The sequence below is a fragment of the Gavia stellata genome, chromosome 28 (genome assembly GCF_030936135.1).
Source record: "Gavia stellata isolate bGavSte3 chromosome 28, bGavSte3.hap2, whole genome shotgun sequence".
NCBI lineage: Eukaryota > Metazoa > Chordata > Aves > Gaviiformes > Gaviidae > Gavia > Gavia stellata.
In genome coordinates, this window is record NC_082621.1 from 2,729,310 (window position 1) to 2,797,861 (window position 68,552).

The 68,552-nt window shown below is 51.0% G+C and overlaps 5 protein-coding genes across 6 annotated transcripts; all 5 read right to left on the bottom strand.

Moving 5' to 3' along the window:
- Positions 1-4,942: 4,942 nt before the first annotated feature.
- On the bottom strand, positions 4,943-6,660 carry HOXB5 (homeobox B5). The gene is made up of 2 exons (XM_059830305.1): positions 6,111-6,660; positions 4,943-5,190 (listed from the first exon to the last, which is right to left on the bottom strand). The coding sequence occupies exons 1-2, from the start codon at positions 6,658-6,660 to the stop codon at positions 4,943-4,945; spliced, it is 798 nt and encodes a 265-aa protein (XP_059686288.1).
- A 3,065-nt stretch (positions 6,661-9,725) lies between these two features.
- On the bottom strand, positions 9,726-11,740 carry HOXB6 (homeobox B6). The gene is made up of 2 exons (XM_059830263.1): positions 11,332-11,740; positions 9,726-9,985 (listed from the first exon to the last, which is right to left on the bottom strand). The coding sequence occupies exons 1-2, from the start codon at positions 11,738-11,740 to the stop codon at positions 9,726-9,728; spliced, it is 669 nt and encodes a 222-aa protein (XP_059686246.1).
- Positions 11,741-21,940: 10,200 nt separating this feature from the next.
- Positions 21,941-25,476, bottom strand: HOXB7 (homeobox B7). Its single transcript, XM_059830257.1, has 2 exons — positions 25,077-25,476; positions 21,941-22,202 (listed from the first exon to the last, which is right to left on the bottom strand). Exons 1-2 carry the CDS (start codon positions 25,474-25,476, stop codon positions 21,949-21,951), a joined length of 654 nt encoding a protein of 217 aa, XP_059686240.1. The 3' UTR covers positions 21,941-21,948.
- A 2,465-nt stretch (positions 25,477-27,941) lies between these two features.
- On the bottom strand, positions 27,942-29,491 carry HOXB8 (homeobox B8). 2 transcript variants are annotated; one of them, XM_059830372.1, is made up of 2 exons: positions 29,071-29,491; positions 27,942-28,246 (listed from the first exon to the last, which is right to left on the bottom strand). In XM_059830372.1, the coding sequence occupies exons 1-2, from the start codon at positions 29,489-29,491 to the stop codon at positions 27,942-27,944; spliced, it is 726 nt and encodes a 241-aa protein (XP_059686355.1). The 2 variants fall into 2 exon arrangements, with proteins under 2 accessions (XP_059686355.1, XP_059686354.1); XM_059830371.1 differs by having other exon boundaries at positions 27,942-28,249.
- An 8,742-nt stretch (positions 29,492-38,233) lies between these two features.
- HOXB9 (homeobox B9) lies at positions 38,234-42,396 on the bottom strand. The gene is made up of 2 exons (XM_059830385.1): positions 41,889-42,396; positions 38,234-38,469 (listed from the first exon to the last, which is right to left on the bottom strand). The coding sequence occupies exons 1-2, from the start codon at positions 42,394-42,396 to the stop codon at positions 38,234-38,236; spliced, it is 744 nt and encodes a 247-aa protein (XP_059686368.1).
- Between the last annotated feature and the right edge of the window lie 26,156 nt (positions 42,397-68,552).

The window sequence follows — 68,552 nt, forward strand, 5'->3', positions numbered from 1 at the left end:
GGAAAATAACCCTCTAAAAGCCCCAAAACCCAGCGTGTGAAGGAAAAAAAAAAAAAAAAACAAAAATAAAAATAAGTAACAACCCCCCCCAAAGCATGCTACGTGCTGCAGGTAAAGCAGATCTCGTGGACAGAGAGGAGAGGCTTTCCTGTGAGCGATGGGAAGGAGAAGAGGGAGGATATCATTCTGCCAGGAATAAGATCCAGTCCCCCCTGCTTTGCTGTGACACAGGCCCGGTGCCATCCCGGTGCTGAGGGTGCTAAACCCAAGGGGGGTGGCAGAGGGTTGTCACCTGTTGTCACCTACGCAGGCATCTCCTCCTCGCTGCCACGTCCTGTGCCTCCGCTGCATTGCAAATTCCCCTCGGTCTGGCTATCTTGGTCTGCTTTTTTTCCCCCCCCCCCTTATTTCAATTTTTTTCCCACCCTTATTTCAAAATAAGATGTTGCGTACACTGAGCGATTAGAAATGGTGGCGCTTAAGGAAAAAAAAACAACCAAGACCCTTGTGCCTCCCGTGGTGGGAGTGAATTTGGAAGGAAAGTTTGCCTGGGACTGTATAAAACATGAATATCTTTGAGTGGGGATCGGGCAGTGATGCAGATGATGGATGGGGAAGAGGTGGATGGTTACATGGATATATGGATGGATGAATATATGTTGGAAACACGGTGTTTATAGGTACATGCGTGCATTGAACGTATGGTTACATTTCCAAACATACATTAGGGCGAAGGGATGTCACTTTTCTTGCCCAAACCCCTCGTTATCATTTGAATCAGTAGAAATCATTCCTAGCCGCCAGTAGAGATGAGAAGGGTGAAGGATTAGCAGGCCGTCGCCTGGTCTAACCCCTCAGGACCGCACACCTCTGCCCACACCCCCTCTGCTCCACACGTCCCTAACCCGGGTGGAGAAACCGTCTGCAGCCGGTCGTGCCCGTGCGGCTGAATTCACCTTTAAAGCCCATGCCATCCCTTTAGGATCCCGTAAAATATCTTTATTATCAACTGAAAAGCAGGCGTCCAGCTTGCTGAGAGACCAGGGAGAGGCTGTTCCGCATAAAAGCGGTCTGCCGAATAGGAAAGGCTCCCCGCACCCTGCTTCCCTTCCCTCAATTTCCAGCTTTTGCATTTGTGTTTACAGGTTTTCAGAGCAGAGGTTTTTCAGGATTGCACTGGCCACCCTCTGACTGCTCAGGGAGAAGCCAGAAGTTCAAATGATGATAGCAAAGATATTAGGAGACACATGGAGCAGGACAGGAAAAACAGCCCAAGGAAGGAAAAGCAATCTCCAAAGTGTGCTAAAGGGGGACATTCTGCTTTGTGTAAAAGAGACGGACATGTGTCCACCAAATGTTGTCTTACCGTAAAAAAAAAAAAGGGGGGGGGAGAAGCTTGTGACTGCTCCAAATTCTAGAAAACTCTCATCCCCCCCAGCACCTCCGCTTTGAACTTTTTTTATTATTATTATTTTTTAAGGAGCGGGGGTGGTGGGGGGGGTAGATGTGAGTTGCTTCAGGTGTGGCCGAAGTGTCCTCCCCCACCACCTCTGCTGCAGATGCGGGCCGCTCGGCTTTCAAAAAAAAGCCCCCTCTCCGGGGGCTGGGGGGGTTTCGTGGCTCCCTTTGGCTCTGCCTGCCCCGTTTTGCTCTCTGTTGCCCCGTTTTGCTCCCTTCTGCTCCGTCTGCGCGGCCGCGGAGCCGGGAGCCTCCGGCCGGGACCACCTGCCCGCCCCAGCGCGGAGCAGGGCGCGGAGCGGGGCGCGCAGCCCCCCCGCCGCAGCCCCTCGCCCCGAGCCACGGCGGCTCTGCTCGCCTGCCCTTCCCCGCTAACTTGTTTATTTTCCCAAAGCAAAAGGCTGCTGGGCGCCTTTTCCAGAACGCTGTCACCCGTTAGAGGGGGAGAAGGCAATCTGTGAGATATTGAACCTGGGTTCAATCAGGTTTGGAGGGTCCGTATGCGGCTGATTATTTTTCTGTAGCACTTCAAGACAGGCTGGGGGAGGGACATAACAGCGGTCATTCAGTGTCTCCAATATGGTAGAAAACGAACTACGGAAATATGAGGACACTCGTTCGTATTATTGGAAAAAACGCGAAACCCAAGGGGGAAAAAAAAAGAAAAGAAAGAAAAAAAAAACTGGGGGGAAAAAAAAACCAACAAACCCTCTACACAGGCCGAAAGAGGGAAAAAAAAAAGGTGTACACGTTTCTTTGGCAAGCAGGTGAAAATAATTAAAATCCAAAGGTGTTAAGAACCTGAAGAGCCCAGAGAAACCCCGTGATTGAAAAGCAGAGGCACGGGCCGGAATTCCGCGGCTGTCTGCGAGCAGCAGGCACCGCACCGCACCGCACCGCACCGCACCGCAGCACCTCCAGCACCGAGCGAGAGCCTTTGCAGGCGGCCAAGGGCAAACCCCAACTTTGCCCGAAGTACCACGTGTCCCCCCGGCCCGGGCAGGATGGAGTTTGCCTTGCGACGACCATGAATCTTTACAGATTTTCCATTCCTCCCGCTTCCACAAAGTTTACTGGCGGGCCTGGAAGCTGTGGTGGGAATGAAACGCAATTCAGCTCTCGGGAGGCTGAGAGTTAGGACCTTCTGAAAGTGCGAAATAAAGCTCTGAAAGAGAGACAGACCCTCTTTCCTCCCCGCTCAGCCTGCAGCCGCAGCAACCTTTAAAATAGTTTAAGCAGATAATATTTCAGAAGAACTTACTTTCAGGACTCCAGTCCATTGGCTCTCTGGACTGAAAACTGGACCCGCAAAACATGTTCCCTGCAATTGCAACGTTTATCTCATCTGGAAAGTGCTCACCCATTGCTGCCCCTTACAAGCCAAACCAAGCAGTTAAAGTGTCACTTAACATTCTAGAGAATGTGAAATATATGTACATTGTCAACTCCCCAAAACCATAAAACTAACTTTATGGACCTTCACGTGACTTTTGAGAGCCAGTGAGGGGTATCTGTCTGAGGTCTGGGCGATTTTTACGATCTAACTTCTAGATAAAACCCTATCCATTTGACATCTAAATGTCATACCACTTTTGGTATAGTTTGCTATTGGTAAAAAAAAAAAAAAAAAAAAAAAGGAAAAAATACCAAGGGAAGGCGAGCAAATGGTTTGGGATTTGACAGTCCACTTCACATCCCTCTCAAAATCACTTAAGAAGTACCTAAACAGTGGGAGATTAAGTTTGGTAAGTTTTAAGCTCCGACTTTACTTGCTACGAACAAAAAGCCTGAGCCGCGTTGTCGCGATACCAGCGGCGTTTTGCCAAGTCGAGCGACTTGAACCCGGCGTTTCTCGCGCCTCGGTCGAGCCCCCGGGCAGGAAACGGCACCGTTTGCTGGCGTTAAATTATCCGCGGCCGGAAAACCGACTCGTCGTAGTAGGAGTCGGTGGTGACGGGGCTGCGAGCGGTTATTTTCCAGGGTCGAGGCAGAGAGCAGGCGGCAAGAGCAGGGACACAATAAAGCGAGGACGAGAGGTGGCGGGGAGAGCAGAGCGCAGCAGAGAGAGGCGATAGGTGTTTGGAAGAACTAGCCTGTCCACGCGCACGCGGCCGTAACGCTGCAGAGCGGAGTTTCCGCGGACGCGGCTAGAAATGCCTCCGGCTTTTGCAGCGCGCCTGTGCCCGGGGGGTGTGCGGGGGCTCCTCCGCACGGGGCTCCGCGGGGGGGAGCGGTTGCGCCGCGGCGTTGCAGCTCGAAGTACTGGAAAACCAGTTTGTCTGAGGCGGTGGGGGTGGGTGCGGGGGGGCTCTGGCGGGGTTTGGGGGAGACGGCGTTGGCGGGGCAGGCTGGAGGCTTGCGGGTTGTGCCAGGAGGGGGGCGGTGGGAATGCTCGGGGTTTGCCACTGCCGAGGGGCCGCCCGGGAGGGGCCGCAGCTCCGCCGAGAGCCCCCAGCGCAGGCTCAGCCCCATGCCAGGCACCCCCCGCTCTCAGCCGCCTGCTGCAGCTCTCGGGGCGGTGGAAAAAGTGCAGCCGGGAGCCTTTGTGAATAGGAGAAACGTTTATTTGACTTCAAGTAAAGCTACAAACAAATACAAAAAGCTTATTGGCGAAGTACTACAGGCAGCTAGACATGACAGATGCCATTTTTACAACATAACATTGCATTCACTCTGCCCACTACAAACCGTCTATTAGTCACAGCAGAAATATTTCTAGTATTTACAAACATCAGAGCACTCTATTGTTGGTCCGATTTTATAATGTTTTTTTTAATAGTGAAGTTTACCCACGTCTAAGAGTACGTCTCGGAATTAGCCTGGGACTAGAAAGCCTGGCCTGAAGTTTGAACTAAACACAGACTGGACAATTTTAAGACAGAAAGATACAAGAGCTTTTTCTTTTTTTTTTTTTTTTCCCTTTTTTGTTGTTTTTCTTTTTTTTTTTTACATTTTTGTTCGGTTTTTTAGATTTTTTTTTTTTCTGCGACTGTAGTGCAGGAACCCCCGATTTTAGCTTAGGCAGAGAAGACCTCACCCAAAAGCAGTTAACTCAGGAAAGGGGAAAAAAAAAAAAACACCCCAACAAATAAACAAACAATCGTATTTGTTCTCAATTTATAAATAAGTTATAACATTTAAAGGGCTCACATAAAACATGCTAGCTTTCCAGAAAGCATCAAGAGAGCACGGACACGTACATTTATAAGAACAACAAGAGCAGGAGGAGCGTCTGGAAATAAAATTTAATTTAAAAAAAAAATTTAAAAAACCCCAAAACCCAACCAAAAGCAGAACACGACATGAACTCAGTCCTGGGATAACGGTACCATACGCGTTGGTTTAGAATATCAACGACATGCCGAAAAGAAGGTGCCTCACTGTACAGTACTCCGAAACTACGATCTGCGGCGCGTTATTTATTTATTTACGTATTTCTTCCTCGTCTCCTCTTCTTCCCTCGATATTCCTCCTCCTCTAGAATTTATGGCTGAAAGGCGCTGCCCGCCGAGGCTAAGCTCATGCTTTTCAGTTTATTATCCTTCTTCCATTTCATCCTCCTGTTCTGGAACCAGATTTTGATCTGGCGCTCGGAGAGGCAGAGAGCGTGAGCGATCTCTATTCTCCTCCTGCGGGTGAGATATCTATTGAAGTGGAATTCCTTTTCCAACTCCAGGGTCTGGTAGCGAGTGTACGCTGTCCTCGCCCTCTTACCGTCTGGTCCAGTCATGTCTGAATAACACGGACAACAGCGGGGTTTGCGTTTGGGCTTTCTGCTAGGATTTTTGTTATCCTTAAGGCTGGGGGGGGGGGGGTAATACCGAGGTAAAATAGTCGCCTTCTTCGGGCAGCTAGGAAAGCTGCTTATTCCCCAAATAACAGCCCCCCCCCCCCTTTTCTCGCACACCCCCAGACACGTGTAAAACCCCCCACCCTTGGCCCCCTCCAGAACCGACATTCACAACTCAATATTCATAATTTCACTGGGGGAAGCGAGCTCCTGAACCCCCCCTTTTTCGCCTCCGCCTGGGTGTTCCTGGCTCTGTGGGCAGGGGCGTCTGCTTTAACGCTGCTTTCTTTTCTCCAGGAGAAAACCGGGGCGCGCGGGGGGGGGGGGGGGGGGGTCGCTATTCCCCGTGTATCTCCTCGCAATTTTGGTTTTGTCAAGAGCAGATTGTCAAGAATACACCCAGCAAAATAAGAGTAGGAAAGGGCTGAGAGACCCATCTGTGCATATAATGCCATTTTAATGGTCAATCCTTTCCTTTCCTCTCCCCCCCCCCCCCCCCCAAGGAACACCCCCTTCCCTCAATTTTTAAATTACCTTCTCCCACCATCCACACAGAGCTAAGAGCTTGAAATAAGCGCACATTTCGCGGCCAGAATAGCGAAACTAAAATAAAATCGCCCCCCCCAGGCGCCAGAGGCAGCTTTAAAGCAGCGATCAGAGCAAGAAATACAAAAGCAATAAATAGCTGCGTTTCTGATCAAAGCGCCTGCACCGAATAAAAGGAAGGAGAGGAAAAAAAGGGAGTGGGGGGGGTGGGAGGGAAAAGGGGGGGGGGAGAAAGGGAAAACACAGGAGAAAAAGAGAGGGGGTGTGCGAAAATAAACAACAACAAGGAGAAGGACGGAAAAAGAAGTAGCTGTACCATGGCTAATGTGAAGTTTCCTCATCCAAGGGAATATCTGAGGTGCCTGCCCTTCTGCTGCCGCGGTGGAGGTTGCGATGGGCTCTGCCTGCGCTCGGGGGATGCTGCTGCTTATTGGAGTGCCCTCGTCGGCTCCCGAGGACGCGCTGGTCTCGTCTAGTTCTGTGAAATTTGTGGTGGTGGTGCTGGCAGAAGTAGCTTGGTCGGAGGGGGACGGGGCGGGTTTGCCTCCATGGCTCTCGCTGTTGGAGCAGGGCAGGGAGTCGGGAGAAGATAAGGAGCAGCTAGACGCCTGCCTAAACCTGCTCTCCTGAGCTGGAGAAGGGAAACCGCGGGAGCTCTCCCCCACAGCCCCAAAGTGACTAGAGGAGGCTGAGCGGTTGATGCTAAGGTCCATCCCATTGTAGTTGTAGCCATAAGAGCTGGAATGCATGGTGCTTGAATCTCTGTAAGAACCGTTCATGGAACTGCCGGTCCCATAATTTAGTAACTGATAGTCGGGGCCATTTGGGTAGCGCCCTGAGAACGAGTTTACAAAGTAAGAGCTCATTTGGGTTATTTTGGAGGGCTTGATTTGTGGCTCGTGGTCGTTATAACCCTGTGCTTGACGATTTATGATGTATTAATGAATTATAGCAATGCACTGTACTTCGTTTTTGCTATGTATGCGGCCAAATATGGGGGGAGGGTGGGGGTGCGTTTGGGAATCACGTGCTTTTGTTGACCAGTCGTAAATTCTCACTGATGACCTCAAGAGGTAATTCATGCTCTATGGTTACAAATAATGACGATCGCGGAGTCGTTTAGGCCCAAGTCGGTGCGCGGCGCCCCAAATCCCCGCGCGCGCCGGCGCCGCGCTCGCCCCCCACCTTGGCGGAGCGCGCCACCTGCCGGCCGCGCGGGGCCCCGCACCGCGCCCGCGGGGGGGCCCGCACCCCAAAACCGCCCCCGCCGGCCTCTGCTCCGCGCACCCCCCCGCCCTTTAGCTTCCTTTTCCTTCCTAAAAATCGGCGCAGAGATGAAAAGCGCGCGGGGGGGGTGGGGTGGATCCTGCCGCGGCTCGCGTGTGGGCGCTCCCCGCGTGGGTCTGCTCGCCCAGCTCCTTTTCTTTATTAAACTTAATTTCTTCCTTTATAACAGCGCCGGGGAAGTTTGCGAGGCAGCGAGGGATGAGGTGTCGGGTCGCTGAGAGGCCGGGCAGTCTTCTCTTTTGATATCTGAAGGCGGGGGGGGGACACACTCACGAGGCGAGGCTGCTGCGGGGAGGGGGGGAGCGTGGCTGCTCGGGTTTATTTCGCGTGGTTATTGTCAGAAAAGTCGAGGTTTGTTGCGCGCTGAGCGTGGAGCCAGCGATGCGGTCGCACCTTAATTCTGGAGGGGAAAAAAAGGGGGGGGGGTGTGTAATGGGAAATGGGGGGGGGTAAAGGCAGAGGAGGGCAAGTCCGGCCGGTGGAACTGGGTGACAACGCTGCTTTTAGGATCTTCTTCTTCCTGAGCGTTTCGCGTCCTCTTTGAACACAGCGTCGTGCTACGTGGTTTTTCCTTCCCATTTGCTAACCTGCGAGGAATATTGGGGAGCAAAAGCACTCTGAAATTGGTAAAAACGTTGTGAAAGAGCCGTGCTTTGTTAGGCGTTATTTTCTTTCTTTTTTTTTTTTCTTCTTCTTTTCTCTCTCTCTCTCTCTCTTTTTTTTTTTTTTTCCAAGGCAGTTTAGGAATTTCAGATGCTTGTCTGCAACTCATTGGAAATTATGCGCCATATTGAAAGTGACATATAATTATAATAATTACGGGCAATGAAAAGCGTGGCAATAATAGTAAATGTCCTACAGCTGTGAAGCTTCTGCATGAATTGATTTTAAAAGTGACTGCCATTAAACCAGCTTGTGGCATGGGGGGATGCATTCATACATAGGTATTTCTTGTGGGTAGGGGGGGAAAGGGGCAGGAGATTCTGTTACATCGCGTTTTCCCCCCGCGAAGCTGCAGAAAACGGTATCCGAAATCGGCTGGGCTGGTCGCTTGCTTCCAGTCCTGAAGCCCCAGCAGAAAAAGCATTTCCTTTCGTTTAATTCCCAAAGCCAGGAAAAGTTTGCCATTGGCGTCCGCGAGATTCCCCCCGGGCGGGGGGCCGGAGCGTCCCCCCTCCAGCCCCGGCGAGGGCAGCCTCCCAACCGGAGCCGTGGAAAGCGCTTCCACGTGAAAATCAAAATCTGCTCTCTCAAAAGAGCTCCTCAGGCTTAGGTTAGCTTTTTTCCCACCTTTCCCCCCCCTTAAATGGAGGCTGTATTCCTGGAGCTGGGAAGCGACTCGTTTCGCAGGGCAAATTCCCTTGAAATCTGGACTTTTTTGCAATACACTTCACTTTGATTTGGGGATATGAAGTAAGGGACCAGATGTTCGAAAGATGCTAGGCAAATGTTAGGTATCTTTGGTAGATAAATGAGAGCATATTTTTGCCTGTTTCCTTGATTTATTATGTATATGGAGAGCGTTTCGTCATAACTCTTTGTACTGTAACAATAAAAAAGAGCGATACTAAAGCAGAATGTCAGCGAGGAAATACTATTGGTGAAAGGTCCTCCATTTAAGATTAGACAAAAAGAGGGAAAACCAGATTTATCTCTCCACTGTAACTTCCGTGTGCTCGGAGTTGCTTGTCCTCGCAGATTAGGAGACAGTGTCACACAGAGAGAAGCTTTCTTGCCCACTCTCTGCTCCTCAAGAATGGCAAGTTCCCCTGGAAAAGGGAAAGATCACCGTAATAATAATGACAGGGTGGTGTGCGTGAGATCGAAGACTTTGTTTTTATTAGAGAATTCCATGTTCATACCTAAGACAAACTTCAAACACAACACGTACAAAAATTAATAAAATATAACTTCTTGCTGTTGGTGGTGGTGTTGCTTTTGCATCCTTCTAGGTAGTACTCGTTCTTTCAGTAGATTTTCCTTAAAAAAAAAAAAAAAAAAAAGAAACCCCAAAAAACTAATTACAAAGACCCCAGGGCTTGATTAATTTACCAAAGGAAGGAAAAAAAAAAAAAAGAAAAAAAACCCTATGTCAACCGTGCATGAAACATTTTTACAAAATTAAGACAATAAACACCCCAAATGACATATATTGCAGCACTTCCATTAAATACAAGAGTTAGCAGATTACTAACAGTGACACCAAGGGTAGAAACACGGGTAGGAGTCCTTTTTTTTTTTTTTGTCTTTTCTCTTTCCCTTTCTTTTCCCCCTTCTCTCTCTATCGCTTCACTTTTTTATTATTATTATTTCAGTCCGGGGGGTGGAGTGGGAGGAGAGGGAGGTCTAGGAAGGGAAAAAAAAAAATATTAAAAAACGCAACTAGAAGCCTGATTTTTATTATTTTTTTTTTTTTTCCCCGGGACACGACAGATCACTGGGAACACGAGCCCATGGCATTGGTGGCCCAAACTTTCTGGCTGTTGCCGCTGCTGCAGAGGGCTTGTCCCACCAATGTGCAGGTTTCCCCTGTCCTCGCAGCCAGCCCGCACCCCCCTCATCCTCTCGCCTCTCACCCACACTCACTCCCTCCCTCTCTAAATCGGTTTTGTTGTTGGGTTTGTGTGTGTTTTAAATAATACTTTCACTCCGCCGTTTTCTCCTCCTCCTCCTCCGCGCTCAGTTGCGAGGAGTTGAGCAATTTATTCTCTTTTTTCCACTTCATCCTGCGGTTCTGGAACCAGATTTTGATCTGCCGCTCCGTCAGGCAGAGGGAATGGGCGATCTCGATCCGCCGGCGCCGGGTCAGGTAGCGGTTGAAGTGAAATTCCTTCTCCAGCTCCAGCGTCTGGTAGCGGGTGTAGGTCTGGCGGCCTCTGCGGCCGCTGGGCCCGAAGGAGGAACCTGTGACACCCGCAAAAAAAAAGACAAGGAAGAAAATAGGAAAAAAATAGGGGGAAAAACGGGGGGAAAAAATAGGGGAAAAATAGGGGGGGGGAAAACAAGAGGAAAGGAAAAAGAGGGGAAAGCCCTGAGGTTTAGTGGAGCCGCGGAGATGCTGGATAATCCGCGGGGATGCTACGCCCCGCACCGCGGCTGTGTGCGGGGGGTGGGGGGTGGGGGGGTGTGCGCCCTCTCCCCTGCCCTCCACAGGGCTTTGGCCAACCCCAAAAGAAAGCCCACAGCGGTGAGACCCTCCGTGCGCGCAGGGAGGCTCCCTGGCCGGGCCGCAGCCGCGGAGGATCCGCAGCCGCGCTGCAGGCAGCCGGGCAGAAGGGTTAATGCTGAACTTGCCAGACTGCGGGCAGGGCTGGGGAGACAGGGCAAGATCTATCTTATTCCGGGATGAAAAATCGCAAGGTGTTCTGCCCCCCCCCGCCCGCCCTCCCTGTTTTCCACCCTCCCGGCAACTGTAATAGATCTGAGCATTTAAGCAATAATGAAGTGAATCGATCTGCCCAAACTCTACATTAAAGAGGACACAACACTTTATGTCCCTGCGCTAATGGACATCAATTTGGAACTTAAAAGGCAACAAATGCATCTAAACATGGGAAGGAGGGTGGTGAGCCTCTATTATTTTTCTTCCCCCCCCCCTTTTTTTTTTTTTTCCCTTCTGATTGAGGAAACAGCACTTAAAGAAGTCATATATCACCAGGGGGAAAAAAAAATTCTCCCCGGGCAGACTTTTCATTATGTGCGAGTTTCATTAAAAATGTAGCCCTCTCCTTTCAAATATTTAAAGACTTTTATATTATTTAACTCCAGATCTGCTAGCCGGCGAGAGAGGGAGCTGCGTGGGGGTGTGGGTCCGTGCGTGTGTAAAGTCATCCAGCTCTGATTTAGAAAAGATATCTCCCTGTGCGTGTGGGGGGAAGACAGAGACAAATCGTTGTAGCTGAGTGACACGCAAACTGGAATGTGCAAAAAAAAAAAAAAAAAACACCCAGAAAAAAAAAAAGGGGGGGGGGAAATGGCGAAATGCTGTGTTGGGGTTTAAATGCGGGACAAACTTTTTAGCTGGGGGGGCGCTGGGAGAAAAGACTTCCGCGGCGTGAAGTTTTGGTGCGTGTCAGGAGCAAGTCGGAGCCTCTCGTGTCGCCTAACTTCCCCGCTGGAAGTTTGGGCTCTAAAGTGAACCTTATTCCTGCTTCCCTCGCTCGCTCGCTCTCTCTCTCTCTCGGGCGGTAACAAATAAGAAAGGGGGGGAGGAGATTGATGTATTTATTTCTGTAAAAGAGTAAACTCACTATTGCAAGAGTTCATCCGCTGCATCCAGGGGTAAACCGGGGCGGAACACTTTTGCTCCTCGCTCTCTCCGAACACAGTTTTGCTCTGCGCGCAGTCCGACTTGCGCGGCTCGGGGGCGAAGGGCACCTCGTCCAGGGTGGGGGGGGCGCAGGCGGGGTCCTTCTCCCTGAAAAACCCGCCGGCCCCATAGTCGCAGGCGGAGCTGCGGCCGTAGGCTCCGTTGCTCTGCTGGTAGTAGGGAGAGGAGGTGTAGCCCTTCTCCTGGACGCCCGTGGCTCCATAGGTGCTGGGGTAGTGCCTCAGCGGATCCGCATAGCCCGAGGGATAGAGCGGGATCTGTCCCAGGAAGGGCTCCTGCCCCGCCGCCAGACTCACCGGGAAGGTCGAGTTGACAAAATAAGAACTCATTGGAAGGAGCCCGCCGTCCTTGCCCGGCTTTATGATTTGTTGTGTTTTATAGTCCAAGTGGTTTAGCTATTAGTAGTATATCGGAGATTGGGTTTTAGCTGAAGGGAGATGGCGTGGTGCCAGCGAGGGACACAAGGAAATACAACCATCTGATCAGGGGCTGACCAATAGCAGGCGCCTGAGGTTGCAAAATAGCACCCATGAGGAGCTGAGATTGCACCAGGGACCCCAAGAACAAACCATCCACCCCCTTTTCCCTCCCTTCTCCGCAGCAGCGCTGCACCCCCTTAACCAAATATATAATATCTGCCGAAAGAAACATTCCCGGCGCGCTCGCAGCTTCATAAATAAATAAAGGCGTCCCGTGCCCCCCCCCCGCCCCCTGCCCCTCCCCCGGAGCTCAGCGCGGGGGTGTGCGAGAACCCGTCTGCGCGGATGGCGGAGCGCGCGCGCGCCTATATGTATTTACACACATACAACGTATACAAATACCCGCGGTAAGGCGCGGGGGGGCGGCGGGGGGGGGGGGGAGTTAATTATTCGCATTCGGAAAACTTTAACCCCTGGTGTTTGCAAATCCTGCCGAAAGGTCTGGGGACAGTTAAAGAAAACAGGGGGAAAAAAGGAAAAAAAGTTTTTTGTGTGTGCGGGTGAACTTCGCAAGGAGGAGATCCCGCCGGGTTCATGAGCTTAGATTAGCTACAGGAGAAGAAATCGGTTTTGACAACTTATTTCGCTTCGCGTTTCTCTAATTACCATAGATTAGCATTCCCTGTTCAGGGAAGCTGCGCTCGCTTCAACCAAACCTTCGCTTTTCCGGTATTGCATCTTTTCCCCCCTTTTTTTTTTTTTTTTTTTTTTTTTCCGCTGCAAAAGCTCCCTATTCGGGAGATAAATGGAAAATCGAAGTATTCCCTTTCTCCCTTGCTAAATCCCGATCTCCCCCGGAGCCCGGTACCGCATTGTGCCCTCTTGCGTTTTTTTGTTAATACCAAATCTATGCCCGACCTTTTATGGCTAAAAGGAAGCCTTGGGTTACGGTCAAAAGCTGAGATTATTGATGGTTACCGATCGAGATTTTCCTTTTTTCGAGGAGAGGAAAGCTAGCGGTGTGACGGGGCTGCTGCCTTGGAGGTGCGCAGGGACCCCGCCGGGTCGCGTCCCCCCCTTGAAGCCCGTCCCCGCTGCAAAATCCCTGGTTCTGCCAAGTTAAAAGGCTGGCAGGGATAATTCCCAAAGTCTGGAGCCAGCCCCGGCCACCTGAAAGCCGGACTTTGCTCTGGGGTTTGCCCCGATTGCCTCGCTGGAGATGTGCTCTGCTCTACCTGGTGCATCCCCCCCGCAGATCCCCCTTTCTCAAGGTAGGGCTGGAGCTCTGGTCGCCGCCTTCCCTTTTTTCCAATGGGAACAGCAGAGCGATCTCCCGGGGAAAAAAAAAAAAAAAAGACAACAAACCCACATCTAAATTAAACCCAGGACTGTCCCCCGATCGCTCGCGTTTTATCAGGGATTTGTTTCCTGTCCGAATTTGTAGCCATCTGTCTGTCGGGGCTTACAGGCAATGAGATGACACGCCTTGTAGTCCCCACTCCCCTCGACTTGAATCTGTGAATGTGTGTGCTACAAATCTAGAATTACATACATTACATGGTGTCTGTAGAGCTGCCAGGGCGGCTCTCTCTGACGGAGCTTTAAGTATCTACGAAACCGGTCTCTTATTACGAGCTAATTTATTTTAAACATCATGTTTACAGCAGCAAAGCCAAGATTGTTTCATGCCACGGCTGCGATGAACATTTCGGCTGAAACATAATCCTTATAATTCAAGGAAATAACATGCAAAGGAAGTAGTTTTCCATCCACCACCCCCTCTCTGACTGATATCTCTTATATTTGTTCTTGCAGAGTTTCCCTTTGTGTATGGAATGGACCCAAACTTACGTAGATCTGCTTTATTGGTATGCAAGGAAAAAAAAAAAAAAGTGGGATTGCAAGGGAACGATGGCTAGAGAAGAAAACAAAAAAATCCCCAAACCCAGGATCGGATGAGAGCCTGAAGTTAACTGCTTTGCAGGAGCCGAACAGCTCACACATTTGATTAGAGAGTTACGCAATATTTGTAGCTCTGCAAAACCAGCGATTATCTGGCGTGATCAGCTCCGCATGCAAATTTTGGGCTAAGAAATGGGATGTCCTGATAATTCAATGCGTGAGTACATCTGCTGAAAATGTTTGCTCTGATATTTTCTCTCACTTCTCATGATTGCTCTGCAAATAAATTCCTCGAAATAGTTTGGAAAAAAAAAATCCTCCCCCCCCAAGTTTTACACTATTAAAATCCTGCTCCTCCTAGAACCTTTGTGGCTAAACCGGGCTTTTTACGTAGCTTGCGAGGCGACATTTTAAAAGAAAATAAAAACGCACTAATTGAAGCTGGCCGCTTGCTAATTGCTTATTGCTGATGTTTTCGACGCGCTATAGATACAAAATAATACGTCTTGCCTCTTAGAAGAAGGATGACCCAGTAGCTGGTTGTTTGGGGGAGAAAAAGAAAAGAAAAGAAAAGAAGAAAACTTGGTTCCCAATGTGAAAAAAACCCAAAGCCAGAGCCTGTCATAGTTTTTATCTTCCGCAGGGTCAGGCCCGCGGTCTAATTGATTTCCCACCTATAATACGTGTAAATACGAGCAGAGGTCTTAAACCGCACTAAATCTCAGAGAACTGAACGTTTAGCGCAGAGGTGGTTTCTATTCCCAGCTCAATCGCTTCAAAATAAAATAATATTACATTTAAAAAAAAATTTTAAATGTTGGGTTCTTAGTGCGGCTGTTCAACAGCCCTCCCCGCTGAAGTCCGAAGGTAAATCTGAGACCCATTTTGCGAATATATTTTCTTTGGCCGCCTCTAGAGCCAGCCCAGGCGGGAGGGACACAGGCTCAGAGCAAGAACGGTTGCAGAAGGGAGCTTATACAGTAGCGCTTAAGTTAGACCCCTCTTTGCGGGTCTTTAGACCCATCTTTATTCCGTCTTTGGCCTCATCTCCTCCAAAACAGGCGCGGGGCTTTGCTGAGGAGCGGCGGTAAAGCGGGGAAGTTGCGAGAGGGAGCAGAAGGTGGTATGAGCCATTTCCCTGCGCTGGGAAACCGCTTTCCCCTCCCGACAGACATCACTCAACTGGCAGGGCATAAATACAGATAAAGAGAAGTATTTACAGTACGGACAACCCCAGCTCTCTGCCCAGGAAGGTCCCACTTTTTGTCGCTTTGCTTTCCTGGCCAGCAAACGCCAACCCCACCGAGCAGAGCCGGGCAGATAGATGAGGGGATTAAACCACCACCCAAACATTTCGAAATGCGAACAGAACAGAGCATCGCTTGTGTGGAAGCTCAACCCGCTAAGAGCTTGGTAGAAAGTTCAGTGCAGTTGGTTGCAATAAAAAATGAAACTCTCTTTTTTTCATGCGGAGCTGGAATTCCCGATCCTTCTGAAGTGAGAACCCAGCGGGGGTTTCCCTACCGAGGGACTTATTGCAGCCATAAAGTCAAGCCAACACCATGAAAACACTTGAAAACCCCCCTTGTTCCCGGAGTCAGACACAGAAAGCCGTTGGCAGCAGAGAAGCCTCCCCCGTAATGCTCGTGCGCACCCCAAATCGCATCGGCACCCCCCGACAGAGCCGTGTAGGGCTCCAGGGTCGGAGGATTTAAACCGCTGATGGCTGAAGGGGTAAAAAAAAGACCCGCTCTCCCCGCGCATAACCGCCTGCAACTTAATTTCCAGCAATTTAAGTTTAATTTACCTGACTTCCCGCGCAGTGCATAATAACCTTGTTAATGGGATCTTTGAAAAGAAGCAATAATAATCTACCATTGTTCTATTAAAGAGTGCAGCTAATTATTAACAAAAAAAAAGGGGGGGGGTGGGAGGAGGGGAGGGCAGGGGGGAGAGGGGCATTGGGGGAGGCAAAAGGCAGCCAGAGCCAAGTATTTCCGCGAAAGCAAGCCCTGGGAAGGGGAAAGGGGGGGCTGCTGGTCAAGTAATATTGGGAAAGCGGGGAGAAGGAGAGGAAAAGGCGAGACGGATCATGTAATGCGGAAGGCGAATGCTGGGGGGTGTTGGGAATTACAGCATGGAACAAGTTAATCATGGCTGGAGCTGCTCAAAGGAGAGAAACTTTTTTTTCCCCCCTCCTTTTTTTTTGTGTATGTGTTTTAACATAGTCCCTGGGCATCTCACTTTCTCCGAGAAAATGTCCCCAGCCCAGACGTAAACAGTTGCCAGGAAACTGTGTGGTAGAAGGAGAAAACGAGAGGGAGAAAGCGAGAGGGAGGGAGGGCGAGAGAGAAACCTTTTAAAACCACAGACCCGCATTGTCCCTGCGAAGCCTACAGTAACTTAAAAGTGACCGCCCGCCCGCCCGCGCTCCCCGCTCCCTCCCGGCACCCCCTCCCCGGCACCCCCTCCCCGGCACCCCCTCCCCGGTACACCCCCCCCCCCCGCCGGGCCGCATCGCACTTGGCAACGTCTTGTCTTCCCGCTCAGCCACCACCCGACCACCTTTCATCTCCCGGGTGCGTATAGACCCAGAGCCCGGAGCCTGTATGTGCCTCTGCGCCTATAGATCTGCACGCGCGCGCCACGGACCGGGCGTCCACGCGTGTCAGCGTGGGCTGGGGGGGACGTGTCCATCCCCACGCGCGGACGGGGTGTCCATAGCTCACGTCTGAGTGCACGTATAGGTGCGAGTGCATGCTCTATACGTACCTCGCGACGCTTTAAGGCTGGGCGTATAGCCCGCGGCGCATCCCCCGCCTGCCCGCCGCGGCGGGGCACCGGGCCTCACGCACCCGAGCGCGGGGCCGGGGGCCGTCGGGGGGGCTGCGGGCCCTGGCACCGCGGGGGGACAGGGGAGGGCAGCCTGGGCAGCCCCCCCCCGCCCCGCCGGGGTACCGGCCGCGGGGAGCCCCCCGGGAGCCGCCGCCCGCCGACGGTAGATGGCAGCAGACGGCGGGGAATGGGCGAGTCCCGCAGCGCGGCGGCGGCTCCGGGGGGCCGGCACGGCGGGGGGCTGCCCCGGCTTTATGCCGCTTTATTCCGTTTTCTTAAATAAACACGCAGGGGAGGAGGCCGGGAGGGGAGCCCCGCCGGGAGCAGCGCGGACACCCCCCCCCGCGCCCCCCCCCGCACACCCGCGCCGGGGGCACACGGAGGTTTCTCGCTCATCCCACGCCGGACCGGGCTGAAATGGTTAAATACAGCCGCCCGCACCGGGCTGCGGGTTTTCCACAAGTGGTTGCCCACGCAAGATGTGGGAGAATCGGCCCAAAAGCGTTTTGCAGCAAGGTTTCTAAATTACATTAGTTTTTGTATCATTTGTTTTTTTCTTACGAAGAGAAAAAAAAAAGACCCACAACAACCCAAACCCGAGCGCGGTGAGACTCAGGGCAAAGGGAGAACAGGCGTTTGAACCGGCATCAGCTTTTCTCTCCCGTGATTTATGAAAAATGTAACAGGTTCGGGAAGAAATAGCTTCTAAAAATGACTTTCTGTTTATTATTTCCGCGGCTTGCGATCGTTTACTCTTGTCCACACAATATTCAGGCACAGTCAGTTTAGGTGAGATAAATCGTCACGTCATAAAACGGTTTATGCTTAAGTAATGAATCTCTTCTTACTCAATCTCGCTTCACATACACAGGCTCTTACATGATCTTATTTAAAAATCACCTCGCAACGGCAGCAATTAGCACTATATTTCAACACCACCCCCCCTTGAAATCTTGAAAAAAAAAAAAACCCAACCCCACATTTAAAATGACGGGCATCTCCGGACAAATATTTTCCCCATCCCGAAGGGAAGCGTTAGGGCAGCAGCGAGGGAGGTTTGCACAGAAGCGGCTGTGGAAAAGCACCGACACGGCGTGGGGTGAGACCCACGCGGGTATTCCGCCCGGGAGGGCGCAGAGCCCCGTTAGCACTGCGGAACGCGGTTAAATGCGGGGAGGTTTATTGCATCGCAACGTCAGCTTCATTTGGGAGTTTCAGGAGGGGGAAAAAAAAATACAATGAGAGCGCTGCGCTCCGGGTTGGCTTCGTTCTTATCATCTTTTTTTTTCCCTTCTTTCTTTTTTTTTTTTTTTTAATTTCCCCCCTTTTTTTTTTAACTAATTTCCAGAGCCTTATTTCCGAGGATCTGCCGCGAACTGCCCCTCTCCGAAGAAACCACCCACATAATAATGACCCTGGAGAGCAGCGCAAAACCCGACTGGCTTCCACACAAACTTCGCCAAATTACTGGGCTCGCCTGAAGACAGGCAAACTGGCAAGAGATTCTGCGAGGGGGGGTGGGAAATAAAACACGACAACTACCCACAAAGGGTTTGGTATTTTTTTAAAGGCAGTGCCTAAAAGCCTCCGTCACCGAGCTACTGCAAAATCCTCCGTTCCAAGCCTGCTGTCTCCAGGTGACCTTAGAGGCTTTATTTTCCCTTTTTATTCCGTTATGTTATTTTTCTTTCTCTTTCTTATTTCCTTTCCTATTTTCTTCCTCTACTTCTTTCTCACTCTCTTTCTTTCTCTCTCTCTCTCCTCCTTTCTCTCCTTCTTTCTTGCTTTCTACATTTTTTCTACGTTCTTTCTCTATTTCTTTCTTTCTTTCTTTCTCTCAATTTCTTTCTTCACCTTTTTTCCCCATTCTTCTTTCTCTCTTTTTTGCACCTTCACCCTCCACTTTTTCGGGGAAATTGTCGCTTAAACAGGTTTCCACCACCCCTGGTTTCTGCCAGTGCCTCCCTTCTTCATCACCCCACCCTTTTCTTCCTCCCCCCCCCCCGCGCCGGGTAGAGAGGAGAGGGAGATGGGGAAAGGAATAGAAAAGGCAGCTTGACAAATGCATTTTCTCAAAGAAAAAATTAAATGAAGAGAAACAGAGATTATTCCCTTACCTTTTGACGTCCATTTCTGTGGTACAAGTACAATATATAGGGAGAGAGAGACAGCGTTTGCTTATCTGTTAGCTGACAAATATTGTCCCAACCTGATAGCCGTCGATTGCCTCTCTGACTTGTGAGAGCTTCTTGCATTTCTGTCACTTGCATAGAAAATGGAGCAACTTCCCTCTTTGAAAAATGATAGCCTCCACTCCGTCCAGAATCTCCTCTGCCCCTCCATTACTACTGAGATTCCAAAGCAGCAGGCAAATTAACAGAGGAATTAGCAAAAAAAAAAAAAAAAAAAAAAAAAGAAGAAGAATAAAAAATCCCTATAACTCTTGTGCTACGTGTGTGCGCGGAGGTGGGTGTCTGGGCGCGTGTGGCTGTGCGGATAGGCGTCCCCCCCTCCCCTCGCCCCTCTTTTAGCCCTAGCGAGCTTATACACAAAAGTAAAAAAATGTAAAGAGGCGAGAGCCCTATAGAGGACACTGATCCGACCCAAGGTGCAGCGGACAGAAGAATGGTGCAATATAACCACATGGGAAATAATAAAAAGTTCATGTTCACGGTTAGCAGTCCACATGACCGGCTCTGGCCAATCCCAGAACCCAGCCACTCATAAAGTTCTATCACAAAGTTGTAAATTTTCATAAAACAACAAGGAATTTATTGCATTTCTTCATGACCGGTTTAACAGCAGTCTTTTTCTTAGCCGCCATCTTTTTTTTAAAACAAAAATAAAAGAATATGAAAGGGGGTTCGGGGATTTTCCCCCCCCCGCCCCCTTCCCTGGCTGCGGGGGGGGGGGGGTGTTGGAGAGAAATAATCGAACAACGCCTCACGCGTTAGGCTATGGACAATAATAGCCCCCCCAGAATAAAGAGCTTGGGGTTGGGGGTGGCTTTTAGATGGGGAAAGGCACAGTAAAACAGTGGGGTTCGGGTGGGATTTTGGATGTCTTTTTTTTTTTTACGCAAGTGGGGTCTTTTCTGCAGATTTTAGGGGGAATAAAAAAAAAAGGGGGGGCGGGGGGCAAATAAAGGCACTGGGCGCGTGGCCGGGGTGCCCAAGCCCTGGGCAGAGCCCAGCCGGCGGGGTTCGTGCCTGCGGGGCTCCCCAGGGCCGGACACCCCCAAGGAGCCGCCGGGACCCCGCCCGGGTCCCCCCGCTATAGCGCGGGGTGGGGTGGGGGGGGGATGCTCCGGCAAGGTGGGTCACCCCGCCGGTAAACCGCTGCCCCGGCTTCGGCATATTCACGCGTCGGCGTGACTGGCTTTGCCTTTTTTGCTCGGAATTCTCCCCAATTCCCGCTTGCCCCCCCCGGGCGCAGAGGTCCGGGCCAGGGGGGCAGCGGGCCGGGCCACCGCGGGCCAGGAGCCGGCGGGCGGGGGGGGGGGGGAAATTTCTGGAACCGCTGCTTTTTTCTCCCCCCCACCCCATCCCCTCTGTGCATAGTGCGCTCCTGCAAAGAGCTTGCGCCAGGGGATTTCACCCAGGAAAAAGGAAGATTCCCCTCTCTTTCCCCTTCCCTTCAAGCGGGAATTGCAGTCTGCAAAAGGCAGAAGAGCTGCTGCCTTTCTTAATGAGCTTCCCATAATTAGCAGACGCAGCACACACTGCAAACCTGGATGGCAGCCGTGGGCGCGCAGATGCTTGACGTGGCATCTTATTTTCGCTCAAAACCTGCGGAAGGATGATGCCCTGCGCGCCTCGCAGTCCTCCGCGGCGGTGGGTGCTGAAGGAGGCGAGAGGCGGGGAGGGGGGAAGGAGCTCGCCGGCTCCTTCCAAAGCTACGCTGACACCCTCCCCCCCCCCCCCCCCCCCCCCCCCCCCGCGCATCTTGCGCAACGCATTTGTGGAGTAAATTCCGTGGAGCCTCCGCGGGAGGAATCCGCGGCTGCACTGCGCAGCCTGGCTATGTAAATAAACAGGCAGGGGCGGGAGGGGGGAGAAGGCGGCGGAGGATGCTCCCCCGCGCAAGTGCTTGAATTTACTCGCCTTTTGTTTTGCATTGTTGATTTTTCCTGCGTTTAATTGCTTTAATTTATTTTATGTGTGCTTTGATGCTAAACATTATTTGGTGCTAATGAAAGAGTTCCAGTCCGCAGTAAAGTCACTGAAGGGCGGAGGGAGAATCTAAACAAAAAATGTATGTACTAAAGGCACGGCAAAATAGGTCGGTTTTCTGCAAATTAGTTACAAGAAGAAGAGAATTAAAACAAGAGGCGGAAAGACTGTTGGGGCTGATTCTGGCTGCTTTGCGCTCCCCCTTCGCGCTCTCACCTTCTGCGGCGACAGCCCCGGCGCAATCCCAGAGGGCGAAAGGAGAAGGGCCAGTCCGCCTCTCCACAGCCCCCACTATCAATTAAATCTCGGTATATTCGCCAAATCTATTGAAAAGGTACTAAAATGGTGAAGGGAGTGGCTGTCCTAAAAAAAGAGAGTTTAGGTTGGTAGGTCGGGGGATGTATTAAGCTAAAAGGATCTTTCGGTATATTTCTTTCACATGGGAAAAAGCAATTCCAAAAGCCCGTGTTTTCTTTTTAATAAGAAAAAAGAGGAAAGAACCCAACGCGGTGGTAGATTATTGAAGATTTCCTTTTTATTTCGAAGAATAATAATCACAGACAAAGGCGAAAAAAAAAAAAAAGCAACGCGTCGCCATTAAATAATTTGCTACTTTGATATACAACATTTTACGTAGCACAATATTAATTCCTCTTCTTTTTTTTCCGTAGAGACTTGAACAAGGAAGAAATCCAGGTAAAAATATACACAGACCAAAGAGCTTAGCGAGGAGAAAAGAACCACAGAGGTTACAGGGAGAAGGCATAATAATCATTCGTATTCTGTACAGGACTATATAGGCTAAGTATAATTTGCATTCAGACTTTCAGGTCACATTTTCTAAATTAAAGGTGCTAAACACGACCACGTTACTTCATACCGAAAAGTACACAGCGAAGTACAAACGGAGATTTACAAATTACTTGTACTATAGGAAGACTCACATAGAAAAATGTGTCTATTCTGACTCTAAAGCCACATTTAATAGGTAGATAGTCGTTCTATTGTACAAAAAAAAAAAAAAAAGACTTTAATATAGGTAGTATTTTTTTCAGTGTCAGGAAACACAACGTATCATTCCTAGGGTTTTTAATTATTTATGCGCTTATCATTTATCTATTTTAATATATAGTCTTTTTCTGTGTGTTTTCCCCCCCTTTTTTTTCCCGCGTGGGTTTCCACGTTTCCTGCATCCCCCTCTCGCCCCTTTCACTCCTCCTCGTCGTCCTCCGCGTCCTGTTTTTCCTGGCTGCTGGAGCCGGAGCAGGCAGTTTTATTTTCTTTTTTCCACTTCATGCGCCTGTTCTGGAACCAGATCTTGATCTGTCTCTCCGTGAGACACAGGGCGTGGGCGATCTCGATGCGTCTCCTCCGCGTCAGGTAGCGGTTGTAGTGGAACTCCTTCTCCAGCTCCAGGGTCTGGTACCTGGTGTAGGTCTGGCGGCCGCGTTTTCTGTCCGTGCCTGGGAAATCAGCGCAGGTTAGAGATCAGCTGAGGGGCTGGGGGAGATGGTTTGGGGGGGCTGCGGGTTCGGTTTGCTCTTTTGCCTTTGTCTGTGGGTGCCGCCTAGCAAGCACCCATCCGCTGCAGTCCCACGGGGGGAGAAAATCCTCGGGGGAACGCCGCAACCTGGGACAGCCCTTCCTTTTATTTGCAAGACCAACTCCTCCTGCTCCAGGCTTTCCCCACCTCACCCTCCCTGTTCTCAGCCCCCCAAACCACCCCAGCTTTAATTCCCCTTCCTCTGGGAAAAGCGCGCGGTGCGTTTTTTGCGCGTGTGTCTGTGCCTCTGCGCGTCTCCCAGCGATCAAGAAACTTCAGAGAAGTTTCCTGCCCTCGTAGCAGCGCTCAGGCTCCCAACTCCTGCTTCAATTTTTATTCAGACACCAGACATTTGGGGTGGTTGGGGAGTAAACGCAGAAATCGAGTCGAGCGAGGGCGAGAGAGGCATCTGCTACCTACACAAATCCAACCGCTCGTCCTCCTTTAAAGCTGTCATCAGGGCGCCTGCTTGGGAGGTGTGTGGTGGTCTTCGTTATTTCAGGGGGTGTTCCGGGCCCAGCAGTGACTTCGGGGGCTGACAGGGGGGCTGCTCCCCCCGGGCTGCTCTTGCGGGGGTGTGCGGGGAGGAGGAGCCCCTCAACACTTACCCGGGGCCCCCCCAGCTCCCTGCGAGCGGGGCTGGGGCAGGGCCCAGCTCCTCGTTCGCCCCTCCACCCGACATTTCCTGGAGCAGGATTGGAAATCACTCTACAATATGGTGTTTGTGATCCTGACTCTATTTTCTATGTAAATGCTTTGTATATCTATAGTTTAATGGATTCTTTCCCAGAGCAGCGGGGATGGCGAACAGCAGCCCTCGGCCTCTCCTCCACACATTCCACCGGACTCCTCTTCTTCTTCCCCCTTTTTCTTTTTTCTCTTTCCCCCCACCCCTCTTTCTTTTTAAAAGAAGAAAAGATCCTGTCATTAGAAGGAAAAAAAAAAAAAGGCAAAATAGCCAGGCTAGCTGTAAAGTAAAAATGTGCAGGTCGTGGAATGTGGGTTGTAAAATCCGCTGAGGGGAGAGCCATAAACCGCCGCTGAATAGGGATGACAACTCTATCTCTGCTCCTGATGAAATTCCACAAGCGCGATCGCACAGTGGGCATGAGGCACGGGGGGCAGGCGCGGGGGGGGGGGGGGGGGGGGCGGACACCCCGCTTTTACGACCGAGGTCGAGTTTCTCTGCTTTTAGGCTGAGCAGATGCCAGAGCATCCAGGGTTTTCCAGCGCAGGACCCCGCGCCTTTGCCCTGTTTCCAAACCCTCTCTGATGTTGCTCCTCGCAGCGTCCCAGGCTAAAAGGGGGATGGGGAGGGGGGCTTCTTAAATCTAAAGTCAGATAAAAGCAGAGATGAAGTGTTTACGACCAGAAATATTTGGTCTTTGATAAATCAACTGTAAAAGCGAATGAATTATGGAGCAGGTAATGGAAAGAACTGACCACCGAATAAGTGTGAGGGTAACTCCCGCCTTTATAAGCCGCCCCACCTTGGCTGCTCCGCCGGTTCCTTCTCCCTCCGCCTCGCGGGGCGGCTGGCCCGCTCCCCCGGGGGGGCGAACAGGACCCTCTCCCGGGATCCGGCCGCCGCGGGAGGTTGGCCCGCGGGACGCGCTCGACCCGGCACAGGGGAGCGGCCGGAGGGGCTGGAAAACCAGCTCCCGCTTCCCCCCCCACTTCCCGGGATTACACGCGTGTAAACACCGCCACGCGTGCACACGGACACCGGCCCGGCTGCCCCGAGCGGGGGGGGCCCGGCCCGCCGCGCCCAGCCCGGCCCCGTTGCGCGGCGCGCAGCCGGGCCCCGCTCCCGCGCAAGGGAAGCGGCTATTTATTAAATGTTAATTGGCATTAATACCCTGAGACGGAGCGCGTCGGGGGCCGAAGGCAGCGCGGCCGCCCGGCGGGTTTGGCTTTGAGACGCATGTGCGGGGGGTAACGGGGCCCGGCGTGGGGCGTCCCCCCCCCCGCCCCGCTCCGCTCGCGCGGAGCACTGCGCGGCTTTCCGCGGAGCTGCGCTGCCCTGCGCCGCGGCAGCGTCCCGGGGACCCCCAGCCACCCCCCCGCAGGGCCACGCTGAGCGCCTCATAGTCCCCAAAGAGCCTTTCCCCCCGCGTGCGGAGCACACCGCACCCCTCCGCGGGGATGTTTTTCGGGAGGTGACACAGATAAACGCCCCCCCCCCCCTCCACCCACCCATCCATCCATCCGGCCGGCCGGATTCCGGCCGGGGTGTCACGGCTCTGGGAGCGGGGCTTTTAATTGCACCGGGAATGATGCGTTGCTGTGTCTGGTGGCAACACGCAAGGCTTAATTGCGGGGTCTGGGACGTTGTGGTGAGGGGCTGGCGAATGAAGGTTTTGCAATCTAACAGAAACCAAACCAAGCTTGCAAGCACCTCCCATAAACAGTTTCTTTCAGCATCTATATCTACATGGGGATAGCACGACCTCCATCCTGTAAATATAGGAGAAGAAGGGGCTGGCCTTTATTTCTGCGGCTCTGTCTGTCCCCTCCGAGACAAACTGCCTTTTGCATGGCACACACACAGCCCCAGCAACACCAATAAATATTTAAAGCTAAAAGGGTGGCTTTATGGTGTGTGTGTGTGTGTGTGTGTTCGCTCTCTCCCTCTCTCTTTTGAAGATGCGTTTTCGCTGAAACGTCATGAAAGGAGTTGGGGACAATTCCCCCCTCCCCTCCCCCCCCTCCGCCACCCCCCGCGCACGCCATCAAATAATTTACACCCCCCCACACCCCCCGGGCTCCCTTCTTTAGGGGGGCTGGGGCTTACCTGTGCTCCTCATCCAGGGGTAGATACGGAAGTTACTGTCGCTTTGCAAATCTGAGTCCCTCTGGTCCGTTTTGCTGCAATTCTGCTTGGAAGCATCTCCCGGGCACATCATGGAGAGGTTTTGCTCGAAAGGGGAACAGTGCATGTTGAAGGAGCCGGGCTCCAGGCCGTACCCGGAGGAATACATGCTGGGGGGCTGGGGGTGCACGGCGCTGCCACTGGAGTAGAGCCCGGGCATGGAGGCGGCGAAGGGAGGCGTGGATCCGGCCCCATACCCCGCTCGCTGGGTGTTGGAGGCGAAAGCGCAAGAAGTTTGCTCGGGAAAGACTCCGGATGGGAAAACCGAACTTGCGGCTTGATATTTAGAAAATAAAGCATTCGCATAATACAATGAACTCATAATTTGGCCGGGTGATTTGTAGGTCGGGACGTTTTAGTGTCGGTTTTACGAGGTACCGTGATATATTACGGAATTAGAGTCCAGATTTACACCAAAAAGGAGCCCTTTTTCCTCCCGGCCCATGTGACGCGCGGGCACGTGGCTCCGGCGGCGCCAATCGCCGCCCGCTCCCTCCTCGGGGGCAAAAAATTGTAGTGCTGCTGGATTTATAAAATATGATAAATAATTGATGCGATATAAAACCCTCCAAGATCTCTGCTGGAAGGGGTGAAATTGTGCTGGAGTCGATAAGCAACCTGTAATCAGTTTTCAGCTCGGACCGAGGGAGAAAGAGAAAAGGGGGGGGGGGGTAAAAGCACGTTGCTGATAAACCAGCGTCTCCCTCTCGGTCTCTCTCTGCTGGAGGAAAAGGAAGGGAGCTCTATTTATCCCTTTATTGATCCCGTCTAAAATTCCCTCCTTCGCACCATTTCCCCGGCTCCGAGGTACTTTTTCACAAGACTGTACATATTCCCCTCCCCCCTTGACTCCCCCCCCCCCCAAAAAAAAAAAAAAAAAAGACAAATGTCTCATTGATACCTAATAGTTTCAGGGTTCTTTTTTCCCCCCCAAATGCCATTCAGCTCTATATCTAATTTATTCCAGTGCCACAGGCTTTGAGCTTCGTATTGAGCTGGCATTTGCTTTTCTTGTGGCGAAAAAGAAAGAGGGCACAGATCCCTTGTTCGGCGTGTCAGCGGTTCTGCGGGACTCAGTTGCAGCCAGAGGGAAACCCTGACCAGCTGCCTGCTTTGCTTTCTGCTGGGGAAGCAGAGAGACCTTCCCAAATGCGAGCTGCCTCAAGTTTTGTTCGTTTTTTTTTTTTTTTTTTGGGGGGGGGGTTTAGAAAGACAGAAAGTCGTACAGGCAGGCAAAGCAGCCCAGACAATGGTGGATGAGCATCCAGGGTTTGTGCTGTTCCTCCTTTCCCAAGGTTATGTTGCGGGGGGGGGGTGCACCCCCCCGCTCCTCTCTTGCCACGGCAGGGCAGCTCGGCGGGGGAAGGAGCAGAAAGCAGCTCAGCTGCGCGGCTGATTATTATTATCTTTCTTTTTTTTCTTTCTTTTTTTTCTTTCTTTTTTTTTGCAGCGAGGTGAGTGGGGGGAAAGGAAAGGGGGACCCAGAGCTGGGCTCCGTCTTGCGGGGACACTGGGGTGGGCGAGGGGAGGGGGAGAAAAGAGGAAAGAGAAAGGGGGGGGGGGGAAAGCCAAAACCAACAGACGTTACCTTCAGGAAGGATTTCCACACAGGCTGCCAACCTGTCACCACCCAGGAACTGCTAGAAAGAAGGAGAAGAGCAGAAGCCATCGCAGTTGCCCCGTCCCCCTCCCCTTCCCCGCGGCCCCCGGGCAGCGGCTCCGCGGCCCCAGCGCTGCCTCCGCCCGGCCCGGCCCGCCGGCATCTCCCCCGGCAGAGGCGGCTTTGATGGCCGGGGCTGCAGCTCCCACACAATTGACTTTTATTTCCTTTCTATCAAAGTGGTCCTGGAGGAAATGGAGCAGGGTAAAAGAATGATGTCACGGAATTCTCGCTTGTAAACTTTATTGTAACTTTCTTCCGCCGCTTCCAGGTTTAGACAATAGAACAAAGTGATGAAAGAACAACAAAATATATCATTAGTTCCCCCAATAAAGTAATTCACGTATACAGTATACATTCTTTTTCACAGTTAACCTAAAGATCACTTTACAACTTGCTTCACTGTGCGCATGCTAACTAAAGGAGAGAAAAACGCTTTTTTCTTGTCTTTTTTTTTCTTTTTTTTCCCTTTTTTTTGGAAGAGACATTTAAAAATTGTAAACAAAAGGAAAAAAAAAAAAAAAAGAGAAAATCCCGAACCAAGGAAAAGAACAGAAGTAAGGAAAGTAAAGAGAGAAAGAGAGAGACAGAGAGAGATAACTATAGCATAAATAGGCAGTTTCATGTTGTTGGGATGTTTGTTTCAATAGCTACCTCCAGTACATACAGATAAACCACAACAAAAAAGGTGGAAACTTAAAAAAAAGTGCACAAATGTAATTTCACGTAACTCCTATAGCATTGAAAGCTATGTTAACCAACCCACCCCCCAGGAAAGAAGAGAGAGACAGAGAGAAAGACAGAGAGAGAGAGAAAATTTCACAGTCATGTTTTACATAAGCTATTGCGTTACACTACCACTAGTTAATAACTGGCAAAAGGCAGGAGAGAGCTCCCGATCACTTTTGCATACTGTTCATTGTATCAAAGGATAATCAGGGAAGTGGTGCTTACAGCTATATTGTTTTACAGCAATAAAAGGGTTGGGTTTTTTTTTTTTTTCCTTTCTCTTTTCTATGCATTGTTGGTTTTTTTCCCACCCCTCCCTTACACTAACTGCCATTAACGCGGGGCTCAGGGGCTCTTCCACCCCAGCAGCGCTTGCCTTTCAGTCCTTAAAAATCCTTTTATTTCTTGTCCGCCTTCTGTGCTTCCCCTTCCTCGTCCACCTCCTGGGCTCTTTCCATTTTCTGTTTTTCCAGTTCTTCCTGCTCGCATTTGCTGCTGGGAAACTTGTCTTTGTTGTTTTCCTTTTTCCATTTCATCCTCCTGTTCTGGAACCAGATTTTGACCTGCCTTTCTGTCAATCCCAGGGCATGCGAGACCTCGATCCTCCGTTTGCGGGTCAGGTAGGGATTAAATAGAAATTCCTTCTCCAGTTCCAGCGTCTGGTAGCGGCTGTAGGTTTGCCTCCCCCTCCTCCGTCCAGCGGCTGCTGGGGAATTGCAAAGGTTGGGTGGAAGAGGGGGAAGAAGAGAAGGAGGTTGAGAGATACATAAAGCAGGCTCGGGAATAGGCACACACAGGCTCACACCCGCTCACACCCCCCCGCACACACTCACACCCCCCCCCACACACGCACACCCCCCGCACACACTCACACACACGCACAGGGGAGGGGGAGGAAGAAAGGGCTCGCAGGAGCGAGGGCAGGAAGCGACCAGGCAGAGGGAAAGGCTCCGGTGGAGTCTCGTACGAGGGAAGATGGTTATAAAGGAAAGGGGTGATGGTGGCAGGGGAGGGGGGGTCACCCGCCAGCCCGCTCCGAGCAGCCCGGCTCCAGCCTGCACTTGCACACTTAGTGTTACCCGAACCACAACAACAACAGGCTCCGGCTCTTTGGGACCCCGCACAAAAAATAAAAATTAAAAAAAAAAAAAAAAAGAAAGAAAGAAAAATACAGAGCTGCAGCCCGGGGAGAGCAAGCAGCACCACCGAAATCCCAAATCAAACGCAAAACCAAAACGAAGGGGCTTTTTAAGGCTATAAAAGTGCCATAAACTTTAAGGACGCTTCCTTCCCCAGAAAGCCCGGCTCGCTCAGCCCCCAGAAGAAAAGGTCTCCTTCAGGGTAATTAAACGATAAAGCAATTTACAAGTGCAAAAGTTTACCCCCATAAAGCAGTAAAATACAGTCACTGGGGAAGAAAAAGGGAGCGAAAGCAAGCGAGCAAGCACGAGGGGCAGAAAGCAAGGGAGAGGGCTGCTTTGTGGGCTGGGGAAAAGCCTCCTCGCCGGCCTCTCCATCTCGCCTCACCTTGCGGTCGCATCCAGGGGAAAAGCTGGGTCGGCGAAGGGCTCTGCTCCGAGCTCTCCGCCTCCTCTCCAAGGCCGCTGGCAGCAAGCTTGCAGTCCGTGTACTGCACCAAGTCCGACTCCTGGGCGCTGAAGAGGCTCTGCCTTTGCAAGGGGTCGTAGCCATAGAAGTTGCTGGGGTCCCCATGGCACGCCACGGCGCAGGGATTCTGTTGGTAAGGGGAGCTGGAGAGTGAGGATGCTCCGTGGTAGAACTCCTGGATTTGGGTCGGGTGCTGGAAGGTGCCCCCCGTGCTGGGTCCGTACACCACCGTGGGTCTGCCCCCAAGATCCTGAGCGAACCCGCAGTCATAGTAGTTGGGACGCAAGGAGTCCCCGGTTTTGTATTTGGAGAAGAGTGAGTTGACAAAATAAGAGCTCATTTTAATTTAAATAAGAATATTTGTTTGGAGGAGGAAGAAAAGGGAGGAAAAAAAAAAAAAAAAAAAAAAAGAAGCCAACCAAACCAGACCACGGGAGTCTATTAGGAAAAAAAGAAAGCGCTAAGATGCTAAGCAACGACAGTTTGTGATTTCCAGGAATATAAAAGGAGGATATAATCAAAACTCTAAGCCTGCATGATATTGAATTCTTTCCTCCCCCCCACCCCTAAAAAAAAAAAAAAAAAATCGCCACTTAAAGAGTTCTCGCTTTACATTTCCAAGAAGAGATGCCAGTTCATAAACAGTTTTCAGTGATTTACTTCGGCGCAAATGAGTTGTTTCATATTTTGCAGTGTCTTTTCATGATCATTTGCATCTATTACCAAACCCTCATCCGATTGGCTTCTCCTTACTCCACACGGACTCTGCACCGCATGATTGTGAAAGGAAGAGTGTGAGAGAATAAAGAAGGAAAAGCAAGCGAGGGGGAGCGAGAGAGGGAGAGGGAGCGAGAGGGGAAGGGAGAAGGAGGTGGGGTGAATATACGGATTAAATATGTTTAACTACCTACATTAATGAGATATCGCTCGCCTCACAACAAATCACCTACCTAGACCACCCAAAAGATTGATTTTTGGGGAGTGTTGGAAAATTAAAGAGAAGCGCTCGCAGTCGTTAATTTCGAAATTTTAACGAGGCAGTTTTAGCCTTTTTAAATGTCAGGGTCGCTTTGGAAAACTGTAAAAGAACACGATTTAATTGCTACCAGTTTTAAAAGGTCCTATAAATGTAATTGGTATTTTAATACAAGTTATCAAATCATACAGCTTCTTACCCTAAACATATTTTAAAACAAACGAGGTAGTCATATTTAACATTTTAATGATCAATTTCCTTATTATTGATAAAGGTTTAACTATCACATGAAGGGAATTGCATTTGTAATAGCCCCAAAAAAGGCTGTAAACTCTTTAACAAACTATAAACCGCCATAAAGCGGGGGCTGGTGTTGTTGTTTATTCCGCACGACAGAAAAGCCGTTAGGGTTTTACGAGTTCGTTCCTCTACTGCTATAAAGCAGAGGTTTCGATTGGACCCGTCCGCATTACGGCGAGCTCCGGAGGTGTCAATATTGAATTAGAACGATGATAGTTTTTCATAGCTAACACCGACTTTTCGTGCCTCTCCCGCAGCCCCCCCCCGGACTCGCTGGAGATGGGGGGTGGCGAACCCCAAGGGTGGGGCGGCTTCTGGCACCCAGAGCAGAGCCCTGACGGGCAGGAGCCGATGGTGGGTCCCTACCTCGCCCCCTCCTCAAGAACTTCAATTGATTTCTTTTTTCCCCCCTCCCGCCGTCCGCGGGGGGTGGGCGAGGCGGAGGGGAGCGCGTTCCCTTTTATTGGCATTCGGGAACAACGGAGCAAACTTACCCCGAAGATGCCAACGCTGCATTTCTCCACCGCCTAAACACACAGGGGGTAGATTTTGAATTTCATTTATCGCAGTCAGCAAATATTACCCAGGCGTTATTTCAGCTAATAACGACACCCCCCCCAAGGCTGCTCGCGCCCCTCCAAGCCCCTCGCAATGCCGGCTGTATTTTCCAACCCTTCACCCCTCGATAAGACCCAAAGACTCTCTTTTAAACCTCTGTTATCACTAGTATTTTCTCCCCTTTGCCCGGGGTAGATTTCTGCCGCTTCCCATCGCATCCGTCTGCGCGGTTTTGGCAGGAGAAAGGTGAATTAAAGGCGGTTTCGCTCCCGCCTGCCTTCAACTGAGGGACGATTTTCAACCTCCACGACATGGAAAAGAGGGAAAAGTTGAAATGTTTCGGTTAGTTTGTCTTGCTAGGGCTTTGGTAAAAAAAAATAATAGTAATACTTGACTTAAAATTGGCAGTGGGAATAGGCAGGGAATGAAGAAAGGCAGAAAGAAAGAGAGAGAGAAAGAAAGACAGAAAGAAAACAAAGATAGTAACGGAATAAAACTTTAAAACCATCCTTAGAGAAATAATTTAAGTAAATGCGTTTCCTTTATTTTGTGTAGGGATAATTTCAGTCGAGCCTAAGAGCCTTTTCAAGTAATTATTGTTGTTGGAGTACTTGCAGTGGTATAATTAAGGCTTCCCCCCCCCCGCCCCGTAAAAGACAAGTTAACATTTTATTTTTCTCAACACTTTTATTGTCGATTGAGCAGGTTTTGGTTTCATCTCCGAACATAAAACCCCAGAAATGGTGCACAGAAGTATCCAGAGCTTCGCAGCCCGGCGTGGGGCTGCTCGGCGCTGGGATTTTCAAGAAAGCAAAAATAATAATAATAATTTAAAAAAAAGGAATCGACTGAAGTATTTTTAGAAAAGAAGCTATCTTCTTCTAGGTGTATTTCGAGGCGTGCTCCCATCTCCTGAAGTTTCTCAAGTGAAAGCCGGCAGGAATTCCCGCCCGTCCGTGGACCCCAGGAAGGCGGAGGGAAGTTGTTCTGGGAAGTTAACATTTTTATCAAGTGCAGTAGAATTTTATGGTCGTGATGTGATGGTAACTCACCGATGCACCAGAAATCAATGGCTGATCTTAAATCATTCCTCTACTGTACTCAGATTCCCGATGAAAGGGAAATGTTTCTATTATAAGAAAAAACAAGCGTGGATGTGTGTGTGTCTGCGAGAGAAGATAATTTATAAATACCCAGTGGAGGAAAGATTTATTAGGAATTCACAAGGAAAAAAAAAAAAAAAAAAGAACCCCAAACCCTTTCCTAGGTGAACCTTAACTTTTCACTGCTCTGCATTTTACCGAACGCAAAGGGCGGGGGATTTCTTTCTTTTCCCCCTCTATCCCTGTTTACATTTGTATTTCATTTTATAGCAGTCAAACAGAGTCTTGAGATGCTTAAACTTTGCCTCTTAAAACAACACCTCTCATCCTGTTCTGCTGTGTCTATCGCTTCATCTGTTACCTCCTCCCCCAGAATGCTGCTTATCGGGGAGCGGGCGTATTTTCTGGTGTGACTTCGGAGGAACGTTTATTCAGCAAAATACCTGTTTGTACCAAGCCGAGAGAAAGCCTGCAGTGAAACCGGTGCGGAGCACCACTACAGAAACCATTGCCACCATTCCTTCCTGCCCTATTTGTAGCTGAAGGACAGGAACGGCCGAATAATTTTTGTCTCGTCGTTTTGAAGAAACAAAGGCCAAAATAAAAGTGAACTAACGGAGGTGAAAGTTGACATTTCTGCTGCTACTGCGTCAGTGGGGTATTTATACGTATCACAAAACGCGGGCACTTAACAGCGTTCCGGATTCAGTTACCATTTGGTAGCATTTAAAAATATTTCCCATAATATGAAGTGCAGACCTTGGGCAGAGAGCAGAAGCCTTTCCAAAAGACGGAGCAACTACACCAAACCCCACCGGTTCCCCTTCCAAAAAGCATACATGAGGGGGGGCCCCGGAATTTTATTTTATTTTTTTTTTTCCCGGCGACGGCTGTGAATGTAAACCAGATAAAATAAGGAGCCGGGAAAGCGCAGATCGTCCTAACGGCTGAGGGAAAGAGCCCGGGGGGAAAAGTCCTGATCCTGTGTGCTCCTGTCTCCCCGAAATCTGGGAGCCGCTCCCTTTTCCAGCCCTGCCCGCCTCAACCCCTGCCTTGGGGAGAATTAAGCTGTCCCCCCGCTCCCCCCCACCTCGCAGGAGGTAAAATCCGATGTGTTTTTCTCCCCTTTAAATGATAATTTTAAATAGACGCCTGCCCCACCTCTCACCGCATCCCAGCGCAGCCCCAGATTAACTCCCCCTTCCCCCCCCCAGCCTCACAGAATTTACCCTCGCGGGGAAAAATAGATGTAAGGGGTAAAATGGCCAAAATAGCTATAATTAACCCTCTGGTTTACGCCTCGGGATTATTCACACCCGCCAGCAAACCGCCCGCTCGCCGCCGCTAATGAAATCAAGGTGTTACGCGGAGCCCCGCGGCCGAGCGCGGGAGGCGCGCGTCTAGCGTGGAGCAAGGGCGCCACCTCGCGGCCCGGAGCGGCGCCGCAGCCTCCGCCGGGAGGGGGAGAGTTCCCTTTTTTTTGGGGGGAGGGGGGGGCAGAAAAAAGCGGGGTCCCGGCTGGGAGCTGGGGAACTAAAAGCAGCCAAAAGCGCGGGGAGGGGAGGGAGAAAAAAAGAGGGAGAAAAGGGAAAATGGCGTTGTTCCTCCTCGCCCCCCTGCGCTGGAGCTTTTCCGCGCAGCACCCGACCCTCTACCCGGCAATAAAAGAGGGGAAAATGGGTTTGCTTTTGAAAACCGCTATTGTTTCAAATTCCGAGACTAAACAATCGGTCATTCTGCTCTGGAGGGGGAAGGCCAGAGCTGGAAACCGATAAAGAGCTTCCCAAGCCCAGACGTCTCGCCAGAACTTGGAGTGTGGGGGTGTGGGGGTGCCTCTGTGTGTGTGTTGTTGTTGTTGTTGTGTGCAGGGCTCAGCATTCTGGCAGCCTGGAATTGCTTTAAAGGAAGAAGAAAAAAAGGGGGTGGGGAAAAAAAAAAAAAAAGAAGAAGAAGAAGAAGAAAAAAAGAACAAAGGGAATCATCCAGAGCGCTGGATTTTCACGGCATCTGCAAGAGAAGAATAAATTAGCCAGAGTCCCTCCCCACCTTTTCTCTCCCTCTCCCCCCACCCCGCTTTATTTTTTAAATACCCCCTTCCTTAGGGGAAAAAAAAAAAAAAAAAAAAAAGAGGGAAACTTTGTATGTGACTGAAGCAGAAATAAGAGCATTTACACGTTGGGTTTCCCCACATTCCCAAGTCGTTGTAGTAATTTAGGAGTTCCTGAAAGTTTTCTTGCACTGTTTGCTTTACAGCCGTTTAGTTCCTTAACCTTCAGAAATTTATACCCTATAAAGTTTTATAGCGGTCATATTCTTTTATTGCAGCACACTGCACTGAATTTTCCTTTTTTTTATGACAAGTTACTTCCCTTTCTCTCTCTTCTCTCAGTAAGCTCCAAATATCTTTCTTCTTCTTTTGTTTTCTTTTCAGAGCTGCCCCAAAGAAAGGATTTTTTTAAGAAGTGAAATATTGCCCTTTAGAGCGCCCATTATGTTAAAAATTAGGGGAAAGAGATCCTTGGTTATATTTCTCACTACCTGCTTCCTGCAGGGCTGAGCAGGTCTTAGGGTTTGTTTGCGTTTTAAATACAGAGCTAGAAACACTTCCCAAGCGCTTGTGTTTCTTCATGAGCGATAAAATGTCAAACGAATTTAGAGACGGGATTATAGGAACCGCTCCTCCAGCCCTGGGAAAAAGGACCCGCGTGTCAAATCCGCGGGGCTGCGGGCAGGGAAAGCGGGCTGGGGTCTCTCGCTGTTTGCTTTGGGTTCCTAATTTTTCTTTAGCAGCGTTTTCCTTGGGCGGTTGGGGGGAATAAACCGAAGAAAGTCAAATAAAGCCCGTCCACTCCGCGCCTTTGCTTCTGGTCCCCGAAGGCTGGTGCGGGAATGTGAAGATGAAGCCCTCAAAGCCAAACAAACAAACCGGCCAGCAACCCCCGGTAGATGTAACCAGAGATTAACGATCTCCCACTGAAAAATAAAAACTACTTAGAAACGCAGCAAGTCTGCATGGGACCAAGTAAGCACTTGCTGCACCGGGGAGGAATTATTATTTCCACGTGTCTCTGGACATTTTTTTTTTTTTAACCTAAGCAAAAATTGATTCTTATCATACCCTTAACGAGCCACTAAAGAACGCAGGCAAACACCACGCAAATATTTCTGAAATTTTAGATGAAGCAGTATAACACAATGACATATAGGTGCTGTTGTTCTAAAATCGATTTTTATTCTGGAGCATTAAACATCTCTGGAAAATACATCCGGGCTGATGCTACAGAAGACAGTTTTTCCAACATCTTTTAAGTAAGCATATTTCCTAATAAAATGAACTAACATTTTAAATTCTATTTAAAAAGAACCTTATATTGTCGTCTTAAAAATATCCGCTCTTTACCACAATTCTAAGGAAAGTGAAAACCGTTTCTAAATCCCAGTGGCCGATGGGTTGCAAACATCAATTCAGTCACGGATACGCTTCGGAAAAATATCGCAACGAGGATTTAGGCAAGTCCAGACTCAGTTGGAGACACGAGGAACGTATCAATTCAGCATGAAGCAGCTTTGAAACGCAGCCATCCTTGAGAAGAATCGAACAAGGCTGAAAAATTGGACTGCCCAGCTTAAACATAGCTCATCTTTCTCAACCCAGTACCTTTATTTTTTAATAAATCCGGATTTGGAGAAATGATCCTGCTGCCACCAACTTTTGTGCCTCGGCTCAAAATGTCCCCGAAACAGCTTTTCTTTACTGAGTTTCGAGGAAGGAGATGAGGGGATCTGACACGGGGTGAAGTTTGGTTACATTTCACTCCCTCCGGCAACAGAACAGTTAAATTTTGAAGCCCCCAAGGAGCTAGTTCATGATGGAAAGTTTTACATGAGAAAGTCTGGGCATTAAAAAAAAAAAAGCAAAAAACCAAAAAACCAACCCAAAAACTTTCTGAGGGATGGTCTGAAACACTTCAGGTCTGGTTTCTGGTCGTGTGGGAGATTTTTTTTTTTTTTTTTTTTTGCCCCTTTCAAGAGGAATGGAAGTGGTGGAAATTTCAGCGCACCCAGGGGCAGCGCCTTGATTCTTATCTCTGGATCATGGGGGGGGGGGGGGGGGAGAAGCAGGAACACTTTCCAAAACCGCAAATCTGCCTATCGCTTCTTCCCGGAGCAATCTCGGTTCAGCAGATACAAGTGGTCTCACAAAACCTGGCGCTAAGGACACCCAAGTTAGTCGCTTCTGAAATCAGATTTGCAGCGGTTCCTCCCGAGATACAGTGGAAATACATTTCTTTTCTCTATTTGATTTTCCTCCACCCTTTTAAAACAAGCCACCTCACTCTCGCCTTGTTCCTAGAAAGCCTCCTGGCAACTAAATATACAAATTTGCACACGAAGAAAACGAGAGAGGTTTATTTCGATATTTTCCATCCACTAGCAACTGCAGAACTCTTCGCATAGTTAAAAAGCCACAGTAGAAACAGAAAACGAGCTTCAACATTCACAGAAACACAACCACGAACACAGTTTACAATACCCACCATATAATCAACTGGTACTAACCCCCCCCCGGACCCCCCCCCGCCCCGGTGCCCCCCCCCTTCCCAAAACAAAGTGAAGTCTTACAGAGATAAAGGGAACCCAGTCCCGCCCGGGCGGGCTGGAGAAACCTCCGGCGGATCTGTCAGATGGGAAACCAGCTCCGGCCGGCGAGCCAGGAGAGCAGCAAGGGCTAGACGTGTTACTCTAAAGCCTTCTTCGGGATGAGGATGGGGGGGCAGGCAGCGCGGGGCCGCCGCGTCCCCCCCGCTGCCACCCGCGGGACCGGGCTCCTTCCCCGGGGAGGCGGCGGGCCCCGGCCCCGGCCTGGCACCGGGCCCCGGAGGGAAGCGGGTGGCAGCGGGAAAACACGCCGGGAGCTCGCTTCAGGCAGGAAAAAAAACCCCCAAACCCCCACCCCAACAAAACCCCAGCGACATTCAAGTATTAAAAGCGTCTCAGCGGACAGGAGGGGGAAGAAACACGCACAGGCTGGGGCTGGCACTTTATCTCTGCAACAGCCTACTGCTTTAGGAAAAGTCAATTCACAATAAATTATAAATATGCTAGCACTAAGAACACAACCTTCCCCTCCCTTATAGCTCTACTAAGGTAGTTTTTTAACTAGAAAATCCCATTCTTCCTCTCCTCTAAAAGTTAGGAATAAGTTGGCAGGGGTTCTTCCGCCCCTTTTTCTCCTAAATAATTTACAATGCGGCTCTGAGAGTGCCCCCCACACACTCTCTCGCCTCCCTCCCCGTCTTTTCTCCTCTTCCAAGTGACCCAGTATAAAACTACCAGATGAGGAGGTTTGCCTGTAAAGATCCTACTAAACTTTCAGGTCAAAGTCACATATCTGCCATGGCACGACTCAAATAAAAATCCCGCATAATAAAACAAACTAAAAAAGGGGGGAAAAAAAAAAAAGAAACCCGGGGCGGTTGGGAGTCGGGCTGTCAATAACCGCCTACCCCGGTATAAAGTTGGCGAATTGAAAATGATTTGTTGGGTGCAATTAAACGCAAGTCTTACGAATGTGTCTGTCTTGCAGTAGTTTAATTAAATCGTCTGGTTCCTCGGCCACCTCAACGTGTGAGTGTGTGTGAGCGTGTGTGAGTGTGCCGGGGTGTTGTGAGTATTATAGAGCATCATTGTCCTTACGTGGATAAAGAAAGACAGCGAGGTTTGGAGGGGGCTTGGGCCAGGGTTGTTTGTGGCCAGTTGGGTTTGCCGTCTTGCTTTCCATGCGGAAAACGCAAGCAGAGAAAGCTGCTGCTGGGACAGGAGCCTGTGTCTATGTTACACTGCAGGGAGAAGAAAAGAGAAAGGGAAAAAAAAAAAATAGGGAAAGAAAACAAGGGAACAGAAACAAAACCCAGCCTGCGTCCCCAAAAAGGAGCTGCGGTTTTGGCTAAGTTGCCTCCTACGTGGCGATGCTAAGAAGATAAAAAGGAATAATAAGCAACATCTCGCATGCAAAGGTGGAGATGGGAAACGGGGAGGGGTTCCCCTCGTGTTCGGGGGACTCGGCAGCACTACAGCGGGGGTGCGCGGCCGCGGAGGCTGGGAGCTGGGGGGGAAGGGGGGGGGATGCTGCTTTTCTGGGTTTTCATTCTTTGCCCTGTTCTTTGTTCATTTTCTTCATTTTCATCCTTCGGTTCTGAAACCAGATTTTGACTTGTCTCTCACTCAGGTTGAGGAGTCTGGCCACTTCGTGTCTACGGTCCCTCGTCAGGTACATATTGAATAAAAACTCCTTCTCTAGTTCCAGGGTCTGGTATTTGGTGTAAGGGCATCGTTTTTTCCTGGAGGAACGGGCGTGAAGCCAGCTGGCAGCTGGGTTGGCTGAAAGAAAAGCAGCAAGATCAATACGCGGCAGCTCCAGAGCTTCTCAGAAGGTTTTCATCATGCCATCAACTATTAAGATTATACCCACGCGTGTGCGCAAAAACGCTCCCTGCCACGGGCGTGAGCGGCGGAGGCCGTATGAAAATCACGCGGGACCGTCAGGGCCAGCGCAGGCTGCGCAGATGGCGGGAGGGGGCCCGATCCCGAAACACCGCCGCACGCGCACCCCGTCCCTCCCGAGTGGGGTGGGGGGGGAACCCGCGGATCTGTGCGCGCAGACTTGGGTCCGTGCACGCCCCTGCCTCTGTGCCCGCGCGTGTCTGTGCACGCGCGTGTCTGCGCACCCCCGCGCCTCCGCACACGCGTTGTTTGCGCGCACCCCCGCGTCCGTGCGCGCACGGATGTCCGCGTGCACACGTGGCACCGGCCGAGCTCCCCCCGCGCTCCCCCAGCTCCCTCTCACGCACTTCGAGATTTGCGTGACGCCCATCCGCACCTTGCGCTATATACAGAAACCAACGCAAAAATTAGATATATCACATATATTTTTTTCAGCCGTGTTTTCCCACGTGTCTACAGATTCGCTCCTACAGCCGCGTGGCGCAGGGAAAGAGCGGAGAGAGGAGGTCTGGAGGAACTGGAGGAACCTTTCATAAATCCTGCCGATTTTTTGCTATGTGGCAAGAAACCGCCTCTATACAATAAACATCCTCTGAGGGCTGGGTGGACTCTGCTGCCGGGGGTCTGGACAGTGTCACCCGGAGCCAGGGACATTTGCAGGGCTGCGAATGCAGCCCAAAATAAATACCAGGCTGCCCGTCACCCTCGCGTGTGGGAGAAGTTACGTGGGAATCTTTAGCAAAAAGGACATTTCAGGAATGAGCCTGTTCGGGGGGTGGGGGGGAGATCACAACATTTTGGGAGCAGAAACCGCCCCCACAGAGACGGTGGTGGTGAAGGTCGCACCCAGAGGGGAAAGGGCTTTAGGGTAAATAAGAGAACACTTACTAATCACATGCAAATATTAGCTGACCGTTGGGCAACTGAGAGGCGGGAAGGAGCAAGATGCGGGGTTATAGAGAGACCACGTATTTCTATTTTATTTCCTTTGCCTCCTCTGAAATTATGACCGAAGCCATAAACCTTTACACCAATTAAATGGACCATTATAAATATATACATACACACGCGCCCGCGCCATCAGAACGTTTCCTCTACGCAAAATGAAATATATTGAATATTTTTTAAAAATAATCCGGTTAATCTTCCCCTGTAAGTACTGCCTCTTACAAATTTGCACGGCTATTTCCTTAATGTAATTGACTTGATCTAATATGCAGAATTAAATATTAAAGAGGAAGAAAGCTGTTAATAATTGATACTGTTAATCCTGCTACCCATCCTTTAATGGCAACGGAGGGCTCTGCTTCATAGCAGGGTTTTATTCGGTTTGGGTTTATTTTTTGGTCATAGCTTGGATCGTTAAAATAGAAGGTAATTTAAAGGCGAATGTTGCTTTATCTATTCACTCTACACAACCCCCTAAACGTGGAAGTGAGCGGGAAGAGGTTCTGGCACAGCTTTTCTTTAAAATCCAGCAAATAAATGAACAGATCCCTGTGCCATACACAGGGCGAAGATTCATTATTGCGAAATACTTTCAAAAACTGGAAGAGTCAGGGAAATTGGTGGGACTACTTTCTGCAACACAGCTCCGTCTTCCAGCCCTGGCAGGCTCTCAACATCAGCCCAAATTAAACTGTTATTTAAAACAAAATATGCGTCGTAACCACACGCCGTAGAAACCGCACAGCATCCTCTGAGCGCGGGGCCCTGCGCTTACTTATAACTTAATAACATTTTCTTGGACAAGATTTTTATATATCCAATTTCAGGGACATTGAGCACAGAACCTGGGTATTTAATTCTCCCCACTCATTCACCTCACGGTTGCAGTTTGTTCTGGATCTCTGCCCAGTACAATAGACGAGGACTTTCTTTTTGTGTGTGTGTGAGTGTGTGTGTGCCTGTGTGCAAGTTAAAGGATGGGGGGGGGAGAAATGTCACCATAACATCCTGCACAAGGAGGGGAGGAAATCATGAGGGGCGAGAATATTCTGTATTTTCCATCGTACGGTTGCAATGGCAATATCTCTGTTGCTGCTCCGCGCTGGGGGGGGGGGGGGGGGGGAAATAGGAGTTAATTCAGGGGGAAAAAGAATGACCGTGTCAGTGCGTCCTGCACCGATTCCGAGGAGTGAGCCCCTCGGCGGATGGAAAAACTTCGCCTTTCACTGCAAAATATTGGCCGGGGGGGTGAAGCCGTGTTCCCCCCTCCGCCCCCGGCCCGGGCTGGGGCTCGGGTCACCTCTCAGGCGGGAGCCAGGTGCCCACCGGCTCGGCACCAGGCGAAGATACTGATCCTTTCTTACTTAAACGCCGTTGCGGTATTAATATTATTATTATTATCGGTATTAGAATCATTAGTATCATTACTATTAATAACAGTGTTATTATTAGCATTATTGATAGCATTATTAAATATTTTCAAGGCGAATGATTTTTTTTCCCCCTTATATTTCAGGGGAAAAAAGACAAGCCAGCTCGCGGAAAAGGCACATGCTGCAGTTTAGCTGTTTCCCCAATCTGGCTACATTACAAATAAAAGCTAATTAAGTTGGAAGCAACCCCCCCCCCTCCTTTTTTTGTGGTTTTTTTTTTTTCTTTTTCTTTTTACTAGGAGGGAGCGTGGCTTGGAAATACCCACACCCTGAACGGTTGCATGTAATAAGCAAACAATTTAAAAAACCCCGATAAAGAGACGAAGAGGAGGAACGGCAAAAGCCCCCCCCAGGAGCAGCCCGAGAGGCGCTGGGGAGGGAGCGAGCCCGGCCCCGCGCCCGCCGGCGTCCACCCGAGCGGCGGTACCGAGCAGCCCCCGCTGCTCTCCGCGTCCCCCCCGGCAACTTCTCCCCCGTAATTTCGCCTCTTTCCCCCCTTCTTCCTCTTCCCCCCCCTCCCCGCTCCCCTTTCCCTACCTTTCTCCCCGACATTTGCTGGCTCCCCCCGTCCCTTCCCGTCCCCACCGCCCGCACCCGCGCAGATTTACTCCCGCTTACTAAAGTGGTCTCTGCCGCCGGAGCCAGCGCTCTGCAGGAACGAGGGTGGCTCGCTCCAGCTTTTGTCCGCTCTGGACTCTGTTTAAGCTCAGAGACGACGCTCATTTTTATTTTTATTTTTATTTACCGGCAGAGACAATGCCACCCCTCTCCCCTCCCCACCTCTCCCCCTAGGTTGGCATCAGCAAGCTGAGACTTTTCTTTAAGCCCTGATTTTAAACTTTACGCAGCATTGTCCCCTTTTATTGCACCTCCTCCAGCTTTTATGCTGTTTACTTCCTCACTTTTATAACTTACTTTGATCTGTCCTGTCTTTGTCTTCGCTTCCTTCACAAACTTTATTGTCCTCGAAGCTGGGCCTCTGAGTGGAAACGATCCCTTCCCTTGCAGCAGAAGTTTCTAAATTGTACTCCTGTGTTCCCTGTTTATGGACATCCCCGGGACGGCCCAGCAGCGGCTCTGCCTTAACAGAGCCCTGCCCGGGGAGGCTCTCTGCTCTGGGCACTGGATCCAGCCAGCTCCGTAGATACCTGCCGTCAGATGGGACGCTTTGATGCTGAATGTAGGGATGGTAGACGGCAGGAAGGGTACCCGAAGAATGTGGATTCAAAGGAGTCCAGGAGGCGCTGAAAACTGGAGGTTTTGGCTGAAAACTACAGGAGGGGAATTCTAGATGCTCATTGTGGCCAGCTTGCCTGGAACTCGTATACTGCCCAGATGAAAATTTAGCTGAAGGCGAGTCTTCACTTTCATGACTTATAATAGAGTCGACATAATAATTGCTAAGAGTCCCAGAAATGGACATTCTCAGACATCATACAAAGCACGGTTCAATGAAGGGAAAAAAATATATAGGACAGATCTAGATTTGTACTCTACCCCCTTCTCCAACTTCCCAGCCAACAAAGTACAGTTGGGCTGCTGTGTTGTGAGCTCCCAGCAAAATGATTGGTCAAACTTTTTTCGTGTGCCTGATAAAGCGTCAGTCTCGGCGTAAATCAATCGAAGCCGAGGGGGCTGCGCTGCGCTGTCATCCGCCCTTGCATTCCATATCAAGGATGGATTGTTTTATGTTTATGCAATGTTGCAAAACGTCAGGAGTTTCGAAAAGCCACCAAACGGGCAGAGCTGGGGCTAATATCCCTTCCCAGATTTGCTCCCGAAATATTATTGGGGGGGGGGGGGAGCGGGGGGGCGGGGGGATTTTTTTTTTTTATTTTTTTTTTTTTTTTAAAGAAAGATGCTGATGTGCTCGCTTTGCCTTTAATAACCATCATGGGGGAAGAGAGAGAAAAGCTATTCTTTGCCGCTCCGGAGTACGAGAGCAAAAAGCCGGAGAAGAACTACAAACCAATCCGCCCCCCCCGCCGTCATTTCATATACGCACATATGTGTGCGCGCATTACAGGCATACATACACGTAAACGCACACATATACGCGGGTTTGTAAAGAAAAAGACGGATCTGGGTAGCAAGAGTGGCGGGGAGGGCCTTATAAATAATTAACCAGCTGGGATGGGGAAAGGCATTGTTAACACGGTAAAATAATGCGGGTAAATATGAAATTTAAAATGTCGCTGGCGTGGAGGTGGCGTTGCAACTTTGCCCGGCAAGCTGCCGAACCGCAGCCCCCGCGCACCTCCGCAGCTTTACGCTTATGTGGACATCTCCATAGGTTTCTTCAAAATATCTCTGCGTATGAACATATGTCGGCATGTCTGGCGGCATAATCGCGGGGTCGCTTTCCTTGGGCTAAAATACTGTCCCACGTTGCTGAAATCAGGAGCCTTCATTTAACTTTACAAGGCCAGTAAAATAGAGTGCGCCACTGATCCGGCTTTGTTACCGAATGCCTTAAACTCGTGATGCTTAAATAGTTTAATAAAACTTACATTAGCCTTCTTTGATTTTTATAGCCTTGAATTTATTGCCTGTGGAAAAGAAAGGGGGCAAAAAAAAAAAAAAAAGGAATCCCTCGCGTTTTCACCCGCCGTGCCCCCCCTCACACCTCACATGCGTGTGCCCACGGTGCGTGTGCGTGTCACCCCCCCCCCCCGCGCTTGCATGTTCCGTGTCTTTTCGAAAACCCGACGATTTCGGGTTTTTTTTTCGCCTGGGACGGGAGCGAATGATTGACACGGGGCTCGGTGCGGCTCCGGCCCGAGGGACGCGGGGTAAGGGGGTCACTTTTACCGAGTTCTGATGATAAATCCGTTTATTGCGAGAGGGTCCGACGGCGTCGTAAATGTTGGTTAAGGGAAAGGTGCTCTCCATGATTACGGCAAAAGTGTTTCTCTGGACTTCAGCTGTAACAGTCTGGATCAATTTGCCTCCTTTAATCTATTACCCCTCCGCCCTTCTCCCTCTCACCCCAACTCTGAAGGATATTTGAAATGAAGGGCAAAGAGATTTCTAGGAATGATAAATCAGCGCGAATCCTTCCTGGAGTGTAGAGGGGTGGAAGTCCGTATTAACAGGCTAATAATAACATTGAGGGGTGCTAATAGCCGCCCGAAATGAAGGAAAAATGTATTTCGCCTTTCTCTCCGCCTGTATGAGAGTGTGCGTGCGCCTGCGTCCATATGTCCGTGCCTACACGGAACGGAGGTGGGAAATTGCGACCAGAGGTGTTTTACTGATCCTGGAAGATTATGAAGGCGCTTAAAAACCTACCGCCAAAGCCGTCGATTTTCCCTTAGCGCTATGAGCGGTGTTTTTCCCTGAGCATCTGCCCCGCAGCCTGATGGAGGGACACGTTTCCCCATGGCCAGGACCAGAGCTCCTCTAAATGAGGCGCTGCTAGGAAGCTGTCCATTTTCATTAAAAAAAAGATTCAAAACCCGAGAGGGTCGGGACGATGGGCAAGGAGAGCCGGGGCTTAATGCCGGAGGTCAGGTTTATTTGGAATTTTTGCATCCGTCAGGGTAGCAAGAGCCCCCCAACCAGCCCAGACCCCTCCCTGGGCTGGAGGAGCAGCTCAGTCTGCAGGCTCCAGCCAAGGTGAGGTTTGAGGAGCGCTTGGGGACCCCTCGCCGGCCTCTGGGTCTTGCCAAGCCAGCCGTGGGTAAATGTCACCAGGTGAGTACTCCCCACCCACCCGCGAACTCCTTCCCAGGGGGGTTAATCCGGAGTAACTCCGCTTCGCCCCGCTCGCGTTCAAAGCGGGGAAGGCAGAGGAGTCCCCTGCCAGGGAGCAGCGTGGGGCTGGGGCGCTGCTCGCTCCCCTGCACCACGCGAGCAGGGGCTTGTGTGAAACCAGCGGGGGAATCCCTGCTTTTCCCAACTTTTCACACTTCCATCTCCTTCCCCCCCCACCCCTTCTTCTAACTTCCTTAAGAGTTGGGGAGGTTTTGAAATGAAAAGACCCTGTGTCATCAGACATGAAAAACGAGCTGGTTGCTCACATTGTCATATTTCTCGGCTTTATTGCCTTTCAGAAATGATTTTTTAAAAATCAGACTCTCTCACGAGAGATTCGGAGGGACTCTGCAAATGTTATGAGAGCTCGGGAAAGGAAAGGGCTGATTTAAGTGTGTTGTGGAGATTAAACTCGCTTGGCGCATGGAAATGTGTTTATACAACTGATGGATAAACAGCCGTGTTGGTAGCAGGGTGTTGAGTAAGTATAGATGAAATTATTGAACGTTAATTGAAGCAAAACACCTGTTCTCTGTTTGAGAGATAGATTGGCCATGTCTTACCTGTAATAAATATATTCTTGGAAAAAATCCTGGTGCGCCTCCTATAAATAATGATGAACTATGTCAGCATGTGAGTATATAATTTTCTGTAGTATATAAATTTAAGCCAAGAAGACTCTCAGGAGCGTGGCTGTGAGGCAGAAACCAAGGGCTTTCAGATCCCTGGTGAATGGAAACCTCACAAGAAGATCTGCAAAATCCATTTGCTTTTGCTCCTCTGGAGGTTTCCGTTTGTTCAGTAGTTTATTTTTTATACATATCCCCACAGCTCATCTCTTTGTAGCCCTTTTCTGAGAGGGGCTTAAGGCAAACTGCAGCTTCATCCCAGCTCTGCTCGCTGGAGAGACCATGTCGCGCAGTGCTGCCCGCTCCGGGTGACATTATATAGGCGTTTATATTTTAAAGGCTCGAATAGAGCCCATCAGAAATGACATGAAAAGCTCTTCTGTTCGGGAAGAAAAAAAAAAAGAAAGAAAAAAATGTTGGAGAAGGAAAAGTCAAGGAGAAAGTGACCTCGGAGCAGAGTCTACAAGTCTGAAGGGATGAATCTTTGGGAGAGAGGAGGCAGGATGTGCGAGCTTTGCTCGGTTCGCAAACTAGATTAATTTTAGATATGTGATTGTTGTGGGTTGGTAAAGGGAAGTGGAACTGGAAATAGTTATTAAAAAAAAAGTCCGAAGTGGAAACTTTTTCCTGCTTTCAGAATCAGCGCCAAGTGTATTTGGCTGTGAGGAGAAATTGGGAGTATGGTCAGCTTGCAATGGAAAGCCAGAGGCTTCTGAACTCCGATACTGTTTATAAATAATCTTCATTGTTTGCGGAGAGAAGGAATCATTTCCAAATAGTGCTTTGAAATACACAGCTGCCAAAATCCGTCCTTAACAAGCAGCTCTTTGGGTTGGCTGTTCTAAGCTGAAAACCACCCAATATAAAATATTTTCCAAATACGCAGATTTTAAGTCTGGGCAGTTGCCACCTTCTCCTGATTTATAAGTTTTGGCAGAAGAAAGAAAAAAGAGCGGAGGAGACATTTCTTCCCGGAAACATATCTAACCACTTTTTAAAGACGGCTGTTATCATTTATTAGAACCGGCACCTTCTTCCAGCTGATTTTGCCTCTTTATCGCTGATCTGGGGAAGGTGGAGGCGACCTGGGGGTGCGGAGCTCCCCCCCCCCGTCCTGAGACACGGGCAGGGCAGGACGGGGGGGGCACCAGGACCTTTGCACCGAGAGGCCGACATGGCGTCGGGGTGTAACCTGCCTTACTTCGGGCGTGTTTACTTCTCCGGTTTAGGTTTGGAAGCCGGCAAGGATAAGCTAAGAGAGGATAAAAGCTGAGAGTGAACTTCATGGCTATGGAGAGTCTGGAGACCAGATTCTGAGAGAACCCAGCCTTCAAAGGGCTGAGGGTTTATTTTAGGCGATAGAAAACATTCCGAAATTATAATAATATTAATAATAATAGTGATAATCACAGCAACAACAAGCGAATAACCTTTTTTTTTTCTCTCTTTTTAAGAGCCAGGAAACAGAACTAAAACCTCAGCATAAAGCAAACATCATCTATGAATGATAACGTTTAGGCGGGTCTAAGAGGTTATGAAAGAAACTTCAGTCACGGACCCCCTCCAAAGGCAACAAAAAAACCCTGCTGAAGAGTAAAACCTTTAGCAGAAAAAGAAGTGAAATAAGTTTCTGTAGCCTAAGAGCCGAAGGATCTACCTTTGCCATTTCCTGTGCTAGCTCGCAGTTTGAATGCTGCCGTCTGTTAAAAACCCCTAAGTGGTGAGGGGGGGGGGGGGGAATTCCTTGTCTGAAGAGAAGCAAAAACAAGTTACACATGTGGGCAATTTTCCAAGGACCGAAAGTACACTCTGGCTAAAAACCCCAATTCCAAATGAGGTTTGTAATCTCAGCAGTTAATAAAGCATTCAGCTCCCCTGTAAAGTAGAAGCGTATGTGCATTTGAAAAGGGAAGCTGGAAGGAGAGAAAGTTAAAATAAAGTCTGATTGTTGTTCGGGAACTGACATTCTGGCTACTAGACTAATTCCTCCCCCCCACCTCGCCTCCCTCCTTGAAATAATATTCAACTCCCCTGAAATAGCTGGGCTCGCCCCGCTGCCCCAGATTTTACCCCCCGGGAGCTGCTGCTGCAACTGCTGCGGATTCCCCGGGCTCTGCTTTGGGGTCACCACCATATAACCGGAGGGGGGGGGGGTGTAGTGTCCCCCCGTCCCCCCCCCAAAAATCGTCCAAATCGCATTAGTCTGGGAGGAAGGGAAGTAACAGCCCGTGATGGTGAGAAATCTGTCGCTCCCGCTCAAGGCAGGGGAAGAGGGTGGGAAAATAGAAGCGCAGGTACAAGAATGAAGTTGCGGTAAATTGTTTTCCCCAAACCCGTAGTATGAGCCCCAGTAAAATAAAAGGGGGGGTTTCTTTCAGCCAAACTCTTTTCACAAGACTTTTGCCCGTAGTTAAAACTCATCCCGGGTCGGGCTGATACCGGGCAGGCTGGACCCTGGCAGGAGAGCAGCGGGGGGGGGCCCGGAATTTGTTGCATTAACCGCAGTTGCTCGTTGCTGGAAGCGCAGAGATGTGCAGCATGTCGCAAACCAGGCAATTACCACGTGGAGGATAATTTTTGTATTTTTTAGCCATCCCCGCCCAGCTCCTTCCCCAGGTAAGGTCGCTCGTATCCTTCTGATTTGGGAAAGAAGAGAAACAAACGGCTGCGGAGGCAGCAGTGCCCGTGGGACAGGCGGGACCCCCTGCCCACAGCACCCTCCTCTCCCCGCTCCTGCCTTCCCCAAGCCCGGGGGAATGAGTCCCAATTCCCGTTTTCAGGCAGCCATACAGACCCCCCGGGCCTGATTCTGATCGATCCCAGCTCTGTGTCCCCCATTCTCCTCCCTGGCCCTTGTTTCCTGTATTTACGTGGGTAGGAGGGAGATCAAAATCAGAAGCCCAGACATTTACGAGGCAGGTTAGCGGTTGCCTGTGGGGACATTATTACCGAATAGTTTATGATTAACTTTCCCAGATTGTCCTTTTCCGTTGAGGGGCTTTGAGTTAGGGCACAAGCAGCACGTTGTTTCCAAGGACTTGTGAGTTAGGTGGAAAACTCTGTTATTTTACGCTGTTTGACTTTCCCTCTCCTCCCCTTGCGCGGCTGTTTGTTTTATAGGCGAGATAGGCACTGTGCCTACCAGAATCACCAGTTTCGGGAATAAAGCACGCACCAGTTTAAAACCCAGACAAGTTGTTTGTTTGTTTGTTTTCGTTTTCTTTTAACACTGCGAGTGGCGAAAAAAAACCCCCACCCTGAAATCCAAGCAATCCCTCCGGCCACAAAAAGCAGCAGCAGATGGTGGGTTAGACCCTGGATGTGGTATCAAAGTTTAATTTTTCCAATCTCGAAGGGGGATCCAGTCCCAGGCTTGCTTGGCCGTGGCCTGGATCATGGGAAACTTGGGTTTACGCGTGTTTGTAACACCAATGCAGGGAAAATCGCTTCCATGAGCTGATGGCTCACCCCCCCCCAAAAAAAAACCTCCACCGGCTTCCAGTTTGCAGAAAGGGGAATGGGTGGACTTCACCCAAGCACACGCTCTGAGGCGCGGAGCTCTCCGCGCTCCCTCTTTCTCACCCCGATTTTTATAGTTTTGGGTTGTTATTATCATTATTTCTTTTAAATCAGCGTATTCCCACGTGCGACCCGTTGAGACACGGAGGAAGGATGTGGTGAAACTACCGCGGGCATTTCTGACACCACCTAACCCCTTTTATTTCGTCAACTTCGCAGCCGCGCTCCTCGCCCAGGTTTATCCGAAGACGTGATATTTGATGAACTTACAAATCAACGCCCAGCAACGAGCACCAGCCGCGCATCTTTGCGCGCTTAAGGTGCGTACAGCCCGCGCCTTGGCATTTACCAGGCTCTAAAGTCGTGGGCATGTTTCCTACGAGATGCAGGAGCTCCTCGCTGTCTAAACATCCAATATTCAGGGCTAAGCCCGGCGGGTTTGCCCTATAGGAACAGAGCCCCGGTCCCTATAGACGTCGCCAGCGGAAGGACAGGCGGGAAGCGGCGCGGAGATGCGCAGCGGGGCCTTTAATAAACTTATTTTCTCAACGGGGACGCTTAAACCCACCAGCCGGTCAGAGCGCTTTCGGGTTCCCTGAACCCACGTTTTGCCCTTCACAGAGCGCTGTAGATCACCGCTGCTGCCATGAGACACACTTGTACATTATTATATATTTCTTTATAGCCCCGCGTACGGTAGTAGATATATATTTTTACGCCAGACGCGAACTTTATTGCGCGTGGAGAGGGTTTTGCTCGCGCGGGGCTGCCTCTGCCCGCGGAGGGGGATTTTAGCCTCCGAGAGGCACCGCAGCCTAATTAGCCCTTTAATAAGCTCTTGATGACTCGGGGCGTGCCCGCGCTGCCTCCCCAAAGGTCCCCGAAACGGGATTTAAACAAAGAAACCGTCACCCCTGCCCCGGCCGTGCCCGGTGCTCGGGGGCCCGGCGGCGGCGCGGGCTGAGCCGGGCTCGGGGAGGGGGGGGGGACACGGCCCCGGGGATGGAGCGGGGCGGGTGGGGGGGACACGGCCCCGGGGGTGGGGCGGGGGACACACGGCCCCGGGGATGGAGTGGGGCGGGGGGGGACACACGGCCCCGGGGATGGAGCGGGGCGGGGGGGGGACACACGGCCCCGGGGATGGAGCGGGGCGGGGGGGGGGGACACGGCCCCGGGGATGAGCGGGGCGGAGAGGGGACACGGCCCCGGGGATGGAGCGGGGCGGGGGGGGGACGACACGGCCCCGGGGATGGAGCGGGGCGGGGGGACACAGACGACCCCGGGGATGAGCGGGGCGGGGGGACACAAACGGCCCCCGGGGATGAGCGGAGCGGGGGGACACAGACGACCCCGGGGATGGAGCGGGGCGGGGGGACACGGCCCCGGGGATGAGCGGGGCGGGGGGACACAGACGACCCCGGGGATGGAGCGGGGCGGGGGGACACACACGGCCCCGGGGATGAGTGGGGCGGGGGGACACAGACGACCCCGGGGATGGAGTGGGGCGGGGGGACACACACACGGCCCCGGGGATGGAGCGGGGCGGAGAGGGGACACGGCGCCGGGGATGGAGCGGGGCGGGGGGACACAGACGACCCCGGGGATGAGCGGGGCGGGGGGACACAAACGGCCCCGGGGATGGAGCGGGGCGGGGGGACACACACGGCCCCGGGGATGGAGCGGGGCGGGGGGACACAGACGACCCCGGGGATGAGCGGGGCGGGGGGACACAGACGACCCCGGGGATGGAGTGGGGCGGGGGGACACACACACGGCGCCGGGGATGGAGCGGGGCGGGGGGACACAGACGACCCCGGGGATGAGCGGGGCGGGGGGACACACACGGCCCCGGGGACGAGCCGGGCGGGGAGGGGGACACACGGCCCCGGTGCCGGTGCGGCCCCGGGGATGGAGCGGGACGGGACGGGACGGGACGGGGGGGGCTACAGGGAAGGGCTGCCACCCCTTCCCCACCCTTCCCGGGGCAAGTGCCCTCCGCAAACAAGAGCGAGGAGGATTAACTGGAGTAAATCAGGTAGTCTGATGTTCTTGTGTTTAAAACTAAAAGCCCAACAACATGAAACTACCTAATTCACCGAGCAGTTCTGCCTCAGCCGTGGGCCAAAGGCTGCCCCGGCCAAGAGAAGGCGCCCGGGCGGCCATTTTGTCCGCCATCCGCTGCCACGGCGGCTCCGCGGGCGGAGAGGCGTTGCCGGGAGACCCGCGCCACAAAAGGGCCTTTTCAGGGAGGGAAGAAACCCCCCCCCGACCGCACGACATACCCGTTCAAATGATTTCCTCTGCACAGTGTCCGGAGCGGATCCCTCCCGCAGGACTTTACAAATAGTTTACAAATAGACCAGAGGAAACAGTAAAATGCTATTGACTTTGAGAAAGAAGCGATTATCGCAGCCGTAAAAAAGAGCAAAAATTCCTAAAGTTCTTCCCCCACCTCCTCTGGAAAGCTAATTTAAAGGGTTTATCAAGACTTCGTATTAAAACACTATTACCAGGGGTTTTTTGGGTTGTTGTATCTAAACCCGCCAGCGTTTGGATAACTTTCCGCAGAGAATAGAGTCAAATCAGTGCGTTCCGCGGGAAAAAAAAAGCAATTAATTCATATTCTCCAGGCAATTAATTCATATTCTCCTCCCCTGAAAGCAAGTATAAGGTGATTCATTAAAGAAAAAAAAAAAAGGGAAAGGAAAAAAAAAGCCGCAAACATATAAATCAATTAAAGCCAGAGAAAAAAAGCGTCATTGTGACTATTTTATAGGTGTAAATAGCAACACAGAGAAACGTATTGTGTCCTTTCCTCCCTCCAACGCGCTCCCCGCGCTGGAAAAGCGTGTTATAAAATAATGACTGGGCGGTGATAAAAGGGAGAATTAAAGCCGAGGAGAGGGGCCGGGAGGCGGCCGGGCCCCGGGGGCTTTGCTGAGCTCCGAGCAACTTCCGCGGGGGGAAGCTTGGCAGAAAAAAAAAAAAAACAAAAACAACAACAAAAAAAACCACCACAAAAAATCAACAACAACAAAAAAAGCCAAAATTCCCATTTGGGGGGAAAAAGAAAAAGAAAAAAAAAAAAAGGACCATACATCCGCAGCCCGTCGGGTCAGGTCACAAAACACTTTTATACGCGTATATATATATATATAAAATATAAAGTCAGTGTCTTACCTTGTAAGCTGGGGTTTGTCCTCAAGTGGGTTAAATACCCACACGGAGTGAGCAAAAGAAATAATAAAGGCTGGAAAGACAATAGGCAGAGGTAGCCCCCTCCCGAAAGGGCAAGTTTAGGCGAGTTTAAAAGTTCATTGGAAAAACAAATCCTCCGAGTTCAAGAGATGCACGGAGGAGCCAGAAACTTGACTATAACTTAGCTTCATTTCATTTGAAAGGCCTTTAAAAGCCTGGACGGGACGGTATATAAATCTATTGTACCGGAAATACAATAAAACTTAGCCATGTTGTTGAACTTCAAACACTTTACACCAGGTCGGGCGGGGAGACGGGGCGGAATCCGAAAACAAACAAACAAACCCAGAAAGAACAACCCAACCACCCCCCGAAAAACCCAAACAGCCGTTTGGAAGCGAATTGGGGGGGGGGGGGGGAGTATTTTTTGGGGGGGAATACTGAGAGCCTGGGGGTTTGTTCGTGCTTTTATTTTGTGCCAGGTTGGGGCTCTCTAAATGCACGGAGGGAGGAAAATATCATCCGAATCCTCATCTTTGGTGTAGGCTAGAATTTAAAATGAATATAGATTTTTCTATTATTTCACAATTCATCACTTCTCTCTTTCTCTCCTTCTGGCTGTACAAATAGAGGCAGGGTCAAGTTTAAATCAAACCTGCGGAGGGAAAGAACTTAAAGTTTACTGTCAAACTTCACTTATATTTACTCATGAGGGACCTATAATACGACATACCTCTAGTACGTACACGCGATACGTGTTTGTAGGCATGCACATGTACAGTCTGCTACTCCTCCATGTGCCACACCTATAGGAATTTTAAAATTCGTCGAATATTTTCTATTTCCTACAAAGAGGATTTAAAAAACCACCCCTCCAGACCCACTGCTTTACTTGTTACGCCAATGCAATTTGTAAAACAAAAGTCGTGGTCACACTTGAACTCGTCCTACTAAAAGCTCTTTCTTTCAGACAAAACAGGCAGGAGAAATATATTTTAACAGAGCTTTCTCTGCTGCAACTTGAACATGAAGCATCCCCCCGCCCCTAAATTGCAGATTAAAAACATAAATAAAGAAAAGCACTCAAGATAAGCGTGAAAAACAAAACTGCATGTGCCATTTAATTTCACGATTAGGTTTAAAATAAATAACAGTAAGGGGAAAAAAAAGAGGGGGAGGAAAAAAAAGAAAAAGAACCCCAAATCTAAGTAGGTGATGTATTAGGTTTAATTCTTGGGCTGGAATAACATTTTAAGGTAATGGGATTTTTTTTTTCCCTTCTGGCTGTTGCTAAAGTTTTTAAAGACATTTTAAATTTAGACGTCAAAGACAAGTTAGTGCTCTTAGACAGTAAATGGATGTCTTAGCTACAAGATAACTCCTACTTGTCAGGGGAATAAGTGCTAAAATAATTAATAGGCTGGGATGGGAGGGATGTCAAGTGTTTGTGTGAGCATATATCAGTAAATGTATATATGTGTACATATCCATTACACACACACACTTACATAATAGAAGAATCTATTATAGATCATCCAAGGGAAATGGCACTGAATCCCAAGATCTCATTATGGGTTTCTTTGTGACCTACTTAGATCTTCACAAAGCGGTGTTTTTATTAAAATATGGTTATAGCAGCTGGTTGTCACAGGTCCCATTCATCAGCATTAGCCTTTGGGAGTATTTGGTGCCGGCTCCTTAGAGTCATGCGGATATTCCCAAGCAGAATACGTTACAAACGGGAGGTGCTTGTCGCACTTATAGGAAAAAAAGATTAAAAAGTTCGTCTTAAACCCTCCTCCTTCCCTCCCCCTCCACATGGCTGTGAGTGGGGAACAGCTCGGCGTGGGCTCTTCCCTTCTTCCAGCTATCCATCAGGCCAAAGGACGTAACAGCAGCGCACACAAAACTGCCCTGTGATATTTCTTAACCACCCATTGCAAAAATTGATATAGTTTTTTTATGTGAAGGCTTGACTCATTCCAGCTCCGGTAATAATAATAATAATAAAAATAAAAAAAGAGGAATAAGTACTAAATAACCGCCCCTCCGCTGGCTGGGGCTGTATTTAAGCGCTCGTGCCCGGGAGGAGCGGGCCGGCAGCCCCGGCGGCCCCGGCTCCTGGCTCCCGGCTCCCGGCTCCCGGCTCCCGGCTCCCGGCGGCGGGGCCCGTGGCCTCGGGGCGGCGCTCGCTGGCCGGGCTGGGGGGGGACCCGCCGCGCCCGCGGCCCGGCCGCGCTCCGCAGAGCGGGCTGCCAGCTCCCGAGGTGCAGCTTTTGTTTCTCTGCCAAGGAGAAGACAAATATTTTCACTGGGTTTTTTTTTGTTTTCCCTTTTTTTTTTTGTTCTTGTTTGGAGTGAAAGAAGGGAAAAGCAAAGCGAGAAAAGAGCTTTGGAATAAAAATCAAATCCAACTTTCTGCCGCATTAAAATACAAAACCAAAAAAAGACCAAACCCCAACCCCAACCACGTTTCTCTGAAGCCCCGTAGGGCTCTTACGACCCACGCAAAGAGTTTTGCTACCCCAGCAGTTCCGGCTGCGTGGAGGGGTGCGAGGCACACGGGGTGCCACGGCCCCGGGCTGGGGTCCCCGGGGGGGTCCCGACGGCACAGAGGAGGGCAGCGGGCCTCGCCCCGCCGCCGTGCCCCGGCCCCGGGGTGTCGAGGGGCAGGAGGAGCCCCGGGCGAGGCTCTCCAGCCCCGACGTGAGGGGCAAGACGGCACCGTGGGCCGCCTAGAACGCGGCCCAAGCCCCTGCCAGGGGCAGCTCCGGCTGCCGTTCCCCCCGTCGGGGTCTGCGGGCTCGGCGGGCCGCCCCGGCCGGGAGAAGCAAAACCCCGAGGGCGGCATCGCCTCGGCTACTTGTTGCTGCGGAAAAAAAGGTTTCCTCCGGGGCAAGGGAGACACGAGTGGGGTGAAGCGGGAGCCCGTCGGAGCCCCTCGGCCCGGCCTCCTGCCCTCCCCGTCGGGGTTGGGCTGGAGGATTTGCTTTTCCACCTTCGGGGTCTTTTTTTGCCCCCTCAAAATGAGGGTGCGCGGCCGCCCACGCTCCTCCTGCCTTCGCGGAGAGCCGGAGCCCCTGTTTTTATGGACTAAACCCGCAATTAGACGGAGTCATTAGTGCCGGGCAGGGAAACCCAAGGAATGACCCACGCGTGTCCCCGCAGCACCCCTTCCCCTCCGCACCCACCTCCCGAGGAATTAAGGGAAGGCAAAATCTGCAAAGCCCCGGGGTTGAAAGCAGAATCCAGGTTAAAAAAAAAAGCAAATGTTCCCTTCGCGGCTTCAATTAATTCCAAAACTCCAATTAATAGGAAGGAAAAGGTGGCGGGAGCTCCCGCACACCCGCCTCGTGGTAACTCCCTGTGTCTGTGCAGGGAGAACTGGAAACCCAGATGGTGCGGAGAAGCAAAACGAAAAGACATCTCGGCAGCGAGCAAGCGAGCAAAAGCATCTTCCCCCAGCAGCCGAATGTAATTTGGGGTGGCGGAGCTGCCGGAGGTGCCTTTGCGGGCTCAGGGCTGAGCTCAGCCCCGGCCCGGCCCGGCCGCGGGGTCCGGGAGCCGCCAAACCGGGGGACAGGGTGAGCTGCTTCGCTTGGAAAAAAATGAATTAGTCCCCAGACATGCGGGAAAGTTTCTGAGTCGGTCAAATGAGGCTTCTTTTAATTAGCAATAGAGGCTTTGGGCGGAGGGGTTGGGGCTAAGCCTTAAAAAGTAGTTTTTACAGGTACAAAAAGAGGCAGAAATGTTACGTCGGCTGTCCTTAAATAAAATAAATTAGCAAAATATTTTCGACACGTCGATGGTCAGACAAGAAATCGGTCGCTCAAGCGCACTTAACTTTCCAGAAGGAAACCTCTCGCTTCGCCAAGACCCTTATAGGTCCAACAACTCGTGCGAGAATTTATTTTGCCCCGTATATTCGCATGCCAGCAAAATATTCCTAAAATCTTCCTTTCAATAATTTTCAGGACAGTTTTTGTTTCTTTTTAGGAATTCTTTCAGTTGCCGTATTTCGGGGTATTTTGAATTACACTTAAATCTTTGCAAGAGTTCTCCGGTGGGGGGAAAGAAAAAAAAAAAGAACAATATTGATAAAAATTCTCTGGAAATGAGCGACAGAAATATATCCAGCACCGGGCGGTCCCTTCGACAAAATACTCCATTTGTTCCTATTCCATCCATTTGTTGGGAAATTCAATTAAGCCTGGCTGCCTTCAATTATTTACATAAGCCCTCTGTCCCGGAGCCTTTAATAGGTTTCTTCTCCGGTTTTCACCGTTGTTATTAGAAATCCATAAAGCAGGGGAGGGACAGGAAATTAAATTTAAAGGTACCTCATTACGGCCCAAGCGCTTTCCCAGCTCTGCATCGCTGCGGACGGACGCAAGTTGATGCAGCCGGAGAGAAACACGTGGCGACATGGACAGGCTGAGTCCCCCTCGGCGAGTGGACTTGGCAATCCTGTCGAAATGACCTTTTAGTTTCAAGTCTGGCAAGCAGCCTTCCTCCCCTCCCCACCGCCGGGCTCCGGGAGTCGGCAGAGAGGGGGGAAAAAAGGAAAAAAAAAAAGAGAGAGAAGGGCAAACCGTGCAAATGGTAGAGCCGCGTAAGTAGAAAGCGTGCCTTGGATTATTATTATTATTATTTTTAACTAGGTGTGTGCTGGGAGAGGCTGAAATGGGGCGGGGGGGGGATTCCAGAAGGCTTTCCCAGCCTTTCAGCCAAGCAGGGTTTCTCTGCGGTGAGCTGGAGCCGTCCCTAACCCCCCGCTCCGTCGCGCAGGTTAGCGGGTTTAGCCGAATAGATAACTAACTCGGGGATGGAAATGCTGAAGGGTGGGAGCCGCGATGAAAAAAAAAAGAGTCAAAACTCCCAGCAGAGAAGCAGGCGGGTGGAGAAGGGGGGAGAGGAGGCTTTGCCTCCGATCTCTGTCTTGAAAGAGAGCTGGAGGGATTTTTTTCAGAAGCCGGAGCATGAAATGGTCATGAAAAAATAAAGAAGAGGGGAGATACGCGGGGCTGCGCCCGCCCGGAGAGGCGGCTGGCGGCTTTCTGCCGCTGCCCGGGAGGATGAGGTGTCCTCGGGGGGCTGCCCGTGGGAAGCGGGAGCAGACGGACACCTTCGGAAGACCGCCTCCCGCTCCAGCCTCCCGGCGAGGCCGAAGGCAGCACTCCCTCACCTGCCCCTGCCTTTCCGCTCTGGCTTGGCTTCTTTTTTATTATTTTTTTAAGCAAACGCTTCCCCTCCCCCTTAAAAATACAGGGGAAATAAATAAATAACGGCAGCCCCTCTCCTCCGCAGAGGCATCCTTCCACCACTTGTTACAGCCCAGCAAACCTTCCCCAGCTCCGGCGGAGCTGATTTTCTAATTTATTTTATTTTATTTTTTAATCCTAGGGACTCCCGGTTGAACGTTAGTCTGGCTTGAGAGCGAGGGTGCTGTAAATTAATTTTTAACCAAAGGACCATTGTGTTAGCAAAGAGAAAAAAAAACCACCCACCTTCCCACCCCCTGTCTAGACAAAATCACTCTGTTTTGACGGCAAATTGCAGGCTTTCCCCGCTCCTCCCTAATTCCTGCCTGTTTGCCTTCCTCTGCTATAAAGCAGGAGAGGGGAGTTTAATTTTTATGGATTTGTTTTACCCACCTTCGACTTCGCGTGCTGTTTTAGCATCTTTAGACCTGTCTAAAGATGGAGCTTCCTGCCGCAAAAAAAAAAAAAAAAAAAAAAAGGAAAAATAGGACTTTATCTTCTACTTCCCCCCGGTCCATAAGCAGGCTCCAGCACAACGGGCACCTCAATATCCCCCTCGGCAGCGTCTGCCCCGGCCGGTGCGGAGCCCCCTTCCCGGGGAGGGGCGGCCGCAGCCGGGGGGGGCACTCGGGAGGCCCCCGAGAACCTGCGGGGTCGGTGGGTAAAGCGGGGAGCCGCTCCCCGGCACGGCCCCCCCCGAGGCAGGGGGGTGGCAGGGGGGCTCCAGCATCCCCTCCCAGGCAGGGGTCCTGGTCTGTGCCCATGGCGGGGGGGGTCAGGCAGGGCTCTTCTGGGCTGCCCGGGGAGGGGGGACCCCAGACGGGGTGGAGGGGGGACCCCAGACGGGGTGGAGGGGAGGCGGCAGGACCCGCAGCCCTGGCTGCTGGCCGCTCCTTTCCACCCCCAAAGGAGGTGCGGGGGGGACACACCCCTCTTCCCCCCCCCTTGGAATGGGAAGCCTTGAGCAGGGGTGGAGGGCAGGGAGGGAGGGAGGAGAGGCGGCTGGGGGAGAGGGTCGCTGCCCCGCCGCTGCCGGGGGAAGGAGCGGGCTGGGGCGATGCAAAAAAAGATATTTTGGGGTAAGGGCGGGGTGGGGGGGGGAGGTCTCAGCGATGAATTTATCTGTTAGAAAACGCGTCTGCAGGCGGGCTCACCAATCCGGGGCGGCCGAGGCTGCTGAGACCATCCCCTGGTGTCAGTTTTAACGGGAAACTTCACTGCTTTGCAGAGGAGGGGGGTGAATTTTTTAATATAAAGACCTGCAGCCCCCGCCGGCCTTCCCCTCGCCCCTCCCCACTCGCGTGGCTCCGAGGCAGCGTCCTCCCGTCTTTATTTCCAGCCTCCCCATTTTGGGGGTGGGGGTTATTTCGGGAAAGCCCTTTGCGGAGGTGAAAGCGGGAGGTTGTGGCTGTGCCAAGGCCCGAAAGCGCACCCCCAAAAAGAAAAACCAGAGAGGAGAAGGGGTCCCGCACTGAGCTCCTTGCAGCGCACCTGGCCTGCAGGCTGCACACATCCACGGGCAAATATTAAATACTATCTATTGACTATTAAATACTATATATTGACTATTAAATATTATCTATTGAATATTAAGCGCAAAAAGGCGGTGGCATTTTTAGGGAAGGGAAGGCGACCTGGTCTCCGGGCTGATGTTTCCTGCTTTAGTGCCTGGACCCACGGAGGGATGAGCCGGGAGGTGTCACGGAGCACTCCAAAGGCCGAGGGACCCCGGGATGTGTCTCCCGGCCCCCCCTCACCTTTCCCGTGGCCAAACCGGAGCTGGGCTCGGGCCGCTCCCGCGGAAAACCCGCGCCCCGCGGGCTGCGGCGCGGCACACGCGTGGGTCTGGTGGGGCTGCGGGGGGGGGCTGCTCTGCCTGCTGCCCCCCCCCGCATTGTCCTCCATCCTCCGACTCAGCCAACTTCTTTTTCCCACCCCCTCCCGCAGGAATTCAAGTTCTTGGCCGGTGGCTGGATGGGGACCCTCCTCCTGGGCTGGCAAAGCCGGGGCTGGGGGGGGGTCACCCCAATTTGGGGGGTGCTTGGGGGCATGGCCAACACCGAGGAAAGCGGGGTTTCCCAGGAGGACGGCGCCCAGTTCGCTTGCTCTCTTTTCAGAAAGGATTTAGACGCAGGATTAAATGCGCGGCCGCGTAGGACAATGTAACGATCAGCGCGGCTGAATTCTGCCTCTGTCTTTAAGAAAAACGATGGTTTGTGGTGCAGCCCTCTGCAGGGATGTCACTGCGAAGAGGAGGAGAAGCCAAACCCCAGCGGCACCGGCGGGTTTCCCATGCACCCATTCCAAACCGGCTCGGAGTGAGGAGAAAAGGGGAAATTTGGTTCTTCGGTAGCATCTATTTATCTAATTTCTTCACCTGTAACACACTTTTCCTTCTGGAAATGAGCCGGCGGGGACGGGGTGGTGTTGGAAACCTATTAAAGCTTACGGCGGTGGGGGAGATTTTACAGTTGTACCTGGTTCTATCTTCGCGACACATTCTCAACAATATAAAAATACGCCCATTTAAATAGCTAATAGCGGGCAATAATGGGGGGGGGGAAACAAAAAAAAAAAGGAAAAAAATGAGGAGAAGTGGGATTTCACAGAGTTTCAAAACCACAAGCATAAACCAAAACTTCCCATAGAAAAAACCGACCCCAAACCAAGCCCAGCCAAACCTCTGCTGTGAAATAACCGGGGGAGGAGGAGAGGGGGCACATTTCTGGAGCTCCGAGCCCCGCGGGTATTCGCAGGACCCGCTCCCCGCGCTTCTCCCAGCTTCCCAATTTTCTGTGAAATTGGGGTGGTTTTCCCCATTTCAGCGCCTTTCTGCCTCCCATCTCCTATTCCAACCCCTTCCCCACTTGCCCTCGCAACGGGCCTTTGCACAGAGTCCTTAATTAAAATTAAACCCCCCTTTCTCCTCCGGGGCCTGATTCTGCACTGCGGTCCCCCGCGGGGGGAACTTTGCCCTTCAGCCTCGCCCCCTCCTCTTCCCTCAGGGACCAAAGTCCGCACCCGCTTTGCGCATTGATCCTGCGGTCCAAAGGATCACCCGTGGGTGCTTCCAGCCAGCCGGGGGACAAAGCCAGCCTGTGCCCGAGGGGGACGGGCCGTGACCGCCCCCCCCGCGACCTCCGGGCCCGCTCCGTGCACTTGCTCCCTTGTCGTTCCCGTCTGCCCATCACCGGGAGCCGTCGGGCAACTGGGGAGGGGGAACGGGAAGGATAAGCGGGAGCAGGGCTTCTAAAGGAAAAGTCCAGGACTGAGATTTCGGGGTGTCTCGGCTAAAAGGAGTGACGATCCGCTTTTTTTTTTTTCTTTTCTTTTTTAGCAACAATCTGTCGGAAAAACGCGAAGCAAAAGGCGCCACCGAAAGCTGGGAAGAGGGCAGGGGGTGTGATCAGCCCTTGGAAGGGACCCTCGGCCCTCTCGAGAGGGTTTTTTTTGTGGAAATACTTGAAGGATGATAAATGGACCTCCGCAGGGAGAGCTGGAGAGGGTTCGGGGCGTTATCACCGCTGAAGGGCCCGAGCTAAAACCGCGCCGTTAAGGCGGGTGCGGTGGGGGCTTTGCTCCCTTTTACTCCGGGCCAAATCCTGACAATCGCTCCTCGACTTGATTTCGGCCCCGGGCTCCGTCCCCTCCCCGCCCTGAGGGGTTTACTAAATTTACTTCGCCGTCGGGTTTTCACACTGAATCCCCGCGACTACGATCGTGCGGGGCCTCGGGGCGGCGGGTGCCGAGGGCGGGGGACAGGCAGTGAATTTCGCCACATGATGCAAACCACATGAAACAACCCCAAACCGCTGCCTCCCCAAGTTTGCTGCCGGCGGGTATTAACGTGCTTCGCCGCCGGTGCTGGAGGCGACCGGCCCCGGGCCGAGCATCCCGGTCCCGATCCGGTCCGGCGGAGCACGGGACTCCCCCGGCGGCAGCCCGTGTGCCCCCGATTCATAAAGAAATCTTCCTTGTAAAAGTCTCTTTACATCTCCTGAGCCTAAAAACTACCAGGTAACAACGACCCGACCCCCAGGACACGGTTTCATTTTAATCCCTAACTCAACTCTCCGTCCCTTTCTCGCCCGGCTGCGTTTCCCAGAGACCCCTCCAGGTTTAGCACGAATTTAAACACTCAAACCTTGCAACGAGAGCTGATTCACGAGCTGGCCTTAAACCGCAGGATTTTCAGACCATCTGGAGTTGAACTCTGATTCCAGCCCGGGGGATCTTCAGCTTTTTAGAAGTCCTCGGGATCCTCATGATGGTGGGGAGAGCCCCTCCACCAGCAGCTGCTCCGGTCTCTGCGGGAAGGTGCGGAGGCTGGTTTGTCCCGAGGGTTTCCTGGCCCTGGCACATCCCAAGGGCCACTCTGCTCCCATGTAGGCCCAGCCGTCCACGCAGAGAAGTCCCAACCCAGTCCCAGCCTGAAGCAGCTGGAGAAGCTCCTCAGATGTGTCGCTTTGCTGTTCTTGCTGGTTTTCCTTCTCATCACTGGTGCATTTTGGAGTTCGAAGCAGGAGCTTGGTGGGGAGAAAAGGAGGTGGAAGAAGGGGAAAGCAGCACTGGAAATCCAGGCAGGGAGAAAGCACAAGAGCAAATCCATGGCTTAACTCCCCTTGAAAGTGGCTGGATGTGAGACCTCCTCTCCCCCTCGCCCCCCCTGGCCCTTGTCCGGGGACCTTCGCCTCTCGGGTTTATGGTTCTCCTCTGTGTAGTGTCAGCGTTTCACGCCCTTGATGACAGAGCCTCCCCTTCTCCAGTCCCTCTGAAGGTCTGGATCCCAAATAGAGCCAAAAAAAGAGACTTCTCCAGCTCTGTGATTGTTCCTACTGCTTGGGAGGTGGTGGGCGTCTGCCCACTAGTCCGTCAGTTAGTCTTTAGATAAAGAAATAAAATAAAATTAAAAGGCCCCAAAATCGAGAGGTGAGTCACAAGAGCAAAGCGAGACCGGGGATCCCTGCAGCGGAGCTCGGCGTCTCTCCCCTCCAACAGAGCAAAGGCAAGTTGTGGCACCATCCTGAAACTATTTAGCTCATATCCATGGGAGATGGGGGCCTTTTAAGGTCTCTTCTCCCTACCCCACCCCCAGAGCCACTACCCCTCATATATTATTTTTACTAATGTGCTGGGATTTCTTTTTTTTTTTTTTTTTTGCCTTTCTTGGAGGAGGAGGGATTTGTGTAGCCAGTTCTGAGGAATTTGGAGAGAGAGAGAGAGAGATCCCCCTGTTGACTAGAGAGATGTTGTTCTTGGGATTAGAGATGTCTGACCTTGAAGGTCACAGGTCACGGTCTTGAATAAGGAGCAGGAGTGCGAAGTTGGGATGGAAACTTGAGGTGCGTCTGCTGGAGATCACAGGGAAAAGTCTTCCAAACAAAGAGGAATGCCTCGGTCAGGGCGAGAAAGGACAACTTCCCCAAGAATTATGGGCTCCTTCCGGATGGTCACATACCTGCAGACCCCCCAAAGGATGCGCTGCAGCTGAGGGAGGGGAGAAAGGAGGGGAGAAAGGAGGGGCAGGATGGCTGGAGCCAGAAGGCCCCATTATTTATTACTATTTGCATTCTGGGCAGGCCCAGAGGCCCTGATGCTGGCAGTTTTATGGAGATAGGTGCTGTGGAGAGCGATAGAAAGAGCATCCCACCGTCGGGGCAGGGATGGCTGCCCAGAAGCATCTTTGCAGGAAGGGAAGAAAGGAAGATTCCCCCAAGGGCAGGGCAGTCACACAGAGGCACAGCAAGAGCCTGAGTCTCAAATCTGTGTCCAACACAACAACTATGAAAGTCTTCCCTCTGGGAGATCCTGCAGAGCTCTGGGGAGTTGCTCACAGCTGTATGCCTCAGTTTCCCCCTGGGAATACCAATCAGGGAAGCAAAGAGCACTTCATCCTTTGTTTCAGGGCAGCAAGAGCAGAACAGACTACGGAAACATTATTTCTCTGCTGGGATCTCCATCCAAATAAGAAAAGTAACATATTTAGAGGTCCAGAGCCATCTGGCTCATGCCCATGGATGGGAGAGGTGGAGGTTTGTGTATGTCTGCTTCTGGGTACCTGTGCACGGGCTGTGCCCCTGCTCTGCCCAGGGGATGAGGTTACATGGGTGGTGTGTGCAGGATCACGGCATGATCCCACTGACGTCCCCTGCTGATGGCCTGCACATCTCACCAAAACCAGCCAGCACCACACACCGCTGGCAACAAATCCCTTCGGCTATTCAACACAGCATGAAAGTCCATGTTCCAATGTATGCCGGTCAATCCCCTGGGCCGAGAGTAATGAAGAACATAGGAAAGTGTTTGAAGATCCAGGACCTTCAACACAACCTCAGCCCACCTCCTTGAAGCCCCAGCGTTTGAACAGGCTCAGCTCCAGACCCTCTGCCGATGTCAGTATGGTCCAAATGACCTCAAGGATGAAAAGCCCTGACTCCATTTCAACATTTTTTGAAGAGAACAATGAGGCCCTCATCGTATCGCCCGTCCAAAGCACGCACGGAAAGATCTGCAGTAGAACTCCACAGGCCAGGTCTTGCTGCGATGCTTAAGCTCAGCCTTAAGGCCTTTTCCTTCTCATTTTTGGGCCCGGCGGTGGGGAAGGGAAGGGAGAGGGTCGGGGGGAGAGCAGCCCCCTGCCCCGGGAGCCGCCCCGAGCGACGCTAGAGGGAGCCCCGGGCTCAATTAATTAACGAGCGAGAATTAACCGAGTGGGAAAAACATTGGAGCTGGGAGAGAGAGCGAGGATTAATTTACCTGTGCTATTACTGGCATTTCAAGATGCATTTATGCCGATATATATATAAAAACCCCCCTCTTACGTACGTAGCAGCGAGATGACACTAACCCCAAATGCAGGAAAGGAAACGGCATTGTGCGTTTGTGATCTGATTCAGGGCAATTTGGGCTCTAATTGATTTAAATGGCTGTCAAACCTGCTTTCCCCTCTGCCTAGGTATTTATTCTTCACTTTGAAGCATTAGAGAGAAAACAGAAGGCATCAATCTGTCTCCAAAATGCCTTTTTTTATGCCGGTACTGATTTTTAAATTGCCTCAGGAGGAAGGGGAAATGTAAGGATAAATGTTAAGGAGTTCAACGTTGCCCAGCCTGGCCCAGCTGTACCCTCACATCCAGAGCAGAGCTGCTCTAGGGAGGTCACCAGGCCTGATCCAGAGCGAGCCGAACGCAGTAGGACCACAGCCAAGAGGCCAGGGGAGAGGGTCGCAGAGACCAGGACACCCTTGGGTACCAGCCAAGTGGCTGCAGCAGGGTCTCCTGGTTTTTGGGGTGCTTGTAGGGTGCTGCCTGCATGCAGAAGGGTCTACAGACCCATCCTGAGCCCCAGCCTCAGTTTCCCCCTCACCTTCCTCTCGCTGCAGTCTTCCCTGCACAGTGCAGAGCTCTGCGGCAGGTCCGAAGCCTCCTGAAGGCAATGAGGGGTTTTCAGGGGTTGTAGCAGACTTAAGCAGAGCTCCTGTGGGTGGGGAAAGGGGAAAGTAGCCCCAAAACAGGTCTCCATGTCATGGTGGATGGGCTGGAGCTGTGTGGTGGATGAGCTCAGGCTTGAGTGTGAACAAAACTGAACCAAAAGGAAGCTCAGCAGAAACGAGGTCATAAAAGCTGCTGTTGGGCTTATTTATTATCATTTTAATCTTATTAGCATCCCATTCAGTGGCTCTTTGGAGAATAAAACACTGATATTGTGTATTTATCTTGACAGAAACCAACCAACCTTAATAAACATGAATCACTCGATAAAGAAAAAAAAGGGGAATCAAACCTTTCTGAAGTTTTATATTGTCTTTTTAATTAATTACGCTAATACTGCCTCAGTATGTAGGAGGGGGACAACTAGAAAGCAGCAGAGATTATGTAAAGCGTTTACTGTATCCCATGTCCTAGGTGTAAATAATGCTCCTGTTAATTTAGAGCCAAGGCTGCCTGCCTTTACGACTTCACTGCACTTCCATTAGCTCTATCTTTATACAATGTCATGGGTGCAAATAGATTGGGTTGAAAACTTCCCCCAGAGCCACTTTAAAGTGACTTCTAATCTTTCCCTTTAGTGGTGTTAATTCAACTTCACAAGAGTGTTTGAAGCACCATTAGGCAGAGAAATGGACCTTCTCTCCTGCTGGTGCCCTTATCCAAATAGCAACGTTAAAAAAAAAAAAAAAAAAAATCTGTTTCATATCAGGCCAAGCCTCTGGGGCTCCAGAGAGCAGCTGAAGGAGACGTGGGCTTCCTTTTTATGAGACTTAAATACATAAAGGATTTATGCTTTGCATTTCTGTATCACCACCCCGTGGAGGTCTCCGAGCTCCTTGGAAACCTCCTGCCTCACACTGTGCAGGAAGAGTGGCAGCAGCTGCTGGAAATGGGGACGAAGGAAGAGCTGGGGACACAGCCAGGGAAAGAAAAGAGTCCACGTAACCCAGACTGGCTACATGGTGGCATGCAGCTGGGGTGGTTTTTTTACAGCAGGACACCAAGGAAGGGTGGAAAATGAAGTGCTGGGAAGCCCTACATGTTTTGTGGTAGGCCATGGTCACGTCTATGTGTCTGTCTGGCATCCTACAAGGGGGTGAGCAAAAGCTGTCATTAGTGGGAATGTGGCCGGGCAGCAGCAAGAAGGTAGAGTTACAAAAGCTGCGAGACCCAGAAGCATGGGTGCTGCTGGGTGGAGCGAGGTTTGGCACACACATCAGCCCAGGGCACCGTCCAGCCCCACTTCCAGCACCAACCCCAGATTCCAGCGGGGCCCTGGAGCAGATATATAGGGGAAAAGGGGCATGCACAGAGTGCACCTTGGTTGAGAATAATGTCCCAGCCTCTGGCAAGCAGCAGGGTAAGAAACTTTCTGACCTGGTGGCTCTGCCTGGACCGTTGTGATTGACAGCCAAAGTTGGATGCATCCCTCAGTAATCTGTTGGACTCCTTTTTCACTCTCATTTAACCAATTTTGGCTTCTACAACCTCCAGTAGCAGTGAGTTGCACAGTATAAGTGCACATTTTGTGAGAAACCACCTGTCTGTGCTCTGAAACAGAGACTAAATATTCCCCCGGACCCTTCCCTTGTCTTCCAGGCTGGGACGGACCTCTGCCATCCTCCATCTCAACCATCCCTCTGCTCCTGGCAGCTTGGTCAGCACTGGGTGGTGTGGTTACCCCAAGTTTTGGTGGAAAAAACCTTTTCTTACAGGACAGTCTGCCCCAGGAGAGCCCAATTGTCCCTGGGGTCAGGCAGGTGCAGGGACTACAGCCCCAAGGGAAGGGTTGCAAGGTCGTGGGATGCGACTTTCGCCTGTCCTCCAGGAGAGGGCAATCCCTGGCTGGAACTGAGCTGAGAAACGCTGCTTAAAAAGAGTTGCTTGGGAGGATTTTCCTCTTTCGCGGCTCCTTCCAAGCAAAAGCTCAAATTACTGTGATGGAGGAAGGCTGTAAAATGGAAAACACAGATGGGGGAACTTAGGGGGAGTGTGGGTTTGGGGTAGCCTGTGTTTCTTCACACAGTGGCATTCATTAATACAAACTGGCTCTACTCATGAAAAGGAAAAAGCAGAGTTAAAAACAAGCTGGAGTTTCTTTTCAATCAGCCGGAACTTTATGCTGGGTGATCCAACTGTAAGCATATCTCGCCATTTCTTTTCATAAGGCTTGTGTTGAATTTATCTTCTGTAATCTTTCTTTTTAAAATCCAGGCAGAGGATGCAGGTGTATGTTGGGTAAAACAAGCAGATCTATATGTAGCCCCTCTCTCAGCCTCCTCCCAATACTTCATTTCCACCACACACACTGTTTTATTTATGCAATACACACTCGCACCAGCAAATACACTCTTCGCCTGCCCTGTGGAGACAGGCTGGTGAACAAGACCCTGGCAAAAGTTTATTCCAAGTTTTGTTCTATGTCATTGGGTGACAAAGATCAAATAGCTCAGCCTCTTCTCTGTCTCAGTTTCCCCATCTGCAAAAAAAGGATCATGAAACTCTAACATTTTGCAAGACGCCACATTGCAGAAGCCATGAATTAAACATAATTTTCTTCAGATGTCCTCTTTCCTAAGAGGGCGGTGAAGATCCAAGCCACTATTTCAAAAGTGGTTTGTTCTGAGTGTGAGAGGTGTCCCATGCGTTTCAGTGAAGCTGCTTTTGAGCTTGGCCTTAACTTTGCACTTGAAGGTGTCCGGGAGCTGGTGGGAGGGGAAGGCGGGGAGAGGAAAGGGGTTCAAAATGCTTCTGAGTAAAGACACAACGCACTCGAGGAGGGCTGCTCTCAACACCTCAGTGATTTCCCAACTGATTCCAGGAAGAAGGTTTGGAAAACCTAATGTCCAAATATTGGAAGGGAAGTCGTCATCCCACCGGGCCGCTTCATCCCGGTGAGGGTGTGCGGCTCAGAGAAAGAATATCTGGAAAATAAATGAACAAAACCTTGTTAAAGTAGTCCTTGGACCATCCTGTCTTTTGCTCACTGTTAACTACAGAAAGAAAGCGGGAATGAGAAAAAAACACTCAAGCCTGGGAGAACTGGAATGCGGAGCTTTTTGGCACAAGCTGAGCAGGAGAAGTTTCCAGAAGAAACAACGTGAGTGAGAGGATTATTACGAAAGGCCAGAGTGTCAAATCTGTGCTGGGAGTTAAAAGGAGCCCATAAAATCCACTCACCAGAAATGGAGCCAGAGCAAGGTCTGGAGTTAACTCCTTAAAGTCTACAAAACAGTGATAACCATCAGGAGCGACTTTCTCTCTGTGAGGTGCAGAGCCTGGGCAAAGTCCCGTCTTAGCCATCGCCCAGAAGGCTATAAAGAGGAAAAAGGCAGATCAAGCAGGTTGATGAGTGTTTTATGCAATGCAATATATCCAATGTCCAGAGCAGTTCTCTAATTTAAATTCCCCTTTCACAGCCATTTATAACGATTCTTTCAAAAATAAAAGATAATCCTAACAACATAATCCAGTTATATTATAACAATATAATCTATATGCACCTATTTTTACCATCATTATTAATAAAAATTATTGCACTGCACTAGCTATGTAAGGTTAAACCCTACTAGGGACTTGCAAACTGATTGCAAAATAGGAAAAAAAGAAATCCCGATGGCTTTTAATTTTTTCCCCTATTCAGACCCTTTGCAAACCCTGAACAGTGAATCCCTGCAAGTTACACAGCAATTTCTCCTCTTCTGTATAAATGCAATGAGTTCTTGC

What these genes read in the sequence shown, in the direction of transcription:
- HOXB5 (XM_059830305.1), bottom strand. Translation starts at nt 6,660, where the DNA reads ATGAGCTCTTACTTTGTAAACTCGTTCTCAGGGCGCTACCCAAATGGC. An exon ending in GAAACTTCACATTAGCCATG is followed by an intron (nt 5,191 to 6,110) that starts GTACAGCTACTT and finishes CGTGTTATTCAG; the next exon opens with ACATGACTGGACCAGACGGT.
- HOXB7 (XM_059830257.1), bottom strand. Translation starts at nt 25,476, where the DNA reads ATGAGTTCATTGTATTATGCGAATGCTTTATTTTCTAAATATCAAGCC. An exon ending in CCCCTGGATGAGGAGCACAG is followed by an intron (nt 22,203 to 25,076) that starts GTAAGCCCCAGC and finishes CTGATTTCCCAG; the next exon opens with GCACGGACAGAAAACGCGGC.
- HOXB8 (XM_059830371.1), bottom strand. Translation starts at nt 29,491, where the DNA reads ATGAGCTCTTATTTTGTCAACTCACTCTTCTCCAAATACAAAACCGGG. An exon ending in CCCCTGGATGCGACCGCAAG is followed by an intron (nt 28,250 to 29,070) that starts GTGAGGCGAGAT and finishes GCAATTCCCCAG; the next exon opens with CAGCCGCTGGACGGAGGAGG.
- HOXB9 (XM_059830385.1), bottom strand. Translation starts at nt 42,396, where the DNA reads ATGTCCATTTCTGGGACTCTTAGCAATTATTATGTCGACTCTATTATA. An exon ending in CAAAGACAGGACAGATCAAA is followed by an intron (nt 38,470 to 41,888) that starts GTAAGTTATAAA and finishes CTTTTCTTTCAG; the next exon opens with CCAACCCAGCTGCCAGCTGG.
- HOXB6 (XM_059830263.1), bottom strand. Translation starts at nt 11,740, where the DNA reads ATGAGTTCTTATTTTGTCAACTCGACCTTCCCGGTGAGTCTGGCGGCG. An exon ending in GCGGATGAACTCTTGCAATA is followed by an intron (nt 9,986 to 11,331) that starts GTGAGTTTACTC and finishes CGGGTGTCACAG; the next exon opens with GTTCCTCCTTCGGGCCCAGC.